This window comes from Triticum dicoccoides, chromosome 7A, assembly GCF_002162155.2.
Source record: "Triticum dicoccoides isolate Atlit2015 ecotype Zavitan chromosome 7A, WEW_v2.0, whole genome shotgun sequence".
NCBI lineage: Eukaryota > Viridiplantae > Streptophyta > Magnoliopsida > Poales > Poaceae > Triticum > Triticum dicoccoides.
The window spans coordinates 107958852-108030940 of NC_041392.1; positions in this window are offsets into that span (position 1 = coordinate 107958852).

Sequence of the window (72089 nt, forward strand, 5' to 3'; positions counted from 1 at the left end):
GAAGCCATCTAGCTACTAGCTATGGACTCGTAGGTCTGTGGTAAACTACTCACGCTTCATCGAAAGGGCAATAGGGTTGATGTAGATGCCCTCCATAATCGAATCCCCCTCCGGTAGGGTGCCGAAAAAGGTCGCAAGATGGGATCTTGATATGTCTTCAACGTATCTATAATTTTTGATTGTTCCACGTTGTTATATTATCAATCTTGGATGTTTTGTAATCATTTTATATCATTTTTTGGTACTAACCTATTGACATAGTGCCAAGTGCCAGTTGCTTTTTTTGAATGTTTTTTACATCGCAGAAAATCAATACCAAACGGAGTCCAAATGCCACGAAACTTTATAGAGATTTTTTATGGACCAGAAGACACCTAATGGGCCCTGGCTGCGCCTGGGGGTGCTCCGAGGAGAGCACAACCCACCAGGGCGCGCCGGGAGGCCCAGGCGCGCCCTGGTGGGTTGTGCCCCCCTCGGATGCCCCCGGACCACCTCTTTGCTCTATAAATACCCCAACATTCCCAAAACCCTAGGGGAGTCAACAAAATATTGATCCAGCTGCCGTAGAGTCTAGAACCACCAGATCCAATCTAGACACCATCTCGGATGGGGTTCACCACCTCCATTGGTGCCTCTTCGATGATGCGTGAGTAGTTCTTTGTAGACCTTAGGGTCTGTAGTTAGTAGCCAGATGGATTCCTCTCTCTCGGTTGATTCTCAATACAATGGTCTCTTGGAGATCCATATGATGTAACTCTTTTTGTGGTGTGTTTGTTGGGATCCGATGAACTTTGAGTTTATGATCAGATATATCTTTTTATATCCATGAAAGTATTTGAGTTCATTTGATCTCTTTTATGCATGATCTCTTATAGCCTCATATTTCTTCTCCGATATTTGGGTCTTGTTTGGCCAACTTGATCTATTTATCTTGCAATGGGAAGAGGTGCTTTGTAGTGGGTTCGATCTTACGGTGCTTGATCCCAGTGACAGAAGGGGAACTGACACGTATGTATCGTTGCTACTAAGAATAAAATGATGGGGGTCTATCTCTACATAGATAGATCTTGTCTACATCATGTCATCGTTCTTATTGCATTACTCTGTTTCTCCATGAACTTAATACACTAGATGCATGCTGGATAGCGGTCGATGTGTGGAGTAATAGTAGTAGATGCATGCAGGAGTCGGTCTACTAATCTTGGATGTGATGCCTATATAATGATCATTGCCTGGATATCGTCATGATTATTTGAAGTTCTATCAATTGTCCAACAGTAATTTGTTCACCCACCGTTTGCTACTTTTCTCGAGAGAAGCCACTACTGAAACCTACGGCCCCCGGGTCTCTTTCTCATATATTTGCCTTTGTGATCTACTTTTCCTTTGCATTTATTTTCAGATCTATTAAACCAAACAATAACAACAACAACAACAACAACAACAACAACAAAGCCTTTAGTCCCAAACAAGTTGGGGTAGGCTAGAGGTGAAACCCATAAGATCTCGCAACCAACTCATGGCTCTGGCACATGGATAGCAAGCTTCCACGCACCCCTGTCCATAGCTAGCTCTTTGGTGATACTCCAATCCTTCAGGTCTCTCTTAACGGACTCCTCCCATGTCAAATTCGGCCTACCCCGCCCTCTCTTGACATTCTCCGCACGCTTTAGCCGTCCGCTATGCACTGGAGCTTCTGGAGGCCTGCGCTGAATATGCCCAAACCATCTCAGACGATGTTGGACAAGCTTCTCCTCAATTGGTGCTACCCCAACTCTATCTCGTATATCATCATTCCGGACTCGATCCTTCCTCGTGTGGCCACACATCCATCTCAACATACGCATCTCCGCCACACCTAACTGTTGAACATGTCGCCTTTTAGTCGGCCAACACTCCGCGCCATACAACATTGCGGGTCGAACCGCCGTCCTGTAGAACTTGCCTTTTAGCTTTTGTGGCACTCTCTTGTCATAGAGAATGCCAGAAGCTTGGCGCCACTTCATCCATCCAGCTTTGATTCGATGGTTCACATCTTCATCAATACCCCCATCCTCCTGCAACATTGACCCCAAATACCGAAAGGTGTCCTTCCGAGGTACCACCTGGCCATCAAGGCTAACCTCCTCCTCCTCACACCTAGTAGTACTGAAACCGCACATCATGTACTCGGTTTTAGTTCTACTAAGCCTAAACCATTTCGATTCCAAGGTTTGTCTCCATAACTCTAACTTCCTATTTACCCCCGTCCGACTATCGTCAACTAGCACCACATCATCCGCAAAGAGCATACACCATGGGATATATCCTTGTATATCCCTTGTGACCTCATCCATCACCAATGCAAAAAGATAAGGGCTCAAAGCTGACCCCTGATGCAGTCCTATCTTAATCGGGAAGTCATCGGTGTCGACATCACTTGTTCGAACACTTGTCACAACATTATCGTACATGTCCTTGATGAGGGTAATGTACTTTGCTGGGGCTTTGTGTTTCTCCAAGGCCCACCACATGACATTCCGCGGTATCTTATCATAGGCCTTCTCCAAGTCAATGAACACCATATGCAAGTCCTTCTTTTGCTCCCTATATCTCTCCATAAGTTGTCATACCAAGAAAATGGCTTCCATGGTCGACTTCCCAGGCATGAAACCAAACTGATTTTTGGTCACGCTTGTCATTCTTCTTAAGCGGTGCTCAATGACTCTCGCCCATAGCTTCATTGTATGGCTCATCAGCTTAATTCCACGGTAATTAGTACAACTCTGAACATCCCCCTTGTTCTTGAAGATTGGTACTAATATACTCTGTCTCCATTCTTCTGGCATCTTGTTTGCCCGAAAAATGAGGTTGAAAAGCTTGGTTAGCCATACTATTGCTATGTCCCCGAGACCTTTCCACACCTCAATGGGGATACAATCAGGGCCCATCGCCTTGCCTCCTTTCATCCTTTTTAAAGCCTCCTTCACCTCAGACTCCTGGATTCGCCGCACAAAACGCATGCTGGTGTCATCAAAGGAGTCGTCTAGTTCAATGGTAGAACTCTCATTCTCCCCATTGAACAGCTTGTTGAAGTACTCCCGCCATCTATGCTTAATCTCCTCGTCCTTCACCAAGAGTTAGCCTGCTCCGTCCTTGATGCATTTGAATTGGCCAATGTCCCTCGTCTTCCTCTCTCGGATCTTGGCCATCTTATAGATGTCCCTTTCACCTTCCTTCGTGCCTAACCGTTGGTAGAGGTCCTCATATGCCCGACCCCTTGCTTCACCAACAGCTCTCTTTGCGGCCTTCTTCGCCATCTTGTACTTCTCTATGTTGTTTGCACTCCTATCCAGGTATAGGCGTCTGAAGCAATCTTTCTTCTCTTTAATCGCCTTCTGGATGTCATCATTCCACCACCAGGTATCCTTATCTTCGCTTCTCCTTCCCCTGGGCACTCCAAACTCCTCCGGGGCCACCTTACGAATGCAAGTTGCCATCTTCATCCACACATTGTCCGCATCCCCTCCTTCCTCCCAAGGGCCCTCCTTAATGACCCTCTCCTTGAACACCTGAGCTACCTCTCCCTTGAGCTTCCACCACTTCGTTCTAGCGACTTTGGCACGCTTATCCCGCTGGACACGAATCCGAAAGCGGAAGTCAGCAACCACCAGCTTATGCTGGGGTACAACACTCTCTCCAGGTATCACCTTATAGTCTAGGCATGCACGCCTATCTTCTCTTCTCGAGAGGATGAAATCAATCTGGCTAGAGTGTTGGCCACTACTAAAAGTCACCAGATGTGATTCTCTCTTTCTAAAGAGGGTGTTAGCTACAATCATGTTGTAGGCTAGAGCAAAGCTTAAGACATCTTCTCCTTCTTGATTCCTGATGCCATGGCCAAAGCCCCCATGCGCCCCTTCAAAACCTGTGTTAGATGTACCCACGTGGCCATTGAGGTCTCCTCCTATGAAGAGCTTCTCACCAATCGGTACACTCCTAACCATGTCTTCCAGGCCTTCCCAGAACTCCCTCTTGGTATTCTCATTGTGGCCTACTTGCGGGGCATACACGCTGATAACATTGAGAACCAAGTCCTCAACTACCAGCTTGACCAAGATAATCCGGTCCCCACGTCTCTTGACGTCTACCACTCCATACTTGAGGCTCTTGTTGATCAAGATGCCTACGCCATTTCTGTTTGCAGCCGTCCCCGTGTACCACAACTTGAAGCCGGTATCCTCCACCTCCTTCGCCTTCTTTCCTCTCCATTTGGTTTCTTGGATGCAGAGGATATCAACACCTCTCCTCACCGCTGCATCAACTAGCTCCCGAAGCTTTCCTGCCAGAGACCCTACGTTCCAGCTACCTAAGCGAATCCTCCTAGGCTCGGCTAGCTTCCTTACCCTTCGCACCTGTCGAGTCAAATGCGAAGACCCTTGCTCATTTTCCACTACACCCGGGCGCCGATGTAGCGCGCCACTAAGGATGCGACAACCCGATCCTCGCTCACTTGCCACCGTATCCAGATCAAGATATGGCGCGCCACTTGGGGGGTGACGGCCCGGCCCTTGCCCACTTTCCACCACACCCGAGTTCCGATGTGGCGCATCGCTGAGAGGGTTACGCCCCAACGAAAATCTTTTGGGTTTCATCTCCATAAGAGTGGCTGAGTTTTTACGTTGGCTCGCCAAGCCTATCACAACCCTCCTCCTTTACCCAGGCTTGGGACCGGCTATGTTGAGACAACATAGGCGGAGTTAGATCTATTAAACCAAAAATACAAAAAAATACCTTGCTGCAATTTATTTTATTTGGCGTTCGATCTATCAATATTTACAACTCTCTCACGTCTTTGCCAATTTCTGGCGCCGCTACCCGAAAGGGATTGACAACCCCTTTTACACGTCGGGTTGCGAGTGGTTGTTATATGTGTGTAGGGGTTTCTTACATTGTGTTGCTTGGTTCTCCTAATGGTTCGATAATCTTGGTTTCATCACTGAGGGAAATATGTACTGTCGCTGTGCTGCATCATCCCTTCCTCTTTGGGGAAATACTGGCGTAGTCCTAGTCGACATCAGATCTCACGGGTACAGAAGGTTGCGGCGGCGGAAAAGTATTTTTGTGGACGCTTCTGGAGGTTCTGGAATATATGTGAATATATAGGAGGAAGAAGTAGGTCAGGAGATCCTCGAGGGGGCCACAAGGTAGGGGGGTGCGCCACCCTAGGGCGCACCCTCCACCCTCGCCGCCGCCTCGTGGCTCTTCCAACTTGGACTCCAAGTCCTCTGGGTGTCTTTGGGTCCAAGAAAAATCATCGTGAAGTTCTATTCTGTTTGGACTCCGTTTGATATTCCTTTTCTGCGAAGCTCAAAAACAAGGAAAAAACAGAAACTGGCACCGGGCTCTAGGTTAATAGGTTAGTCCCAAATATAATATAAAATACTCCCCCCGTCCGCTAGAAAGTGTGCGTCTGGCTCGAGTAGTTTTCCCAAAATAAGCGTACGCCTGGCTCCGCAGCAATCCATTGAGGTAATTTTGCATTCACCCCCTCGGTCTATGCCTCGAGGCAACCGTAGAGGTCGACCACCCAATCCACTCATTTTCTCCCCCAACGACCCGATCCACTCATCCTCTCCCCAAAAGTTTCCCCAATCTTCCTCCTCTCCCAGAATGCCTCTCCTCCCCCGATCCAATCCTAGTTTGCTAGGAGTCAATCCTCCAATCCAAGGCAGTCGCTGGTCATGGGGAGAGTAATGGCGGCCAGTCTATATAAACTCCCAGTACGATGTGCCTCACTGGAGCCATGGCGGGCGGCGAAGCGAAAGCCGATGATGGCTAGCGAGTCGTGGCCGTCACGACGTCCGGCGGTGCTACACGCGATCGTGGAGGATCTGGTTCTGGAGGCCCTCACCGTGCTCGTGCAGTCAAGTTTCGAGCGTGTACGCCCTCGTACATCCTTCGGCGGTGGCGATTTGGTTACGGCGCCAAGATCCTTGACCTAGACGAGGACATAGGGGCTGATGGTGAAGCAGGTGTAGGCCATGGAGGCGTTGTACCCGGCGCTGCAGCGGGTCATGCGCCTAACCAGGTCGGTGCGGCAGTAGGTGCTAACCAGGTCGACGGCACGACAACATCAGTGCGTCCTGGGGCTGACCATGATCGAGCGGCCGCAGGTGCTGGGAATGTAGCGGAGAAGATGATACTAGCTCCGTAAGTTGGCTGGATGCAAAATCTTTAATATGTTTGACTTGTAGTTTGGCTGGATGTAGCAAGTATGGCTACATATTTTTATGTTCTCCAAGTATGATAATCGATTTGTATGATTGGAGTATGGCAGATATTACTACTATGTATGATCAATTGTTATGGTGATTAGTGTCCTAGTCTCTAAAGATAATTTTTGGTTATGGATGATCTATTGTTATGATGCATAATTTCCGATTTTTTATTATGTTCCAATTTTAAGTTGGATAAATAATTGGATAGACAAAAGATGAAAATTACTCTTGCCATGGATTGGATAGACAAAAGATGAAAATTACTCTTGCCATGGATTGGATAGACAAAAGATCAATTCCTTGTCCCTATAGCTACTTCGATTGATGATGAAAATTACATTCTTTATTTGACATGAAAATTACTCTAGCCATGGATACTAGATGGCGGATAATTTACATTCTTCATTTTATGATTTATATGATGCATGACCAGAGTAATGCTGGAAGTGGCATGAAAATTACTCGATGCTAGATGATGCATATTTTTAGATTTTCAATGTTGTTCCAATTTTAAGCTGGATAAATAATTGGATAAACAAATGATGAACTCAATAGTAGTTGGATAAACAATTTCATCCCAATGTCCAGCATTACAAAAGTTGCCCCATCTAATATTACAACTTCTAGTTGGCTAAGGTCTGCATGGCGCTCTCATATAGTTCGCGATCACAGTCTAAAACATTAGGAAGATTTCCTGCCCGTTCTAGGCCATCCTTGTAAATGTGAGGGATCTTGTAGTCGTTGCCTCCACCTCTCTTCATGACCTCAATTAAGCAGCCTTGTAGTGTTAGGAATTTTTTTATCTTATTAGCATCATAGGCATCATATTCATGCTGCACATTGTTGATTAGCTCATCTAAATTGTTATACACTAGCATATCCGACATGGACTGTAGTGAAGAAAATAGGCCAAGGTCTAGGAAATTAATATCGGGTGAGTTAGAGGGCTGTTGCATGAGGCAAATATCAAGCCCAGTTTGGGCAACAACATTAAGGACACCTAGGTCATTACTTGGGACATGTGAGGGCGCATTGTCTTGTTGGATCCATATGGTCTCACCTGCGAGCTCTGGAGGCCAAACTGCTTGAATAGCTGCTAGTACCTTTTCAATCAAAAATTGACTCGACGTTTCTCTCTTTACTGAGATTGTTTTTTGTGATTAGTGTCCCTCTTGGACGGTAATCACTTTTCCTTGGCGTTGTCTCCTACAAACAATAACCCAAATCAAGTTAGATTAAGTACTATGTGCATAATGAATAAAAGAATTAAAGGTTGAAATTCACCTTTTTGATAAAGGACCAAATGCCTATCTTCCCATCAAAAATACAAATACCTTATGCATTGTATCTAGGCCTAGCGATAGCAACCAAAAACATGATTTTGCCAATGGAGTTTTGATGTGGCTTGAAGCTACATCGGTATTTCCCCAAAGAGGAAGGGATGATGCAGCACAACGGTGGTAGGTATTTCCCTCAGATATGAAACCAAGATTATCGAACTAGTAGGTGAACCAAGCAACACAACATAAACAACCCCTGCACACAAATAACAAATCCTTGCAACCCGACGTGTTAAAGGGGTTGTCAATCCCTTCCGGGTACGGCGCCTCAAGATAGGCAAACGGACATGAGATAAAATTGTAGTAGATTGATAGATCGAACGCCAAATAAAATAAATAAGGATAAATTGCAGCAAGGTGTTTTTGTATTTTTTGTTTAATAGAACTGAAAATAAATGCAAAGGAAAAGTAGATTGCAAAGGCAAATATATGAGAAAGAGACCCGGGGGCCGTAGGTTTCACTAGTGGCTTCTCTCGATAAAAATAGCAAAGGTGGGGTGAACAAATTACTGTTGGGCAATTGATCGAACTTCAAATACTCATGACGATATCCATGTAATGATCATTATATAGGCATCACGTCCAAGATTAGTAGACCGATTCCTGCCTGCGTCTACTACTATTACTCATACATCAACCGCTATCCATCATGCATCTAGTGTATTAAGTTCATGAAGAAACGAAGTAATGCAATAAGAACGATGACATGATGTAGACAAGATCTATCTATGTAGAGATAGACCCCATCGTTTTATCCTTAGTAGCAACGATACATACATGTCGGTTCCCCTTCTCTCACTGGGATCAAGCACCGTAAGATCAAACCCACTACAAAGCACCTCTTCCCATTGCAAAATAAATAGATCAAGTTGGCCAAACAAAACCCAAATATCAAAGAAGAAATATGAGGCTATAAGCAATCATGCATAAAAGAGATCAAAGAAACTCAAATACTTTAATGGATATAAAAAAGATATATCTGATCATAAACTCAAAGTTCATCCATCCCAACAAACACACCGCAAGAGTTACATCATATGGATGTCCAAGAGACCATTGTATTAAGAATCAAGAGAGAGAGAGAGCCATCTAGCTACTAACTACGGACCCGAAGGTCTACAAAGAACTACTCACGCATCATCGGAGAGGCATCAATGGAGGTGGTGAACCCCATCCGAGATGGTGTCTAGATTGGATCTGGTGGTTCTGGACACTGCGGTGGCTGGATCAATATTTCGTTGACTCCCCTAGGGTTTTGGGAATATTGAAGTATTTATAGAGGAAAGAGGCGGTTCGGGGGGCACCCGAGGTTGGCACAACCCACCAGGGCGCGCTTGGGCCTCCTGGCGTGCCCTGGTGGGTTGTGCTCTCCTCGGAGCACCCCCAAGCACAGCCAGGGCCCATTATGTTCCTTCTGGTTCAAAAAAATCTCCATAAAGTTTCGTTGCGTTTGGACTCCATTTGATATTGATTTCCTGCGATGTAAAAAACATGTAGAAAACAACAACTGGCACTTGGCACTATGTCAATAGGTTAGTACCAAAAAATGATATAAAAAGATTATAAAACATCCAAGATTGATAATATAACAGCATGGAACATTCAAAAATTATAGATACGCTGGAGACGTATCAGCATCCCCAAGCTTAACTCCTACTCGTCCTCGAGTAGGGAAGTGATAAAAACAGAATTTTTATGTGGAATGCTGCCTAACATGTCATATGATATTTTTCCTTTTAGCATGGACATTTGGACTTTTATATTGTTCAAAGCAATAGTCTAGTTTTGACATGATAATTTAAATAATCAAGCATATCAACAAGCAACCACGTCTTTCAAAATATCAACGCTAAAATAAGTTATCCCTAGCCCATCAAGCTCAACCATTGATCCATTCATGAAACACACTCGCATATTAGCTACACCCAATACTCAAGTACGATCATATTGCCTCCTAGCTGGTGCTTTTATAAGAGAAGGTGGAGACTCAAATTCAATATAAAAATTGCATAAAGTAAAAGAAAGGCCCTTCGCGGAGGGAAGTAGGGATTTGTAGAGGTGCTAGAGCTCAAACCGAAAAACTTAGAGATAAAAACATTTTGGGAGGTGTATCCATCCCACCAACAAAAACGACTTAGAGTTCCCAACATTTTCCATGCTAGAAATATCATAGGAGGTTCCCAAACAGAAAATAAAGTTTATTCCTTTTTCCACCATACTTTCACTTTCCATGGCTAACCGTATACATGGGTGCCCTCCATACCAACACTTCCCAAGGAATTTATTGTTTGACAACATAAAGTAAATTCATTTTTTTTGGGACTGGGCATCCCTAATACCTCTGCCTTACTCTTGTGCAATGACAAGTGAATAAACACTCAGTGTGAGAATAACACATCTAGCATGGAAAATATTAGCCACCACTCACCGCTCCATGAGTGAAATGAACACACAAAAGAGAAGGTTATTTTGAAAATTAGAGATGGCACATGCAAATTTGCTTAGAATGGCAAAATAATACCGCATATAGTTATATATAGTGGACCCATGTGGCAAAACTGGGTTAAAGGTTTTTGGATGCACAAGTAGAGATCATACTCAGTGCGAAATGAAGGCTAGCAAAAGATTGAGAAGCGACCAACCAAGAAACGGATAATCTCATAAGCGAGCATTAAGCATAATTAACACCAAATTATGCACCACAAGTAGGATATAATTTCATTGCATGACTGTTGACTTTCGTGCTTGCATAGGGAATCAGAAACCTTAACACCAATATTCTTGCTAAAGCATAATTACTCATCAAGATAACTCACATATCACATCATCATATCTCAAAACTATTACTAAGAATCAAGTTTACTTTGTCCAATGATCTTCATGAAAGTTTTTATTATATCCTTCTTGGATATCTATCACTTTGGAACTAATTTTTATGTGTTGTTTTTTATAATCTCAAACAAATATAAGTGAAGATCATGAGCATAATATTTCTTCCTTTCTCTCAAATTAATTTAAGTGAAGCAAGAGAGAATTTCTTGAAAATTTTACTAACTATCAAATAAATCTAAGTGAAGCAAGATAGCATTTCTTCAAAAATAGTAAAGCACATCATGCTCAAAAAGATATAAGTGAAGCACTAGAGCAAGTCCATTGCTCATTAAAAATTTTAAGTGAAGCATAGAGAGCAATTCTAACAAGTCATGACATAATTTTGGATCTCTTAAATAGTTGTGTCCAGCAAGGGATCAAGACTTAAAACACAAAATAAAACAAGCAAATGCTCATATCATACAAGACGCTCCAAGCAAAACACATAGTATGTGATGAATAAAAATATAGCTTCGAGTAAAATACTGATGGTCGTTAGAAGAAAGAGGGGATGCCACTCGGGGGGCATCCTCAAGCTTAGTTGGTTGCTCATTTTTTGATAATAGATTTGGATGCCGGGGCATCCCCAAGCTTAGGCTCTTCTACTCCTTATTCCTTCATCCATCGTAAGATAAACCAAAACTTGAAAACTTCAATCACACAAAACTCAACAAAACCTTCGTGAAATCCATTACTATAAGAAAATAAATCACTACTATAAGTGTTGTATCAAACCAATTCATATTTTGTTCTAGCATTATATCTACTTTATTCAAACTTTTCTATGGCAAAAACTCACCAAAGAAAACCATAGAGCCATCAAAACAAGAACACAATGCAAAGAAATCAGAATCTGTCAAAACAGAACAGTCTGTAGCAATCTGACTATTTTGAATACTTCTGTAACTCCAAATATTCCGAAAAATTAGGAATACCTGATAAATTTTTATATTGATCTACTGCAAAAGTAATGGGTATTTTATCCCTCTCTGGTTAAAAACGAGAATTATTTTCGCGAGTGCAAAAGTTTCTGTTTTTCAGCAAGATCAAACAACTATCACCCAAGAAGATCCTAAAGGATTTACTTGGCATAAACACTAATTAAAACATAAAAAACACAATCATAACAATGTCATAATTGTGATAACACTCAAAAACAGGAAGCAAAAAGCAAAAATAAAATTTATTCATTGGGTTGACTCCCAACAAGCGCTATAGTTTTACGCCCTTAGCTAGGCATAAAGCAAGGATCTAAGTTTTGTCATCTTTGGTTTGAGATCCATAAGATGCCCCCATGATTGATTCATATGGTGGCCTAATTCTTGTTCTAGGGAAGTGTTCCATGCCCTTCCTCAAAGGAAATTGGAACTTAATATTGCCTTCTTTCATATCAATCACGGCACCGATAGTGCGTAGAAACGGTCTACTAGGAATAATTGGACATGACGGATTGCAATCAATATCAAGAACAATAAAATCTATGGGAACATAATTCCTATTTGCAATAATAAGAACATCATTAATTCTTCCCATATGCTTTTTAATAGTAGAATCCGCCAAGTGCAAATTCAAAGAACATGATTCAATATCGGTAAGACCAAGCACATCACATAAAGATTTCAGGATTGTAGAAACACTAGCACCCAAGTCACACAAAGAAAAGCATTCATAATTTTTAATCTTTACTTTGATAGTAGGTTCCCACTCATCAGGCATTTTTCTAGGAATTGAAACTTCTAATTCCAATTTTTCTTCTAAAGCTTTCATCATAGCATCAACAATATGTTTAGTAAAAGCTTCATTTTGTTCATAAGCATGGGGTGAATTTATCATGGATTGCAACAAAGAAATACAATCAATCAAAGAGCAACTATCATAATTAAAGTCTTTGTAATCCAAAAAGTGGGCACATTACTAGCTAAAGTTTTGACCTCTTCAAACCCACCTTTATCAATTTTCTCAACAAGATTTTCACCCTCCGAAATATCGGGACACCTTCTAGCTAAATTTGACTCTTCTAAAGTCCCTTTTTCATCAATCTTCACTTTACTAAACAAGGAATCAATAGAAAAAACACCAATCATTTTAAGATATTCATCACTTTTGAGAAAGAAATCACTAGAAAACGTTTTTTTCTAAAAAATCTCTTTTAGCTCTAAGCATAGCAGTTCTTTTCTTACTTTCATCCATAGAAACATAAATAGCTTTAATTGATTCATCTACTTTAGGCACAAAAAAATTCATCTTGAGATTTTCCACATCATGAGCAATTCTATCAACACTTCTAGACAAATCATCAATCTTACTCAACTTTTCTTCAATGGAAGTGTTGAAAACTTTTTGTGTATTGATAAATTCTTTAATATTGTTCTCAAGATCAGAGGTGTTCCTATTATTATTATAAGATTTATTTCCATAGGAATTACCATAATTATTAGAGGAATTACTAGGAAAAGGCCTAGAATTAAATTACCTCTATAAGCATTGTTATTGAAATTATTTCGGGAAATAAAATTCACATCTGTGGCATCACTATTTTTCTCAATCAAAGTAGACAAAGGCATATCATTAAAATCAATAGGAGCACTTCTACTAGCAACCAATTTCACAAGAGCATTAACTTTTTAACTCAAAGAAGAAATTTCTTCAACCGAATTAACTTTTTTACTAGTAGGAGCCCTTTCGGTATGCCATTGTGAATAATTTGCCATAATATTATCAAGCAATTTGGTGGCTTCACCCAAAGTAATTTCCATAAAAGTACCACCCGTGGCGGAATCGAAAAGATTACGAGAAACAAAATTCAAACCCGCTTAAAATTTTTGTATGATCATCCAAAGATTTAACCCATGAGTTGGCCAATTCCTTTGCATCATTTTCATCCTTTTGCAAGATTGTGCAACAAGCTCATGTTGCTTGAAATTCATGATCTGGGTTCTAAGTGAAATAATTTTTGCGGGCAGAAAATACTTAGTGGTAAAAGCATCTTTGCACTTATTCCAAGAATTGATACTATTGCGAGGCAAAGAAGAGAACCAAATGTCAACAGAATCACGCAAGGAAAACAAAAATAATTTCATCCTCACCACATCATTGTCCACATCTTTTTTCTTTTGCATATAGCATAATTCCACGAAGGTATTAAGATGGGACGCGACATCCTCATTGTTGTTGGTATTTGAGAAATCACATAACTTGGTGTTCTCTTGAGTCATGATGACCACACAACAAGATTGCACTCAAAAACAGAACCGGCAAGAAAACGGCGAACAAAAAAGAGGGGCGAATAAAACGGCAAATTTTTGTGAAGTGGGGGAGAGGAAAATGAGAGGCAAATGGCAAATAATGTAAATTGCGAGGAGATGAGATATGTGATTAGGAACCTGGTATATGTTGAAGATCCTCCCCGGCAACGGCGCCAGAAATTCCTTTTGATGTCGCTTGAAGCTACGTCAGTATTTCCCCAAAGAGAAAGGGATAGTGCATCACAGCAGCGGTAGGTATTTCCCTCAAATTTGAAACCAAGGTCATCGAACCAGTAGGAGAACCAAGCAACACAATGTAAACAACCCCTGCACACAGATAACAAATCCTTGCAACCCGACGTGTTAAAGGGGTTGTCAATCCCTTCTGGGTACGGTGCCTCAAGATAGGCAAACAGACATGAGATAAAATTGTAGTAGATTGATAGATTGAACGCCAAATAAAATAAAAAAAGGATAAATTGCAGCAAGGTATTTTTGCATTTTAGTTTAATACATCTGAAAATAAATGCAAAAGAAAAGTAGGTCGCAAACGCAAATATATGAGAAAGAGACCCGGGGTCGTAGGTTTCACTAGTGGCTTCTCTCGAGAAAAATAGCAAACGGTGGGTGAACAAATTACTGTTGGGCAATTGATAGAACTTCAAATACTCATGATGATATCCAGGCAATGATCATTATATAGGCATCACGTCCAAGATTAGTAGACCGACTCTTGCCTGCATCTACTACTATTACTCCACACGTCGACCGCTATCTAGCATGCATCTAGTGTATTAAGTTCATGGAGAAATGGAGTAATGCAATAAGAACGATGACATGATGTAGACAAGATCTATCTATGTAGAGATAGACCCCATCGTTTTATCCTTAGTAGCAACAATACATACGTGTCAGTTCCCCTTCTGTCACTGGGATCAAGCACCGTAAGATCGAACCCACTACAAAGCACCTCTTCCCATTGCAAGATAAATAGATCAAGTTGGCCAAACAAAACCCAAATATTGGAGAAGAAATACAAGGCTATAAGCAATCATGAATAAAAGATATCAAAGAAAATCAAATACTTTCATGGATATAATAAAGATAGATCTGATCATAAACTCAAAGTTCATTGATCCCAACAAACACACTGCAAAAGAGTTACATCATATGGATCTCCAAGAGACCATTGTATTGAGAATCAAGAGAGAGATAGAGATAGATAGAGAGAGAGAAAGTCATCTAGCTACTAACTATGGACCCGAAGGTCTACAAAGAACTACTCACGCATCATCGTAGAGGCACCAATGGAGGTGTTGAACCCCATCCAAGATGGTGTCTAGATTAGATCTTGTGGTTCTGGACTCTGCGGCGGCTGAATCAATATTTCGTCGACTCCCCTAGGGTTTTGGGAATATTGGGGTATTTATAGAGCAAAGGGGCAGTCCCGGGGGCACCCGAGGTGGGCCTCCTGGCGCGCCCTGGTGGATTGTGCTCTCCTCAGAGCACCCCCCAGGCGCAACCAGGGCCCATTATGTTCCTTCTGGTCCAAAAAAATCTCTGTAAAGTTTCATTGCGTTTGGACTCCATTTGATATTGATTTCCTGTGATGTAAAAAACGTGCATAAAACAACAACTCGCACTTGGCACTATGTCAATAGGTTATTACCAAAAAATTATATAAAATGACTATAAAATGATTATAAAACATCCAAGATTGATAATATAACAACATGGAACAATAAAAAATTATAGATACGTTGGAGACGTATCAAGTTCTTATTTTTCACAGTCCTATGTGGGTCTTCTTCTGATGGCAGCTTGTAGAATTTCATGGTCTTCTGAGTTGTGTTAAACCACTTTTCATCTATATGGATTATGTTTTGCATATCCCTGCACGTGGGTCTATATTTCAAACTTTGCTGGTCAAACATAGAGAGACAAAACTCCAGCCTGGCCTTTTTCTTTGATGATGTCGCTTGAAGCTACATCGGTATTTCCCCAAAGAGGAAGGGATGATGCAGCACATCGGCGGTAGGTATTTCCCTCAGGTATGAAACCAAGGTTATTGAACCATTAGGAGAACCAAGCAACACAACGTAAACAGCCCCTGCACACAAATAACAAATCCTCGCAACCCGACGTGTTAAAGGGGTTGTCAATCCCTTTCGGGTAACAGTGCCAGAAATTGGTGCGTAGGGAAAAAGTTGTAATGGATTGAATAAATAGATCACAAATAAAATAAAGAGCAGCAAAGTATTTTTGGTTTTTTGGATTAATAGATCTGAAAATAAAAGCAAAAAGTAGATCGCAAAGGCAAATAATACAAGAAAGAGACCCGGGGGCCGTAGGTTTCACTAGTGGCTTCTCTCGAGAAAAATAGCAAAGCGATGGGTGAACAAATTACTATTGGGAAATTGATAGAACTTCAAATACTCGTGACGATATCCAGGCAATGATCATTATATAGGCATCACGTCCAAGATTAGCAGACCGACTCCTGCCTCCATCTACTACTATTACTCCATACATCGACCGCAATCCAACATGCATCTAGTGTATTAAGTTCATGGAGAAATGGAGTAACGCAATAAGAACGATGACATGATGCAGACAAGATCTATATATGTAGAGATAGACCCCATCATTTTATCCTTAGTAGCAACGATACATATGTGTTGTTTCCCTTTTTGTCACTGGGATCAAGCACCGTAAGATCGAACCCACTACAGAGAACCTCTTCCCATTGCAAGATAAATAGATCAAGTTGCCCAAACTAAACCCAAATATCAGAGAATAAATATGAGGCTATAAGAGATCATGCATAAAAGAGATCAAAGAAACTCAAATACTTTCTTGGATATAAAAAGATAGATCTGATCATAAACTCAAAGTTCATCGATCCCAACAAACACACCGCAAAAGAGTTACATCATATGGATCTCCAAGAGACCATTGTATTGAGAATCAAGAGAGAGAGATGAAGCCATCTAGCTACTAACTACGGACCCGAAGGTCTACAAAGAACTACTCACGCATCATCGGAGAGGCACCAATGGAGGTGGTGAAGCCCATCCGAGATGGTGTCTAGATTCGATCTGGTGGTTCTGGACTCTGCAGCGGCTGGATCAATATTTCGTCGACTCCCCTAGGGTTTCTTGGAATGTTGTGGGTATTTATAGAGCAAATAGGCTATCCGGGGGGCACCCAAGGTGGGCACAACCCACCAGGGCGCGCCTGGGCCTCCTGGCGTGCCCTAGTGGGTTGTGCCTCCCTTGGGGCACACCCAGGCGCAGCCAGGGCCCATTGTGTTCCTTTTGTCTCATAAAAATTCTCTGTAAAGTTTCGTGGCATTTGGACTCCGTTTGATATATATTTTCTGCAATGTAAAAAACATGGAAAAAATAACAACTGGCACTTGCCACTATGTCAATAGGTTAGTACTTAAAAATGATATAAAATGACTATAAAATGATTATAAAATATCCAAGATTGATAATATAACAGCATGGAACAATAAAAAATTATAGATACGTTGGAGACGTATCAACATCCCCAAGCTTAAGTCCTACTCGTCCTCGAGTAGGGAAGTGATAAAAACAAATTTTTTTTATGTGGAATGCTGCCTAACATGTCATATCATATTTCTTTCTTTATAGCATGAACATTTGGAATTTTATATTTTTCAAAGCAATAGTCTAGTTTTGACATGATAATTTAAATACTCAAGCATATCAACAAGCAACCATGTCTTTCAAAATATCAACGCTAAAATAAGCTATCCCTAGCCCATCATGCTCAACCATTGATCTATTCATGAAACACACTTGCATATTAGCTATGTCCAATACTCAAGTATGATCATATTGCCTCCTAGTTGGTGCTTTTTATAAGAGAAAATGGAGACTCAAATTCAAAATAAATATTGCATAAAGGAAAAGATAGGCCCTTCGTAGAGGGAAGTAGGGATTTGTAGAGGTGCTAGAGCTGTAAGAGAAAAACTTAGAGATAAAAAACATTTTGGGAGGTGTATCCCTCCCACCAACGAAAATGACTTAGAGTTCCCAATACTTTCCATGCATAGATATATCATAGGCGGTTTCCAAATAGAAAATAAAGTTTATTCCTTTTTCCACCATACTTCCACTTTACATGGCTAACCGTACCCATGGGTGCCCTCCGTACCAACACTTTCCAAGGAATTTATTGTTTGACAACATAAAGTAAATTCATTTTTTTATTTCGGGACTGGGCATACCTAATACCTTTGCCTTACTCTTGTGCAATGACAAGTGAATAAACATTCATCGTGAGAATAACACATCTTGTATGGAAAATATTAGCCACCCCTCAGCGCTCCACGAGCGAAATCAACACACAAAAGAGAAGGTTATTTTGAAAATTAGAGATGGCACATGCAAATTTGCTTAGAATGGTAAAAGAATACCGCATATAGTTAGATATAGTGGACTCATGTGGCAAAACTGGGTTAAAGGTTTTTGGATGCACAAGTAGAGATCATATTCAGTGCGAAATGAAGGCTAATAAAAGATTGAGAAGTGACCAACCAAGAAACGAATAATCTCATAAGCGAGCATTAAGCATAATTAACACCGAATTATGCACCACAAGTAGGATATAATTTCATTGCATGAATATTGACTTTCGTGCCTGCATAGGGAATCAGAAACCTTAACACCAATATTCTTACTAAAGGATAATTACTCATCAACATAACTCACATATCACATCATCATATCTCAAAACTATTACTAAGAATCAAGTTTATTTTGTCCAATGATCTTCATGAAAGTTTTTATTATATCCTTCTTGGATATCTATCACTTTGGAACTAATTTTTATGTGTTGCTTTTGATAAGCTCAAACAAATATAAGTGAAGATCATGAGCATAACATTTCTTCCTTTCTCTCAAATTAATTTAAGTGAAGCAAGAGAGAATTTCTTGAAAATTTTACTAACTCTCAAATAAATCTAAGTGAAGCAAGATAACATTTCTTCAAAAATACTAAAGCACACCGTGCTAAAAAAGATATAAGTGAAGCACTAGAGCAAGTCCATTGCTCATTAAAAAATTTAAATGAAGCATAGAGAGCAATTCTAACAAGTCATGACATAATTTTGGCTCTCTCAAATAGGTGTGTCCAGCAAGGGATCAAGACTTAAAACACAAAATAAAATAAGCAAAGACTCATATCATACAAGACGTTCCAAGCAAAACACATAGTATGTGACAAATAAAAATATAGCTTCGAGTAAAATACCGATGGTCGTTAGAAGAAAGAGGGGATGCCACTCGGGGGCATCCCCAAGCTTAGTTGGTTGCTCATTTTTGGATAATAGCTTGGGATGCCGGGGCATCCCCAAGATTAGGCTCTTGTACTCCTTATTCCTTCATCCATCGCAAGATAACCCAAATCTTGAAAACTTCAATCACACAAAACTCAACAAAACCTTTGTGAGATCCGTTAGTATAAGAATAATAAATCACTACTATAAGTGATGTATCAAACCAATTCATATTTTGTTCTTGCATTATATCTAATGTATTCCAACTTTTCTATGGCAAAAACTCATCAAAGAAAACCATAGAGCCATCAAAATAAGCACACAACACAAAGAAAACAGAATCTGTCAAAACAAAACAGTGTGTAGAAATCTTACTATTTTGAGTACTTCTGTAACGCCCAAAATTCTAAAAAATTAGGACGGTCTGAGAAATTTGTATATTGATCTATATCAACTGGAATGGTTATTTTATCGCTCTCTGGTAAAAAATGAAAATTATTTTTGTCAGCGTAAAAGTTTCCGTTTTTTCAGCAAGATCAAACAACTATCACCCAAGAAGATCCTAAAGGCTTTACTTGGCACAAAAACTAATTAAAACATAAAAAACAATCATAACAGTAGCATAATTGTGCTAACACTCAAAAACAGGAAGGAAAAAGCAAAAATAAATTTTATTCATTGGGTTGCCTCCCAACAAGCGATATAGTTTTACGCCCTTAGCTAGGTGAAACGTCTCCGACGTATCTATAATTTTTTATTGTTCCATGCTATTATATTATATGTTTTGGATGTTTAATGGGCTTTAATATGATCTTTATATTATTTTGGGAATAACTTATTAACCGGAGGCCCAGTGCCAGTTTCTGTTTTCTTGCCTATTTTAGAGTTCCACAGAAAGGGAATACCAAACGGAATCCAAACGGAATGAAACCTTCACGATGATCTTTCTTGGACGGAAAGCAAACCAGGAGAGTTGGAGTGGAAGTCTAGAACTCCATGAGGCAGCCACGAGGCAGGAGGGCGCGCCTAGGGGGGTAGGCGCGCCCTCACCCACGTGGGCCCCATGTAGCTCCACTGACGTACTTTTTTCACCTATTTATACTCTTATACCCTAGATCGATCGTAGAGATCCACAGAACTAGTTTTCCACCGCCGCAACCTTCTGTACCCATGAGATCCCATCTTGGGGCCTTTTTCGGCGATCTGCAGGAGGGGGAATCGATCACCGAGGGCTTCTACATCAGCACCGTAGCCTCTCCGATGAAGCGTGAGTAGTTTACCACAGGCCTTCAGGTCCATAGTTATTAGCTAGATGGCTTCTTCTCTCTCTTTGATTCTCAATACAACGTTCTCCTCGATGTTCTTGGAGATCTATTCGATGTAATACTCTTTTGCGGTGTGTTTGCCGAGATCCGATGAATTGTGGGTTTATGAACAAGATTATCTATGAATATTATTTGGTTCTTTTCTAAATCTTATATGCATGATTTGATATCTTTGCAAGTCTCTTCGAATTATCGGTTTAGTTTGGCCTACTAGATTGATCTTTCTTGCAATGGGTGAAGTGCTTAGCTTTGGGTTCAATCTTGCAGTGTCCTTTCCCGGTGACAGTAGGGGCAACAAGGCACGTATTGTATTGTTGACATCCAGGATAAAAAGATGGGGTTTATATCATATTGTTTGAGTTTATCCCTCTACATCATGTCATCTTGCTTAATGCGTTACTCTATTCTTATGAACTTAATACTCTAGATGCATGCTGGATAGCGGTCGATGTGTGGAGTAATAGTAGTAGATGCAGAATCGTTTCGATCTACTTGACACGGACATGATGCATATATTCATGATCATTGCCTAGATATTCTCATAACTATGCGCTTTTCTATCAATTGCTCGGCAGTAATTTGTTCACCCATCGTAATACATGCTATCTTGAGAGAAGCCACTAGTGAAACCTATGGCCATCGGGTCTCTTTCTTTATTATATTGCATCTCTTTTATTTACACCACATGTCATTTACTATTTTGCTATCTTTACTTTCCAATCTATACAACAAAAATACCAAAAATATTTACTTTACTATCTTTATTAGATCTCACTTTTGCGAGTGATCGTGAAGGGATTGACAACCCCTTTATCACGTTGGTTGCAAGGTTCTTGATTGTTTGTGCAGGTACTAGGTGACTTGTGCGTTGTCTCCTACTGGATTGATACCTTGGTTCTCTAAAATTGAGGGAAATACTTATGCTACTTTGCTGCATCACCCTTTCCTCTTCAAGGCAAAACCAACGCATGCTCAAGAGGTAGCAAGAAGGATTTCTGGCGCCGTTGCTGGGAGATCTATGCCAAGTCAATACATACCAAGTACCCATCATAAACTCTTGTCCCTCGCATTACATTATTTGACATTCGCCTCTCGTTTTCCTCTCCCCCACTTCTAAAACGATTTTCAAAACCTTTGCCTTTTCTTCGCCCCTTTTCCGTTCGTCTCTTTTTGCTTGCTTCTTGTGTGCTTGTATGTTGGATTGACTGGTTGTCATGATGGCTCAAGATAATACCAAATTGTGTGACTTTTACAATACCAACAACAATGATTTAATTACCACTCCGATTGCTCCTACTACCGATGCTGAATCTTGTGAAATTAATACCCCTTTGTTGGATCTTGTTTTGAAAGATCATTTTTCTCGCCTTCCTAGTGAAGATGCCGCTACCCATCTACTTTTGTTGATTTGTGTGATATGCAAAAGAAGAAATATGTGGATAATGATATTGTTAAATTGAAGCTATTTCCATTTTCGCTTAGAGATCGTGCTAAAACTTGGTTCTCTTCTTTGCCTAAAAATAGTATTGATTCATGGAATAAGTGCAAAGATTCTTTTATCTCTAAGTATTTTCCTCCAGCTAAGATCATCTCTCTTAGGAACGATATTATGAATTTTAAGCAACTTGATCATGAGCATGTTGCACAAGCTTGGGAGAGGATGAAATTAATGATACATAATTGCCCTACACATGGTTTGAATTTATGGATGATTATACAATTTTTTTATGCCGGATTGAATTTTGCTTCTAGAAATCTTTTAGATTCGGCCGCGGGAGGCACTTTTATGGAAATCACTTTAGGAGAAGCTACTAAACTCCTAGACAATATTATGGTTAATTATTCTCAATGGCACACGGAAAGATCCACTAGTAAAAAAGTTCATGCGATTGAAGAGATTAATGTTTTGAGTGGAAAGATGGATGATATGCCTTTGTCCACTTTGATTGAGAATAATAATGAATCTATGGATGTGAATTTTGTTGGTAGGAACAATTTGGTAACAACGCGTATAGAGGAAATTTTAATTCTAGGTCATTTCCTAGTAATTCCTCTAATAATTATGGTAATTCCTACAACAACTCTTATGGAAATTTTAATAAGATGCCCTCTGATTTTGAGATTAGTGTTCAAGAATTTATGAGTTCACAAAAGAATTTCAATGCTTTGGTTGAAGAAAAATTGTTTAAGATTGATGAGTTGGCTAGGAACGTGGATATAATTTCTCTTGATGTTGATTCTTTGAAACTTAGATCTATTCCACCTAAACATGATATCAACGAGTCTCTCAAAGCCATGAGAATTTCCATTGATGAGTGCAAAGAAAGAACCGCTAGGATGCATGCTAAAAAGATTGCTTTATGAAAGCATATTCTTCTAGTTTTTGTGATAATAATGATGTAGATCTAAAAGTGATTGATGTGCTTCCTATTAAATATTTGTTTTCCAATATGAATCTTGATAAAGATGGGACTAGAGATGAGTCAACTTTAGTTAAAAGGTGTCCCAATGATTCATAGTTTTTAGATCTTGATGCAAAAATTAGTAAAAGTGGGATTGAAGAGGTCAAAACTTTACATAGCAATGAACCCACTATTTTGGATTTCACAGAATTTAATTGTGATAATTGCTATTTGATAGATTGTATTTCCTTATTACAATCCATTTTAAATTCTCCTCACGCTTATAATCAAAATAAAGCTTTTACTAAACATATCATTGATGCTTTAATGCAATCCTATGAAGAAAATCTTGAACTAGAAGTTTCTATCCCTAGAAAACTTTATGATGAGTGGGAACCTACTATTAAAATTAAGATTAAAGATTATGAATGCTATGCTTTGTGTGATTTGGGTGCTAGTGTTTCAACGATTCCAAAAACTTTGTGTGATGTGCTAGGTTTCCGTGAATTTGATGATTGTTCTTTAAATTTGCATCTTGCGGATTTCACCAATAAGAAACATATGGGAAGGATTAATGATTTTCTTATTGCCGCAAATAGGAACTATGTGCCCGTAGATTTCATTGTTCTTGATATAGATTGCAATCCTACATGTCCTATTATTCTTGGTGGACCTTTCCTAAGAACGGTTGGTGCAATTATTGACATGAAAGGAGGAAATATTAGATTCCAATTACTGTTAAGGTAAGGCATGGAACACTTTCTGTAGTGACCAGACCTCAAACAGTCCGGTCTCTGTGCATCAGTGTCATCCCTGGATCGATAATGCTGACATGCACAATACTTGAGGATTTATAACAGAGTAGCAATCACACACTTATTACATGGAACGTCTCAAAAGAGAACATAAAACAATAAATATGGCTTAAGGCCATCTAACTCGATAACAGCAGAAGGCTTGGAAGATAAAGTGAGTCCATCACCTCCAACGGCATCACTGAGTGAAAGACAATGACCTATGGCTCCTTACTCGTCGTCTGAAAAGTCTGCAACATGATATGTTGCAGACCGAAACGGGTCAGCACATGGAATATGCTAGCAATGTAACACAAGAGAGAAATGAACAGAATAATTGCTATCACTACATGCATATATGGCTGGTGGAGGCTGTATGGTTAATATGTTTTGCGAAAAGCAAATTTTTTCCTACAACAAAGGAATAAATTTATTTAACTAACATGGTAGTTGTTAAACATTGAGAAGGTTCCTCCAACTCAATCCCAATTAAACATCATCATTAACCCAATCAATTTAAATTAAGAGTGATGAGATCCACATGATAATCCAAGAACTAGATACTCAAGATGTCCATAACCGGGGGCACGACTAACCATGATTAGTTTATACACTCTGTGGATGTTTGCGCACTTTTCCCCACAAGACTCGAATACATCCATGGTCGGAGATTCGAGACACAGTCTTTCTGAAGCATTAACTCTCTACTCTGGGTAGACTATACCACATACAACCCACTACATCTGCTAGTCTACCTCTTCAAGAGCTTCACGCAACTTACTCAACTATGCTAGAGCCCATAATAGCTTGTGCCTGCACACGGAAGTTTCTAGCATGAATAATCTTATGATCCCTTTGAGCATGGATGGCGGGCCGTAGGATGATCACACGGGTCCTCCGGGATATCCTAGGACAACACTGGATTCTCTAGGTGCCCACAAACAATCCACCCAGATGTGTATTTAAGTTGTCACCTTAAGTCGAACCATTAATTAACAAACTCACATCTGTCATGAAAACACTCAAACCCAATCCACGTCTACGAGCATAGCATAGCAATATAAGCAACGTAGAAGTAACTCCCATAGGTTTGATAATAAACAGGTGAATATGTACTACCTCATCTACTTCCCAAAAACCACAATTTAATTAGGTCCTAACCATGCAATTGTTTGAGGACTGATCTAATGCAATAAAACTGGGTAGTAAAGAGGTATGATCAAAGTGTTACTTGCCTTGCTGATGATCCGCAAAACCTAGAGGCTCATAGTAGCACGCTACGCACTCCGGGTACTCTATCACAACAAACAAGCATACAATAAGCACTCGACAAGAAGCACAGGTAAAACTCAAATAAGAATATCTAACCAGAAAGTTTAACTTAAGAACTCCGGTTTGCAAAAAGAATCAAATCAAACGAAGCAACAAAGCACAAACTGCGAAAGAAACAAGATCCATTTACTGATCTGGACTTAGATCAAATTTTACAGTACCAAAATATTGTTCAAGTTGGTTAAACACAAAGAGGGCTTCGAGACGAAGATCTAGGTGCTTGAATCGCCTGATTCCGATAAACGAGCGAAAAGATATATTAGACCGAAGATTAGGGCAGAAATCGCGATCGAAAATAATCATGAAAAAACCCCGGAAAAAGAAAACTGACGAACAGGCTAATGAACGAACGTTTGTCGTCTGCGGTTAGCTGGTGAAAACCGTTTGTTAAAACGAACGTACGAACAGGCGTTCGCTAAATAACTAAACCGAAAAAACCAATCTAATAAAAAAACTTTTCGAAAAAAACCGATCGGTTTCCTCGCGAAAACCGGTGGCGGTAGCGGCTACCTCCGGCGGTCGGCGAGGCGGCGGTGTCCGCTCCGGCGGCGGGGTGTGGCGGCGGCGAGCGGGACCGGCGGCGGCGGGCGGCGGGGCTAGGGTTCGGCGGGGCTGGCGACTTGGGCCTCGGGGTCGCGGGCCTTCGGCTTATAAAGCCGCCCGGGCGCAGTGTCCAGGTCGGACACGGCCCGGTAAGTCAGTTGACTTTTTTTTAAATAATTCCGCTCATAAAAATGAATAAAAGAAATACTAAACAAACTCCAAAAATCCTGAAATAAATTTTTCCCGTCCTCTAAAAATCTACCGGACAAGGTGAACATTTATTTGGGCTTCTAATGCAAATTTGAAAAACATATATTTTTCCTAATTCAAATAAAATAGCGATAAAAACTCCGAATAAAATCTTATTTGACTTTAACATTAAACCCCCAATATTTCTTTATTTTGGGGAAGTCATTTTATCCCCTCTCTTTTTTATTTTCATAAAAGAAATATTCGGAGAGAAAATAATTAAAATCAAGCTATCCTCTTTTCAAAATTTGAGAAAACTCAAATATGAAAATGACGAAATCCCCAACTCTCTCCGTGGGTCCTTGAGTTGCGTAGAATTTCTAGGATCAAACCAAAATGCAATAAAATATGATATGCAATGATGATCTAATGCATAACATTCCAAATTGGAAATTTGGGATGTTACACTTTCCTAGGAAGAAATTTAAATTGCCTTATGAATCTATTATGAGAGCCACTTATGGATTGCATACCAAAGATGACAATACCTAGATCTATTCTTGTTTTTGTGCCTAGCTAGGGGTGTTAAACGATAGCGCTTGTTGGGAGGCAACCCAATTTTATTTTTGTTCTTTGCTTTTTGTTCCTGTTTAGTAATAAATATTTCATCTAGCCTCTGTTATGATTGTGTTTTTGTGTTTTAATTAGTGTTTGTGCCAAGTAAAGCCTTTAGGATCTTCTTGGGTGATTGTTGTTTGATTTTGCTGATAAAAACTGAAAGTATTCGCTCATGAAAATAATTTTCATTTTTTACCAGAGAGAGATAAAATACCAATTCCAACTGCAGTAGATCAATATACCAATTTTCCTGGTCGTCCTAATTTTTCAGAATTTTTGGAGTTACACAAGTATTCGAAACCTACAGATTTCTACAGACTATTCTGTTTTTGACAGATTCTGTTTTTCGCGTGTTGTTTGCTTATTTTGATGCATCTATGGCTAGTATCGGGGGGTATGAACCATAGAGAAGTTGGAATACAGTAGGTTTAACACCAATATAAATAAATAATGAGTTCATTACAGTACCTTAAAGTGGTGGTTTATTTTCTTATACTAACGGAGCTCATGAGATTTTCTGTTGAGTTTTGTGTTGTGAAGTTTTCAAGTTTTTGGGTAAAAATTTGATGGATTTTGGAATAAGGAGTGGCAAGAGCCTAAGATCGGGTATGCCCAAGGCACCCAAGGTAAAATTCAAGGACAACCAAAAGCCTAAGCTTGGGGATGCCCCGGAAGGCATCCCCTCTTCCGTCTTCGTCTATCGGTAACTTCACTTGAGGCTATATTTTTATTCACCACATGATATGTGTTTTGCTTGGAGTGTCTTGTATGATTTGAGTCTTTGCTTTTTAGTTTACCACAATCATCCTTGCTGTACACACCTTTTGGGAGAGACACGCATGAATCGGAGTTTATTAGAATACTCTATGTGCTTCACTTATATCTTTTGAGCTAGATAATTTTGCTCTAGTGCTTCACTTATACTCCCTCCGTCCGGAAATACTTGTTATCAAAATGAATAAAAGGGGATGTATCTAGACATATTTTAGTTATAGAAATTATTGATCTCTCATACTTCACTTGTATTATTTTGAGAGTCCTTTAGAACAACATGGTATTTTGCTTTGGCTATAAAATTAGTCCCAATATGATGGGCATCCAAGATGGGTATAATAAAAACTTTCATATAAAGTGCATTGAATACTATGAGAAGTTTGATTCCTTATGATTGTTTTGAGATATGAAGATGGTGATATTAGAGTTAGGCTAGTTGAGTAGTTGTGAATTTGAGAGATACTTGTGTTAAAGTTTGTGATTCCCGTAGCATGCACGTATGGTGAACCATTATGTGATGAAGTCGGAGCATGATTTATTTTTTTGATTGTCTTCCTTATGAGTGGCAGTCGGGGACGAGCGATGGTCTTTTCCTACCAATCTATCCCCCTAGGAGCATGCACGTAGTACTTCGTTTCGATAACTAATAGATTTTTGCAATAAGTATGTGAGTTCTTTATGACTAATGTTGAGTCCATGGGTTATACGCACTCTCACCCTTCCACCATTTCAAGCCTCTCTAGTAACGCGCAACTTTCGCCGGTACCATAAACCCACCAGTTACCTTCCTCAAAACAGCCACCATACCTACCTATTATGGCATTTCCATAGCCATTCTGAGATATATTGCCATGAAACTTTCCACTGTTCTGTTTATTATGACACGCCTCATCATTGTCATATTGTTTTCTATGATCATGTAGTTGACATCGTATTTGTGGCAAAGCCACCGTTCATAATTTTTCATACATGTCAATCTTGAATCATTGCACATCCCGGTACACTGCTGGAGGCATTCACATAGAGTCATATTTTGTTCTAAGTATTGAGTTGTAATTCTTGATTGTAAGTAAATAAAAGTGTGATGACCATCATTATTAGAGCATTGTCCTAGTGAAGAAAGGATGATGGAGACTATGATTCCCCCACAAGTCGGGATGATACTCCGGATAAAAAAGAAAAAACAAAAAAAGATGCCATATAAAAAAGAGAAAATGCCCAAATAAAAAAATTAAAAAATGAGAGAAAAAGAGAGAAGGGGCAATGCTACTATCCTTTTTTCACACTTGTGCTTCAAAGTATCACCATCATCTTCATGATAGAGAGTCTCCTATTTTGTCACTTTCATATACTAGTGGGAATTTTTCATTATAGAACTTGGCTTGTATATTCCAATGATATGGGCTTCCTCAAAATGCCCTAGGTCTTCGTGAGCAAGCAAGTTGCATGCACACCCACTTAGTTTCTTTTTGAGCTTTCATACACTTATAGCTCTAGTGCATCCGTTGCATGGCAATCCCTACTCACCGACATTGATATCTATTGATGGGCATCTCCATAGCCCGTTGATACGCCTAGTTGATGTGAGACTATCTTCTCCTTTTTGTCTTCTCCACAACCACCATTCTATTTCACCTATAGTGCTATTTCCATGGCTCACGCTCATGTATTGCGTGAAGATTGAAAAAGTTTGATAACATCAAAAGTATGAAACAATTGCTTGGCTTGTCATCGGGGTTGTGCACGATTTAAATATTTTGTGTGATGAAGATAGAGCATAGCCAGACTATATGATTTTGTAGGGATAGCTTTCTTTGGCCATGTTATTTTGAGAAGACATGATTACTTTGTTAGTATGCTTGAAGTATTATTATTATTTTTATGTCAATATTAAAATTTTGTCTTGAATCTTTCGGATCAGAACATTCATTCCACAATAAAGAAAATTACATTGATAATTATGTTAGGTAGCATTCCACATCAAAAATTCTGTTTTTATCATTTACCTACTCGAGGACGAGCGGGAATTAAGCTTGGGGAAGCTTGATACGTCTCCAATGTATCTATAATTTTTTATTGTTCCATGCTATCATATTATCTGTTTTGGATGTTTAATGGGCTTTAATATACTGTTTTATATTATTTTTGGGACTAACCTATTAACCGGAGGCCCAATGCCAGTTTTTGTTTTTTTGCCTATTTTAGAGTATCGCAGAAAAGGAATACCAAACGGAATGAAACCTTCACGATGATCTTTCTTGAACCGAAAGCAAACCAGGAGACTTGGAGTGGTAGTCTGGAACTCCATGAGGCAGCCACGAGGCAGGAGGGCGTGCCCAGGGGGGTAGGCGCGCCCCACCCTCGTGGGCCCCACGTAGCTCCACTGACGTACTTCTTTCGCCTATATATACTCTTTTACCCTAGATTGATCGCAGAGAGCCACGAAACTAGTTTTCCACCGCCGAAACCTTCTGTACCCGTGAGATCCCATCTTGGGGCCTTTTCCGGCGATCTGCCGGAGGGGGAATCGATCACAGAGGGCTTCTACATCAACACCATAGCCTCTCTCATGAAGCGTAAGTAGTTTACCACAGACCTTTGGGTCCATAGTTATTAGTTACATGGCTTCTTATCTCTCTTTGATTCTCAATGCAAGGTTCTCCAAGATGTTCTTGGAGATCTATTTGATGTAATACTCTTTTGCAGTGTGTTTGCCGAGATCCGATGAATTGTGGGTTTATGAACAAGATTATCTATGAATATTATTTGGTTCTTTTCTGAATTCTTATATGCATGATTTGATATCTTTGCAAGTCTCTTCGAATTATCGGTTTAGTTTGGCCTACCAGATTGATATTTCTTGCAATGGGAGAAGTGCTTAGCTTTGGGTTCAATCTTGCAGTGTCCTTTCCCAGTGATAGTAGGGGCAGCAAGGCATGTATTGTATTGTTTCCATCGAGGATAAAAATATGGGGTTTATATCATATTGTTTGAGTTTATCCCTCTACATTATGTCATCTTGCTTAATGCATTACTCTGTTCTTATGAACTTAATACTCTAGATGCATGCTGGATAGCGGTCTAGCGCGGCAGAGGAAGCAAAAGCACAAGACAACCAGAACAGCGCCAAGACCAGAGACACAAAGAGCAAGAGGGCGAGGTGGACTCCCCCGGCAAGACCCTTGCCGGGGCGGCCTCCGCGGCCCTGGCGAGAGCCTTGCCGGGGCAACTTGCCCAACGCCAGTAGAGCCCGCCACCCTTGAGCCCAAGGGTTCCAACACCATCAACCACATTGGAACCAAGGCTCGGGGGGCACCTCCATGGTGACATACAAATCTTTGTGGAGACAAAGAGCACACAAGGCTAGACGATGACCAGAAGACAAGACAATCACAAGCCCCCTTGCCGAGGATGCCCCTGAGGCCCCGACAAGGCTCCTTGCCGAAAACACCTGCATGGCCCCGGCAAGACCCTTGCCGAGGGAGACCACAAGACCCCAGCAAGACCCTTGACGGGAATATACGCGGGACCGCGACAAGACCTTGCCGCCCCATCACTGCCCCAGCTCAGCGGCCAACCCACCAACTGAAGCTAGCACCCACGTAGCAGTACGTGGATACTAATCCAGCTAGTCAAGCACCTGCGTGGTGGCATGCAGATCTTCGTGAAGACCCTACCACCACGCCATCTCAGCAGCTTGCTAGCTTACGTGGCGCTGCATGCCTCGTTGGCCTGGACGCGTGTCGGAGCGAGGCAGAATGACGATGGGACGAGATGGGCCTCATTGCCACCCCCAATAAAGCAATGGGACACCTAAGGAGCACATTTAATGCGCCTTTTCCCATAATGACAGGCGATAAGCTTGTACACTATTTACCTTTCGACCTCCTGTGTGCCACTGTGGCGACCCCTTTTTGACTATAAAAGGAGGCCCGAGGCGTACTGGGGAAGGATTCAGATCTTTTGGACTACGCACGCACCACAGCTAGTTCGAAAGGTCAAGAACACTCAAATATACACCAAAATAGGATTACGGTATTACGCATTCTTGCGGCCCGAACCTGGGTAAACGATCTTCGTGCTGGCTACTAGACCCACTCTTTGCACAACCCCGCGCCCGCCAACCGTAGAAGGGTTCCCAGTGATCCCATAGGTGTCATTTCCACCGACACAGTCGATGTGTGGAGTAATAGTAGTAGATGCAGAATCATTTCGATCTACTTGACACGCACGTGATGCCTATATTCATGATCATTGCCTAGATATTCTCATAACTATGCGCTTTTCTATCAATTGCTCGGCAGTAATTTGTTCACCCACTGTAATACATGCTATCTTGAGAAAAGCCACTAGTGAAACCTATGCCCCCCGGGTCTCTTTCTTTATTATATTGCATCTCTTTTATTTACATCGCATCTCGTTTACTATTTTGCAATCTTTACTTTCCAATCTATACAACAAAAATACAAAAAATATTTACTTTACTATATTTATCAGATCTCACTTTTGCGAGTGACCGTGAAGGGATTGACAACCCCTTTATCACGTTGGTTGCAAGGTTCTTGATTGTTTGTGCCGGTACTAGGTGACTTGTGTGTTATCTCCTACTGGATTGATACCTTGGTTCTCAAAAACTGAGGGAAATACTTACGCTACTTTGCTGCATCACCCTTTCCTCTTCAAGGGAAAACCAATGCATGCTCAAGAGGTAGCACTAGGCATAAAGCAAGGATCTAAGTTTTCTCATCCGAAGTTTTGGCAACTTTTGTAAGGGTTTTCTCAAAACCGGGAGGCTCTTTATCTTCCTGAAATTCTCCGAAAAAGAAATCATCTTTAGACCCAAAATATCCAATCGCTTGTTGCAAAGAGTAATCAAGGTATTCATGTGATTGATACTACCATTGAGATGTTTGAGGGGTTCGTTATATTTTTGTAATTCAACCATGTGTTTATGCAAATCACCAAGTTTGTCCAGCATTTGAACTCCCTCTGGGGTAAAAGTAAACCCCTTCTTTTGAGGAGGAATCCCCAAAATTCCTTCTAAAATTTCATAGGCAGCATTGGCATCAAGCTCAATAAAATTCCCTTTAGCGGCAAAATCTAGGAGTTGTCTATGATGCAAATCCAATCCTATGTAAAAATTACGAAGCAAGACCTTAGCATCCCCCTTTAAATTGGAAATACGATAAGATTCCATAAGCCTATACCAAACATCTTTCAAATTTTCTCCTTGTCTTTGCTTGAAGTAAAGCACTTCAAAATCAGGTGACAAAGGAGGAGTAGGCACGCTAGCCATTAAGACTAGAAGGTAAGAAAACGGCGAACGGAAAAAGAGGGGCGAATAAAATGGCAAATTTTTGTGAAGTGGGGGAGAGGAAAACGAGAGGCAAATGGCAAATAATGTAAATTGTGAGGAGATGAGATTTGTGATTAGGAACCTGGTATATGTTGAAGATCCTCCCCAGCAACGACACCAGAAATTCCTTTTGATGTCACCTGAAGCTACGTCGGTATTTCCCCAAAGAGGAAGGGATGATGCAGCACATCGGCAGTAGGTATTTCCCTCAGATATGAAACCAAGGATATTGAACCAGTAGGAGAACCAAGCAACACAACGTAAACAGCCCCTATACACAAATAACAAATCCTCGCGAGCCAACGTGTTAAAGGGGTTGTCAATCCCTTTCGGGTAACAGCGCCAGAAATTGGTGCGTGATGGGAAAAAGTTGTCATATATTGAATAAATAGATTGCAAATAAAATAATGTGCAGCAAAGTATTTTTGGGTTTTTGGATTAGTAGATCTGAAAATAAAAGCAAAAGGTAGATCGCAAGGGCAAATAATATGAGAAAGAGACCCGGGGGCCGTAGGTTTCACTAGTGGCTTCTCTCGAGAAAAATAGCAAAGCGGTGGGTGAACAAATTACTGTTGGGCAATTGATAGAACTCCAAATAATCATGACGATATCCAGGAAATGACCATTATATAGGCATCACGTCCAAGATTAGTAGACCGACTCATGCCTGCATCTACTACTATTACTCCACACATCGACCGCTATCTAGCATGCATCTAGTGTATTAATTTAATGGAGAAACGGGGTAATGCAATAAGAATGATGACATGATGTAGACAAGATCTATCTATGTAGAGATAGACCCATCATTTTATCCTTAGTAGCAATGATACATACGTGTTGTTTCCCTTTCTGTCACTGGGATCAAGCACCGTAAGATCGAACCCACTACAAAGCACATCTTCCCATTCCAAGATAAATAGATCAAGTTGGCCAAGCAAAACCCAAATATCGAAGAAGAAATATGAGGTATAAGAGATCATGCATAAAAGAGATCAAAGGAACTCAAATACTTCCATGGATATAAAAAGATCGATCTAATCATAAACTCAATGTTCATCGATCCCAGCAAACACACCGCAAAAGAGTTACATCATATGGATCTCCAAGAGACCATTGTATTGGTAATCAAGAGAGAGAGAGAGAGAGAGAGAGAGAGAGAGATGAAGCCATCTAGCTACTAACTACGGACCCGAAGATCTACAAAGAACTACTCACACATCATTGGAGAGGCACCAATGGAGGTGGTGAACCCCATCCGAGATGGTATCTAGATTGGGTCTGGTGGTTCTGGACTCTGCGGCGGCTAGATAATCATTTCGTCGACTCCCCTAGGGTTTCTGGAATATTGGGGTATTTATAGAGCAAAGAGGCGGTCCGGGGGTCACCCGAGGTGGGCACAACCCACCAGGGCACGCCCGGGCCTCTTGGTGCGCCCTGGTGGGTTGTGCCTCACTCGGGGCACCCCCAGGCGTAGCCAGGGCCCATTGTGTTCCTTTTGGACCCAAAAAATTCTCCGTAAAGTTTCGTGGCATTTGGACTCCGTTTGATATTGATTTTCGATGTAAACAACATGGAAAAAATAACAACTGGCACTTGGCACTATGTCAATAGGTAAGTACCAAAAATTGATATAAAATGACTATAAAATGATTATAAAACATCCAAGATTGATAATATAACAGCATGGAACAATGAAAAATTATCGATACGTTGGAGACGTATCATTTGCTTCCTTCAAATATGGTTTGAGTGAGCTTGAATGCCTATCAAGCAAGCCGTTTGTAAACATCCTATGAGTGTGCTTTACTTCACACCCAAAGCTCTTGCGAGGTTGCGTATAGTTCTCCTTTGACTCCGAGGAATCTCAGCAACCATATTGAGGTCAACTACAAACCTTCTACGCCCACTGTTTTGGGCTTCCTCGATCTTACAGCAACGGGTACGCCTTGTCGAAGACACTCCTCCGCTCTCCTCCAAACACGCCTGACCTTGTGCACTGAAACATGGAACATGGTTGCAACTTCTCTAGTTGTGATCTTCTTTAATTTCCGATTGACACTTCTTGCAAGAAATTCTTCATTAATGTCAGTCCTTTGCAAATCTATTAAATTCTTGTATTTGTCTTCATCATGAACTTGCTCATTATCTTGTTCCTCTTGCTCGACATGCATGTCTTTTTCTAGTGCTAAATCATACATGGCTTCATCTGGTTCTGAATCATCAAGCTTTTCTTCCCCAAACTGAATTTCTATGTCGCTTGCATACACACCATAGTCCTCCTGGTCAACTTCAAGTTTATGTAGAGCTTCATTCATTGCTTGCACTTCCTCTTCTATGCTCTAAAAACACCACCTTGTTCTTCAAGTTCATCATCTACAAGATCAGGATTAGCTACTGTATGCAAAAAAATTAAACAAGAAGAGTTGAATAGATCAACAAAGAGTACCTGGGTCCATGTTTAGATCAAAGTGATGTTCGGGCTGGAGTTCTTGATGCAAGGCAGCTTCAAGTTCATCATCTACAAGGTGAGATTTTGTGAGTAGTTGGGTATGATTGTAATTAAACATTCAAATGTGCTATTACTAAATTTTGTACTAACCTGGTTCATCCAATTCATGCAGATCATCCTCTCCATGGGCAACATGGGGTTGATGTTCATCTTCTACCTCAAGGCACCATCATGATTAGCTACTGTATGCAAAATAATTGAACAAGAAGAATTGAATAGATCAGTAAAGAGTACCTGGGTCCATGTTTAGATCAAAGTGGTGTTCAAGATGGAGTTCAGCATGCAAGGCAACCTCATCTTCTTCCTGTAGAGGTTGCTCATGCAAGGCAGCGTCATGTTCTTCCTCGTCGGGTGCTGCTATGTTAAAGTCCATGGCCATAGATAGTGTGTGTGGTGTACTATTTGCTTCATGTGAGCTGCCTTTTGTAGCTGGCTTAGATGCTTGGGTTCTAATTTCTCTGGCCCCACTTCTAATTTCTCTGGCGCCAAGTACTACTATTGTTACTTTAGTAGTTTAAATGGCGGGAACAGTGAAAGTGGAGCTCAGCTCTCTGGCGCCAAGTACTTTATGGTATTTGGATTGATTTTTTGCTTTGTGTTGGCATTAACTGTACACTTGAATCGAAGCAACACCACAGCTGCCAGTATCTTAAATGAGGGGTGTAAGGGGGTTTCTGCAAAATTCCTTAATTTGTCTTGAAACACACAGATGCACACTTTCTAGTGGACGGAGGGAGTAGCATATTAATGCATATAAAACATCCAAAACATATAATATAATAGCATGGAACAATCAAAAAATATAGATACATTGGAGACATATCAAGCATCCCCAAGCTTAATTCCCGCTCGTCCTCGAGTAGGTAAATGATAAAAATAGAATATTTGATGTGGAATGCTACCTAACATATTTATCGATGTAATTTTCTTTATTGTGGCATGAATGATCAGATCCATAAGATTCAAAACAAAAGTTTATTATTGACATAAAAACAATAATACTTCAAGTATACTAATAAAGCAATCATGTCTTCTCAAAATACCATGGCTAAAGAAAGTTATCCCTACAAAATCATATAGTCTGGCTATGCTCCATCTTCATCACACAAAGTATTACATCATGCACAACCCCGATGACAAGCCAAGCAATTGTTTCATACTTTTGATGTTCTCAAACCTTTTCAACTTTCACGCAATACATGAGCGTGAGCCATGGATATAACACTATAGGTGGAATAGAATATGGTGGTTGCGGAGAAGACAAAAAAGAAGGAGACAGTCTCACATCAACTAGGCGTATCAACGGGCTATGGAGATGCCCATCAATAGATATCAGTGTGAGTGAGTAGGGATTCCCATGCAACGGATGCACTAGAGCTATAAGTGTATGAAAGCTCAAAAAATAAACTAAGTGGGTGTGCATCCAACTTGCTTGCTCATGAAGACCCAGGGCATTTAAGGAAGACCATCATTTGAATATACAAGCCAAGTTATATAATGAAAAATTCCCACTAGTATATGAAAGTGACAATATAGGAGACTCTCTATCATGAAGAACATGGTGCTACTTTGAAGCACAAGTGTGGAAAAAAGGATAGTAACATTGCCCCTTCTCTCTTTTCTCTCATTTTTTTCTTTTCTTTTTTTCTCTTTTTTTTTCTTTTTTATGTGGGCTTCTTTAGCCTCTTTTATTTTGCAAAGTTCGGAGACTCATCCCAACTTATGAGGGAATCATAGCTTCTATCATCCTTTCCTCACATGGGACAATGCTCTAATATGATGATCATAACACTTTTATTTACTTACAACTCAAGAATTACAACTCGATACTTAGAACAAAGATATGACAGAGCGGTGGAAGTTGCATGGCAATATATCTCAAAATGGCTATGGAAATTCCATAATAGATAGGTATGGTGGATGTTTTGAGTAAAGTATGAGGTGGGTGTAAGGAACCGGCAAAATTTGCGCGGTACTAGAGAGGCTAGAAATGGTGGAGGGTGAGAGTGTGTATAATCCATGGACTCAACATTAGTCATAAAGAACTCACATACTTATTGCAAAAGTATATTAGCTATCAAAACAAAGTACTACGTGCATGCTCCTAGGGGGATAGATTGGTAGGAAAAGACCATCGCTCGTCCCCGACCGCCACTCATAAGGAAGACAATTAATAAATACGTCATGCTCCAACTCCGTTACATAACGGTTCACCATATGTGCATGCTACAGGAATCACAAACTTTAACACAAGTATTCTTCCTAATCAACAGTTACCTACTACCATGACTCTTAATATCACCATCTCTATATCTCAAAACAATCATAAGGAATCAAACTTCACATAGTATTCAATGCGCTTTATATGAAAGTTTTTATTATATCCCACTTGGATGCCCATCATATTAGGACTAAATTCATAACCTAAGCAAATTACCATGATGTTTAGAGAGACTCTCAAAATAATATAAGTGAAGCAAGATAGTTCAATAATTTCTATAAAATAAAACCATCGTCGTGCTCTAAAAAGATATAAGTGAAGCACTAAAGCAAAAATGCCTAGCTCAAAAGATATAAGTTAAGCACATAGAGTATTCTAATAAATTCACAATTCACGCATGTCCCTCTCAAAAGGTGTGTACAACAAGGATGATTGTGGAAAACTAAAAAGCAAAGACTCATATCATACAAGACGCTCCAAGCAAAACACATATCATGTGGTGAATAAAAATATAGCCTCAAGTAAATTTACCGATAGACGAAGACGAAAGAGGGGATGCCATCCGGGGCATCCCCAAACTTAGGCTCTTGGTTGTACTTGAATATTACCTTGGGGTGCCTTGGGAATCCCCAAGCTTAGGCTCTTGCCACTCCTTATTCCATAGTCCATCAAATCTTTACCCAAAACTTGAAAACTTCACAACACAAAACTCAATAGAAAACACATGAGATCCGTTAGTATAAGAAAATAAATCACCACTTTTGGTATTGTTGTGAACTCATTCTTTATTTATATTGGTGTAATATCTACTGTATTCCAACTTTTTCATGGTTCATACCCCGATACTAGCCATAGATTCATCAAAATAAGCAAAGAACACATAGAAAACAGAATCAGTCAAAAACAGAACAGTCTGTAGCAAGCTGTAAACTTCCAATACTTATGCAACTCTAAAACTTCTGAAAAATTAGGACAATAGAGGAAATTTGTATATCAATCTCGTGTAAACAATTCAGATCTTTATCATGCTCCGGTGAATTTTAGAAATTCTGCTACTGGAGTCAAAAGTTTCTGTTTCTCAGCAAAATCAAATCAACTATCACCAAAGACATCCCAATGGTCTTACTTCGCTCAAACACTAATTAAAACTCTTAAACATAATCAAAAGAAAGCATAATTGTGTGTTTATTGAAAACAGTAGCAAAAAACAAAACATAAAAATAAAATTGGGTTGCCTCCCAACAAGCGCTATTGTTTAACGCCCCTAGCTAGGCACAAAGCAATAAATCTAGGTATTGTCATCTTTGGTATGCAATCCACAAGTAGCTCTCATAATAGATTCATATGGCAACTAAATTTTCTTTCTTGGAAAGTGTTCCATGCCCTTCCTTAACGGAAATTCAAATCTAAATCGGTGTTTCCTTCTTTCATATTGTCGGTGTAGAAAAGTAGGGGCTCTCCTTTTTTTTACCCCTCTACTTGTGCACGGGCAGTCAGAGCCACACCTGCGGCCACACTTAGCGGGGCAAAGGGAGGAAGCAGAAGCACAAGAATACCAGAATAGTGCTCCAGCCAGGGGCACAGAAGACGAAGCAGCAAAACGGGTTTTTTCCCCGGCAAGATCCTTGCCGAGGCGGCCTACGCAGCCCCGACAAGAGCCTTGCCAGGGCAGCTCACCCAATGCCAACATCGCGGCCACCCTTGAGCCTAAGAGTACCGACACCATCGACAACATTGGAACCAAGGCTCGGGAAGCACCTGCATAGTTGGCATGTAGATCTTTGTGAAGACAAAGAGTCCACAAGACTAGACGATGACTAGAAAACAAGACAATCGCAAGCCCCCTTGCCGAGGATGCCCCTGAGGCCCCGACAAGGCTCCTTGCCGAAAACGCTCGCAAGGCCCCAGCAAGACTCTTGCCGAGGGCGCTCAAAAGACCCCGGCAAGACCCTTGCCAAGAATATACGCGGGACCATGACAAGACCTTGCCGCCCCATCACCGCCCCAACTCGGCGGCCAACCCACCAACTGAGGTTAGTACCCACGTGGCAGTACGTGGATGCTAATCCAACAAGCCAAACACCAGCGTGGCGGCATGCAGATCTTCGTGAAGACCTTACCACCACATCGACTCAGCAGCCTACCAGCCTACGTGGAGCTACATGCCTTGTTGGCCTGGATGCGTGTCAGGGTAAGGTGGAGCAGCGACGGACAGGACGGGCCTCGTTACCGCCCCGATAAAGCAAGTGGACACCTAAGTAGTGCATTTAATGCACTTTGTCCTGTGATGATAGGCGATAAGCTTGCGCACTGTGTACCTTTCCACCTCCCGTGTGCCATTGTGGCAACCCCTTTTGGCTATAAAAGGAGGCCCGTGGCATACTGAGAGAGGATTCGGATCTTTTGGACTACGCAAGCACCGCAGCTAGGTCGAAAGCTCAAGAACACTCAAATATACACCAAAGTAGGATTAGGGTATTACGCATCCTTGTGGCCCGAACCTGGGTAAATGATCTTTGTGCTGGCTACCAGACCCGCTCTTTGCACAACTCTGCGCCCGCCAACCATAGAAGGGATCCCAGTGATTCCATAGGTGTCGTTTCCACCGAGATATTGGGCATGCCAGGTAGGGGGCGCAGTTGTGAAAATCTGGTCTAGCAGTTTGTTTAGCAGTTCTTCATTGCCATGGCTCCCAAGAAGAAGACGATCACGACGATCGGTTCATCGAGAGCCGAATGGCCCGTACAAGTGCGGGCGAGTGCTGGGGCGGTCGCGGACGGAAGGTGAGACGCGGCCCGCGAACACCCACATCGCTCTAGCAGTCAAAGCCTGGCGAGCGGCGTTGTTCATGTGCGAGACGACGGGCCGCACGCCGCCAAATCCAAAGACGGTGTCGGGCCCCCCACAGGCGGTGTGGGGCCCTCCAAGGGCGACATCGTGCCACCCATAGGCGGCGCGACGACTTCCAAGATGCCTACGCCAGCGCCCACGACGCGCTCTTCCCAGGTTGTGCCCGACGAGCAACATCACCGCGCTGGTGACCCCGGGCACCACCGTGGGAAGAGTCATGTGCCTCATTCGCAGGACGTAGAAGGCCAGCATGCACGCCGAGGCGTTGGCGAAAATGGCGCACAACCGCAAGCCCGTGATAGAGCTCCTTCTAACGTGGTTAGAAGTCGGAGCGCGTCACGGTCCACGCAGCTTTCACCGCCACCCACGCCAGCAGAAGCTTTGGCGCGTATGCAGTTGCTCCTCGACTTTCCTCCTGCTACGGAAAAGCTCAACGAGTGGAGAGCCACCATCCGGAGCCTCGTCGGCGTTGCCATCAAAGATGAGACGCGACCAGCGGGGCCCTCAGGCCGGCGCTCCGTCGAGCCACCGCATGCCAGTGGTGGAAGGACCGGAGGTGCTGCAGCCACGGTGCACTCTCCTCCCCCACGCCAGCCACCGCGGGTGTCGGTCCGTCGTGATGACGCTTGTGATAACATTTTCATAGCATTGTCCGACCCACGAACCCACCGCGATCAGCGCCAAGTTCTTCGGGAGCGAGCCCATGAAGATGCTCGAACCACCATCGAGCGCCGACGTGAAGCACGCCACCAGTCAGATAGGCGGGCGGGGCCCACTATGGACCACCCAGCACCGGGAGGCTCTGGCGGCCTACCCTACGAGGTGGGTTGCCCAGCCTTTACCCATGAGCTGCAGCAGTTCCAGTGGCCCTCCCACCGCATGTTCAAGCCCGACGTTGGCGAGAAGTACAGCGGCAAGACCCACCCGTCGGAGTTCCTCGGCATCTACACCATCGCGATGCAAGCTGCTAGAGCTCGCGACGACAAGGTGCTTTCCAATTACTTCTTGTTGGCACTTAAACCCAATGTCATGTCATGGTTGATGCACTTGCCGACAGATTCCATTTCTTCTTGGCCGGATTTGTGTCATGAGTTCGTTGGCGCCTTCACTGGAGGCCACCAAGCTCATGGCCAGGCAAGCGATTTGCGTATCATCCCCTAGAAGGAAGGTGAAAACCTGCGCAAGTACAAACATAGGTTTAGCCGAGTGCAGTACAACATCCCAGATATTCATCCCGCCGCCATGATCAGCGCATTCCATCAGAATGTGCGCAACCGCAAGATGCGTGAAGAGTTGGCGATGAACAAGGTCAAAGATGTGGCCAAACTTTATGTTCTGGCCGATAGGTGCGCTCGAGCTGAAGAGGGGAGGAAGTACCCCGGCGAGGACGTCGGTGCGGAAACCGACTCCACAGACGAAGACACAGCCGCCCTGATGAAGAAGGGCCAGCGCCGCAACAGGAAGCGCAAGGGCAAGACCGTGCTTGCCGTCGAGGGATCCGAGGACACCGACGCTGCCAAGAAGGCCAATGCAGATGACCCCGGCAAGGAAATTGCCGGGTGCGTCGCTTGCCGAGCCTTGGCGGCTGCCGACAAGCGAGGAGGCTCCAACAAGCAGTACTGCAAGATCCACCGCACCAAGGGCCACGACCTCCAGCATTGCCAACAAGTTGAGCTGCTTGCTGAGAAGAAAAAAGCTGAGTATGAGAGGCATGACAAGGAGAAGGGTCAGGATGGTGCCGAAGGATCCGACAAGAAGCGTGGCGGCCAAGGAGGTCGCCATGGCAAGGATAACCAACAAGAGAGGCCCGCCCGGGGCTGTGACAAGAAGCAGGAAGACAACGGTCATGACGAGGACGACGAGTCCGGCGAGTATGAGTTCCAAAAAGCTATGGAGGCCATGTGCATCGATGGTGGTGCCTCGCTGCACACCTCTCACCACCAGCTCAAGCAGTGGGCGCGTGAGACCACAGCAGCAGAACCATCATTCGATGCTCGAAAGCCACTGAAGTGGTCCAGCACGCCTATCATTTTTGACACCGAGGACCACCCTGATCGCATAACCGCGGTTGGGTGTTTTCCATTGTTTGTTTCGCTGACAGTACGCAACCTCAAGGTGACAAAAATGCTAGTTGACGGCGGGGCCAATCTGAACTTGATCTCGCCTGTTGTGATCAAAAGGCTGCAGATTCCTGATGGAGACCTCGAAGAGACGGGCACATTTCAAGGGGTCAACCTGGGAATGAGTCAGCCAAATGGTAATGTCACGATGCCCATGACGTTTGGAGGCGAGTTAAACTACAGGACAGAGAGGATTGTTTTCGATGTAGCTGAGATCCCCTTTCCCTACAACGGGATCCTCGGCCGCCCAGCACTAGCCAAGTTCATGGCGGCCTCACATTACGCCTACAACATGCCGAAGATGCATGGGCCGATGAATATAATCACCTTCCCCTCCGACAAGAAGGATGCGCTAATCTGCGCTGACCAACTCTACCGGGAGGCAGTTGCAGCGACTGCCGCCAAGGCACTTGCTCCTTCCACCGAAGCCCTGGGAGGGAAGAAGACCGGCAAGACCTCTCGCACCCACTCCGGCAAGCACACCTCTTCGGAGTGTTGTGCTCCCGTCGAGGACGTGGTAGAGAGCTCCACCGGCAAGAGCAAGAATCCAGAGCTACACCACCAGAGACCAAGAAGGTGTCCGTAAAGGAGGATGGCACGGGAGGGGCTTTCACCATAAGCTCCTCCCTTGACAGCAAATAGGAAGGCGCGCTGGTCACCTTCCCGCGGGCGAATGTTGACGTGTTTGCATGGCAAGCATCCAACATCCCCGGCGTTCCCAGGGATATGATTGAGCACCATCTTGCTGTTTGTCCTCATGCGCGACCCGTCAAGCAGAAGGTCAAGAAGCAAGCTTTGGAACGGCAGGAGTTCATCATGGAGGAGATCAGGAAGTTAGAAGCGGCAGGCTCGGTGAGGGGAGTACTTCATCCGACATGGTTGGCCAATCCGGTGGTGGTGCACAAGGCAAATGGGAAGTGGAGGTTGTGTATTGATTACACAGATATCAATAAGGCTTGTCCGAAGGACCCTTTCCCGTTGCCGCGCATTGACCAGATTGTTGACTCCATGGCTAGGTGCCACTTGTTATTGTTCCTTGACGCCTACTCAGGATACCAGCAGATCTTCATGACGAGAGAAGATGAAGAGAAGACAACATTCATCACCCCATGTGGTACGTATTGTTTTTTACGAATGCCTTTCGGGTTGAAGTGTGCTGGCTCAACGTTTGCAAGAGCAGTCCAAATTGGTTTTGAGCCCCAACTACATAGAAATATGGAAGCTTATATGGATGACATAGTGGTCAAAACCAAGGACAGGGCAACACTCGTACAAGATTTAGAAGAGATGCTTGCAAATTTGCGCAAGATCAACCTCAAGCTGAATCCTAAGAAGTGTGTCTTCGGCGTTCCGTTCGACAAACTTCTTGGGTTCTTTGTGTCACAACATGGGATCGAGGCGAATCCAGACAAGATCAAGGCCATTGAGCAGATCGAGGCACCTAGGCAGATCAAGGATGTACGTCGGCTTGATGTCTGCGTTGCCGCCATGAGCAGATTCATCTCCAAGTCTGCTGAACGTACCTTTCCCCTTTTCAAAATCTTGAAAAAGGCGGGCCCAATGGAATGGACCCCAGAGGCTGAGGCGGCCTTTCATAATTTGAAGAAGTACCTCTCCTCTACGCCAATACTGGTTGCGCCTAAACCACAAGAACCGTTGCTGCTATATCTAGCGGCAACGAACCAAGTGTCAGTGCCACGCTAGTGGCATAGAGGGAGGTCGACGAAGAGGCAATGGCAACGGCAGGGCTGTCGAATGACAAACCAGAGCTCCCCCCGGCAGGGCCTGGTGCCGTAATGCAAGGCCCCGGCAGAGTCTGGCGCTGGCGAAGCAGAAGCGACGCAACCAAATGAAATAGTGCAGAAGAAGAAGATGATGCAGCACCCGGTTTACTTTGTTAGCTCCCTCTTGCAGGGGGCTAGGTCAGGGTACTCTGTTGTACATAAATTGCTCTTTGGCCTCCTTATGGCCTCGAGGAAGCTACATCATTACTTCCAAGCACACGAAATCACCGTCTTCACCCGCTTCCCGTTGCAAAGGATATTGCATAACCCAGACGCAAACGGGAGGATTGTGGAATGGGCTTTGGAACTGTCGAGCTTTGGTTTGAAGTTTGAAAGCACTTCGACAATTCAGAGTAGAGTCTTGGCAGAGTTCATTGCGGAATGGACCTCAACGCCCGACGAAGAGATTCAGGAGACCACTCTCCCTGGCAAGGAAACAAGCCGCAACTGTATTATGTACTTTGACGGGGCTTTCTCGCTGCAAGGCGCCGGTGCTGGTGTGCTGCTCATCGCACCCACCGGAGAGCACCTCAAGTATGTAGTCGAGATGCACTTTCCTAGGGAGATGTCAACAAACAACACTGCTGAATACGAGGGGTTACTTGCCGGTCTCAGGATCGCGGCAGACCTCGGAATCAAGAAGATCATCATCAGGGGTGATTCACAGCTTGTCGTCAAGCAAGTTAACAAAGATTATCAAAGCCCATTTATGGAGGCCTACGTAGATGAAGTGAGGAAGCTGGAAGAGCGTGTTGACGGTATAGAAGTGAAGCATGTTCCCCGAGTGGAGAATGGCATCGCCGACTACTTGTCGAAACGCGCTGCCTTCAAATTGCCTGTGGAACCAGGTACTTTTGTGCTTCTATTAACTCAACCATCCGTTGAACCATCGACAGGGCAGAACAAGCGGAGGAAATCAGGCCCCGGCAAGTACTTTCCTGCCGAGCTCCCAGGAGCCGCCGGCAAAGATGTTGCCATGGACACTGGGCCTGCCATGGGGCAACAGACTCTGGCAGGGCGTCAAGCCCTAGCCGTAGAGACAGTCGCTCCCATGGCAGAGGAAACTCCTTTAGCCCTTGTCGTCGAGCCTCAGGCCCTGACATGGGCACAACATACTATCCGATTCCTCCAAACAGGGAACTTCCTGAGGAGCAGAAAGAGGCGGAGAAAGTAGCCCATCGATCTGCCATGTATCAGTTTGCCGATGATGTTCTATACAGAAAAAGGCCGAACAGTGTGAAATTGAAGTGCATTCCCTGGGAGGAAGGACTGGAGCTGTTGGCAGAGATTCACGGAGGCATATGTGGCTCCCACATAGGGTCAAGGGCCCTTGCCGGCAAGGCATTCCGGCAAGGTTTCTTCTGGCCCACTGCCCTCTAGGATGCAACGGCCTTAGTAACCAAGTGTGAAGCGTGCCAGTTCCATTCAAAGAAGCATCGTCAACCAGCTCAAGCTCTCCAGACAATCCCTCTTTCCTGGCCATTCTCGGTCTGGGGGCTCGACATACTGGGCCCCTTTCCCCGTGCCATCGGGGGCTTTGATCGAGTACTTGTACATCGCAATCGACAAGTTCACAAAGTGGCCGGAGGTGGAGGCAGTGAGAAAGGAGACATCACAGTCGGCCATCAAATTCTTCAAGGGACTAGTCTGCCGTTTTGGTGTGCCAAATAGAGTCATCACCGACAATGGCATGCAGTTCACAAGCCGCACCTTCATGTAGTACATCCAGGACCTCGGCAGCAAGGTCTGTTTTGCTTCTGTTGCACACCCATGAAGCAACGGCCAGGCTGAGAGGGTGAATGCTAAAGTATTGCAAGGCCTCTGGACAAGAACTTTTGACATGCTACACAAGTGCGGATGGCGCTAGATTGATGAATTGCCAGCGGTTCTTTGGTCAATCAGAACGACACCAAATCGAGCCACCGGCCAGACCCCTATCCCCCTCGTTTACGGGGCAGAAGCAGTTCTCCCCATGGAACTCATGCACGGGTCACCTCGAGTGCTCGCTTATGATGAGCCTGAGCAAGAGCAGTTGCGGCAAGATGATGCAACGCTCCTTAAGGAAGATCGTCTTCGGGCGGGTGTGCGAGATGCACGCTACCAGCAACCCTGCACCGCTACCATAGCCGCAAGGTTCGTGCTCGAAGCTGTGAGGAAGGCGACCTTGTTCTTCGGCACGTTCAGTCGGCCAAGAATTCCAACAAGTTGATGCCAAAGTGGGAAGGCCCTTATCGGGTAATACGAGTCACCAGGCCAGGCGCAGTCCGCCTAGAGACCGAAGATGGTATTCTAGTGAGCAACTCCTGGAACATCGAACATCTTCACAAGTTTTACCCATAAGGCGTGATTGCCGGGCTCCGCGACAAACCACCTTTTGTGCAAGCCTTGCCGGCAAGGCATGTAACCCTTTGTACAAAGCCAGACGCAGACCCTGCACATAAATAAATGAAGCGCTGGCGCCGTAAGTTTTAGCATGCATGCTAGGTTGAGTCTCTGTGTGTGTTAGGGTTGATAGTGCTTGGCGGCGACTAACCCTTAGCATAGAGGTCAAGTATGCATCTCTCTGTTCCTTCCCGTCCTTTTTGGTTCGTAGGGTGCATGGACATTTCTGCTGAGCTATTTTGGAAGAAAGAGAACAGGCCGACGCCTCGACCCCGACAAGCCAAGGTTGTCGGGGGCTGCAGGTCTAAGGATCCGATCACGACAAGCCAAGGTTGCCGGGGGTTGCGACATCAGATAAGTTTTTTCCCCCACTCTGTGCCTCCGTATGAAACTTGAACGTACGAGACTTCGCTCGCTCTCATACCACCTTGCTCCCTCTGTCCCATGTCCGAAAACCTTAATTTGGGCCGGAACTTGGCTGTAGTGTGATGGGAAGGGGACGAGCGAACGGCCTAATCCTACTCGGCCCCTACCTCCGCCAAGGGCGTGAGTGTAGCCGAGCTATAGAGCAGAAAGACGGCAAGGCCTGTTGCCGGGGTACATTTTTTATCTTAAGATAACGAGGACTCGTTCCTTGGTGTGGCCCTGGCCCACGCGCAAAAAAACCCCCGGCAAACACCCGTCTCCTCATTAATACGTTGCTAACAAGTACAATTCGTACAGAATGCATACATGAGCAAGGGGGCTATGAGATTTAAATCTTACAAAGGCCCGTAGGCTTAAAAACTAACAAGAGATAAGATGCCCGTAATCCCTTCTTGTCCCTCTCCTCAGGAAACGGAACAAGATGGCGGAAGGGCAAAAGGAGTGCCTAGGCAAGGTACGAGTAGCAGAAGACGCCAAGAGAACATATCGGCGATCGTTCGGAAGGAGGCCGGTGATGACGGTGCCGGAGGATGAGCCGAAAGACGAGGCAGCGGCTCGGCAATACACGACGAAGGTGTCGAGGCCATCATACTCGGACTTGACGGCCCACCACCCGCCTTCTTCGTTTTCCCCGTCCCTCCAACACCAGCCGCCCAAGGCGAGGACCCTAAGAAGTTCAAGGAGCTGGTGATGCAGATGATGGTGCTGCCGGCGTCGCCCAGGAATGGTGTGCCTGACGCCTAGTCGGACCTGTCATCCTCCCGCCCACTACCCTCGTCATCTCTGTCACTGTCCTCCTCGTCACTCTCACCCGAAGAGGAGCTTTCACCATCAGTCGAGCTCTCAGCACAGCACCCTAGCCTGTGTCCCGAGCGCCCGAAGACCTTGACGGAGACTAGATCACTCCCCGCTAGCTTGAAGCAGAGGACGTGCCCATCCATCAAGCAATGGGCGCGTGCAAAGGTTTTCCAGCCCCGGCGAAGGAGCATCACTTGAGGGGCGGGGAACCCTGTGTTCACCCACATGTCGCCATGGCAACACCCCTTCATGTGAAGCCTCAGCCATGGTGGATGGTCGATCTCCAGCCCCCTCGCAAACACCCGGGGAAGACGAAGGCGGCGGTGCAGCAGCTTATGCAGCTGCAGGATAAACTCGAGCGCCGAGTCCCCGACATGGCCACTCGGCGAAGCAGGAGGAGTTGGCGGGGGAGATGGCAACAAAGACGGAGATGACACAGGCATCCACCTTCCACACCCACCTTTGCCTCGGTCGCCTCTGCCTCGACCGCCCCGCTAACCGCGGCCCCATCTAGCAGCCCCGCCTCGAGCATGGCCGTCACCATGGGCATCTAGCTCTTCCTTGACCGCCGTAGCTCTCTGGCGGGAGGAGGACCTGGTCGCCTCCGCAGAAGAATGGTCGTGGCCACGCCCCCTTGCCATGACTATGGGTGGGGATGGAGACAAAGGGGAGACACAGGAAGATGCTCTTCCTCCTACCCCCGAGTTCCCTTTTTATAGTTGGGGAGGTGAGGCCGAAAGACTAGCTCTACGCCCCTAAAGAGCCCGCTCGAATCCGGCTCATTAAAGTGGCAGCAAGCAAGGCCATCGACCGCCCTCCCCGCCCAATCGAAGGCACGTGAGTATCGGCCCCCGCACGCCTTCCCATATTCCATGCGTCTATCACCTACCTCGCGCCGTGCATGCGGAGTACGTGGCGTAAGGAGCAGGCGTAGTGGGAAACATGGAATGGTGGTTCCAAGGCGGAGAGAGTAAATGAGCGGCGGCTCTGCCGTTTCGGGAGAACACGCAAGCCGCCTCTTTACTTTTCACCACGGATGACGCGAGCATGCTCTGGTCATTCCGCGCATGACCCTCACATCACGTATTCAACACGGGTCATGGGGAAGCGCGGTGGGCGAGGGAATTACCGCAGTAAAACTCCGCCCCGCATGCCCGCGCACCGTTCTGGGCCCGACCCAACAATGCGTTGCGCTTATGTGTGGCCCAGGCTCGGGGGCTCCTATCGGTGTACAAAAGTAGGGGATCTCCTTTTTTTACCCCTCTACTTGTGCACGGGCAGTCAGAGCCGCACCTGCGGCTACACTTAGCGGGGCAAAGGGAGGAAGCAGAAGCACAAGAATACCAGAGTAGTGCTCCAGCCAGGGGCGCAGAAGACGGAGCAGCAAAACGGGGTTTCCCCCCAGCAAGATCCTTGCTGGGGCGGCCTACGCAGCCCCGACAAGAGCCTTGCCGGGGCAGCTCACCCAACGCCAATATCGCGGCCACCCTTGAGCCTAAGAGTACCAACACCATCGACAACATTGGAACCAAGGCTCGGGAAGCACCTGCATAGTTGGCATGTAGATCTTTGTGAAGACTAGACGATGACCAAAAAACAAGACAATCGCAAGCCCACTTACCGAGGATGCCCCCGAGGCCCCGACAAGGCTCCTTACCGAAAACGCTCGCAAGGCCCCGACAAGACTCTTGCCGAAGGTGCTCACAAGACCCCGGCAAGACCCTTGTCGGGAATATACGCGGGACCGCGACAAGACCTTGCCGCCCCATCACTGCCCCAACTCAGCGACCAACCCACCAACTAAGGCTAGTACCCACATGGAAGTACGTGGATGCTAATCCAACTAGCCAAACACCAGCATGGAGGCATGCAGATCTTCGTGAAGACCTTACCACCGCGCCGACTCAGCAGCCTACCAGCCTACATGGCGCTGCATGCCTCGTTGGCTTGGATGCGTGTCGGGGTAAGGTGGAGCGGCGACGGACGGGATGGGCCTCATTACCGCCCTGATAAAGCAAGTGGACACCTAAGTAGTGCATTTAATGCACTTTGTCCTATGATGACAAGCGATAAGCTTGCACACTGTGTACCTTCCCGCCTCATGTGTGCCACTATGGCAACCCCTTTTGGCTATAAAAGGAGGCATGCGGCGTACTGAGAGAGGATTCAGATCTTTTGGACTATGCACACACCACAGCTAGTTCGAGAGCTCAAGAACACTCAAATATACACCGAAGCAGGATTAGGGTATTACACATCCTTGCGGCCCAAACCTAGGTAAATGATCTTTGTGCTGGCTACCAGACCCGCTCTTTGCACAACTCCGCGCCCACCAACCGTAGAAGGAATCCCAGTGATTCCATAGGTGTCGTTTCCACCGACACATATCAATAATTGCACCAATAGTTCCAAGGAAAGGTCTACCAAGAATAATAGGACATGTAGGATTGCAATCTATATCAAGCAAAATAAAATCTACAGGCACATAATTCCTATTTGCAACAATAAGAACATCATTAATCCTTCTCATAGGATTCTTAATGGTGGAATCCGCTAGATGCAAATTCAAAGAACATTCATCAAATTTTCGAAAACCTAGCACATCACATAAAGTTTTTGGAATCATGGAAATGCTAGCGCCCAAATCACACAAAGCATGGCACTCATAATCTTTAATCTTAATCTTAATAGTAGGTTCCCACTCATCATAAAGCTTTCTAGGGATAGAAACTTCCAACTCAAGTTTTTCTTCAAAAGATTTCATCATATCATCAATGATGTGTTTAGTAAAAGCTTTATTTTGATTATAAGCATGAGGAGAATTCAACATGGATTGCAACAAGGAAATACAATCCATCAAAGAAAAATTCTCATAATTAAAATCCTTGTGATCCAAAAGAGTGGGTTCATTGCTACTTAAAGTTTTGACCTCTCCAATGCCACTTTTATCGATTTTTGCATCAAGATCTATAAACTCTGAATCATTGGGATGCCTTCTAGATAAATTTGACTCATCTCCAGCTTCATATTTATCAATATTTATATTAGAAAACAAAGATTCAATAGGAGTCACATCAATCACTTAAGATCTGCATCATTATTTTCATGAAAACTAGAAGAACACGTTCTTACAAACCAATCTCGCTTATCACGCATCTTAGCGGTTCTTTCTTTGCACTAATAAATAGAGATTCTCATAGCTTTCAGAGATTCATTAATATCATGCTTTGGTGGAATAGATCTATTTTTCAAAGAATTAACCTCAAGAGAAATTCTATCCACATTCCTAGCCAAATCATCAATCTTAAGCAATTTTTCTTCAACCAAAGCATTGAAATTCTTTTGAGAACTAATAAATTCTTTAATATTGTTCTCAAGATCAGTAGGTATTTTATTATAATTTCCATAAGAATTGTTGTAGGAATTACCATAACTATTAGAGGAATTACTAGGAAACGACCTAGGGTTGAAATTACCTCTATACGCGTTATTACCAAAATTGTTCCTACCAACAAAATTCACATCCATAGATTCATTATTATTCTCAATAAAAGTAGACAAAGGCATATCATTGGGATCAATAGGAGGACCCTTATTATCAGATAATTTCATAAGTTCATCCATCTTTCCACTCAAAACATTAATCTCTTCAATCGCATGCACTTTTTTTACTAGTAGAAGATCTTTCGGTATGCCATTGAGAATAATTAACCATAATATTATCTAGGAGTTTAGTAGCTTGTCCTAAAGTGATTTCCATAAAAGTACCTCCCGCGGCCGAATCTAAAAGATTTCTAGAAGCAAAGTTCAATCCGGTATACATTTTTTGTATAATCATCCAAAGATTAAACCATGAGTAGGGAAATTTCATATCATTAACTTCATCCTATCCCAAGATTGTGCAACATGTTCATGATCAAGCTTCTTAAAATTCATAATATCGTTCCTAAGGGAGATGATCTTAGCGGGAGGAAAATACATGGAAATAAAAGCATCTTTGCACTTATTCCATGAATCAATACTATTTTTAGGCAAAGATGAAAACCAAGTTTTAGCACGATCTCATAGTGAGAACGGAAATAGCTTCTATTTAACAATATCATTATCCACATCTTTCTTATTTTGCATATCACACAATTCAACGAAATTGTTTAGATGGATGTGACATCTTCCTAGGAAGGCCGGGAAATTGATCTTTCATAACAAGATTCAGCAAAGCGGCATTAATTTCATAAGATTCCGCACTAGTGGCGGGAGCAAGCGGAGTACTAATAAAATAATTATTATTAGTATTGTAAAAGTCACACAACTTGGTATTCTCTTCACTCATTGTGACAAAGCAAGCAATCTAGCACACGAGCAAACAAAAGGCAAACGAAAAGACGAACAAAAGAAGGGCGAATAAAAAGGAAAATATTTTTGTGTTTTTCTGAAAACGTTTTAGAAGTGGGGGAGAGGAAAACGAGAGGCAAATGGCAAATAATATAATGCAATAAATGAGAGTTTTTGATGGGTACTTGGTAGGCTTGATGTAGATCTCCCCGGCAACGACGCTAGAAATTCTTCTTGCTACTTCTTGAGCTTGTGTTGGTTTTTCCCTTGAAGAGAAAAGGGTGATGCAGCAAAGTAGAGATAACTATTTCCCTCAGTTAGAGAACCAAGGTATCAATCCAGTAGGAGAAAAATGCAAGTCCCCAATATATGCACCTACATAAACAATCAAACACTTGCACCCAACGCGGAGAAGGGGTTGTCAATCCCTTCATGGTCAATTGCAAAGGTAAGATCCAATAGAGATTGATATAAAAGATTTCTAAAATGTAAAATAAAGTAAATATAAATAAGGTGCAGCAAGGTATTTTTGGTATTTTTGATATATAGATCTGGAAATATAATGAGGAAAATAGACCTGGGGGCCATAGGTTTCACTAGAGGCTTCTCTCTTGATGGCAAATAATACGGTGGGTAAACAAATTATTGTCGAGCAATTGATAGAAAAGCGCAAAGTTATGACGATATCCAAGGCAATGATTATGAATATATGCATCACGTCTGTATCAAGTAGACTGCCTCCTACCTCCATCTACTACTATTACTCCACACATCGACAGACTCCTGCCTGCATATAGAGTATTAAGTTCATAAGAACAGAGTAACACATTAAGTAAGATGACATGATGTAGCGGGATAAACTCAAGCCATATGATGAAAACCCCATCTTGTTAACCCTGATGGCAACAATGCAATACGTGTCTTGCTACCCCTACTATGTCACTGGGTGAAATAACGCAAGATTGAACCCAAAGCTAAGCACCTCTCCCATTGCAAGAAAAACCAATCTTGTTGGCCAAACCAAACTGATAATTCGAAGAGAAATACAAAGATATTAATTCATGCATATAAGAATTCATAGAAGATTCAAATAATATTCATACATAAGTTGATCATAAATCCACAATTCATCGGATCTCAACAAACACACCACAAAAGAAGATTACATCGGATAGATCTCCAAGAACATCATGGAGAACATGGTATTGAGAATCAAAGAGAGAGTAGAAGTCATCTAGCTACTAGCTATGGACCCGTAGGTCTGTGGTAAACTACTCACGCTTCATCGGAAGGGCAATAGGGTTGATGTAGATGCCCTACGTGATCGAATCCCCCTCCGGCAGGGTGCCGAAAAAGATCCCAGGATGGGATCTCACGGGTACAGAAGGTTGCGGCGGCGGAAAAGTATTTTTGTGGATGCTTCTAGAGGTTCTGGAATATATGTGAATATATAGGAGGAAGATGTAGGTTAGGAGATCCCCGAGCGGGCCACAAGGTAGGGGGCGCACCCTAGGGCGCGCCCTCCGCCCTTGCCACTACCTCGTGGTTCTTCTGACTTGGACTCCAAGTCCTCTGGGTACCTTTGGGTCCAAGAAAAATCATTGTGAAGTTTTATTCAAATAAGATTGATATTCCTTTTTCATGAAGCTCAAAAACAAGGAAAAAATAGAAACTGGCACTGGACTCTAGGTTAATACGTTAGTCTGAAAAATAATATAAAATAGCATATTAATGCATATAAAACATCTGAAATAGATAATATAATAGCATGGAACAATAAAATATTATAGATACGTTGGAGACATATCAATTACTTGCTATCAAACTATCTGTTACCGATAATTTCAGTGATTGTAGAAAATACCTTGCTGAAAACCGCTTGTCATTTCCTTCTGCTCCTCGTTGGGTTCGACACTCTTACTTATCTAAAGGACTAAAATTCATCCCCTATACCTGTGGGTCATCAAAACTCTTTTCTGGCGCCGATGTCGGGGAAATGAAGCTCCTTTGGTAAGTGTATTTTGGTAAGGAAACACTTATATTACATGCTGAAATTTACTGTCACTTGTCACTATGGAAAACAATCCTTTAAGGGGTTTGTTTGGGGTATCTTTGAAGGAAATATGCCCTAGAGGCAATAATAAAGTAGTTATTTATATTTCCTTATATCATGATAAATGTTCATTATTCATGCTAGAATTGTATTAACCAGAAACTTAGTACATGTGTGAATACATAGACAAACAAAGTGTCACTAGTATGCCTCTACTTGACTAGCTCGTTAATCAAAGATGGTTAAGTTTCCTAGCCATGGACAAGAGTTGTCATTTGATGAACGGGATCACATCATTAGATAATGATGTGATTGACTTTATCCATCCGTTAGCTTAGCACTATGATCGTTTAGTTTATTGCTATTGCTTTCTTCATAACTTATACATGTTCCTATGACTATGAGAATATGCAACTCCCGAATACCAGAGGAACACTTAGTGTGCTATCAAATGTCACAATGTAGCTGGATGATTATAAAGATGCTCTATAGGTGTATCCCATGGTGTTTGTTGAGTTGGCATAGATCGAGATTAGGATTTGTCACTCCGATTGTCGTAAAGGTATCTCTGGGCCCTCTCGGTAATGCACATCACTATAAGCCTTGCAAGCAATATGACTAATGAGTTAGTTATGGGATGATGCATTATTGAATGAGTAAAGAGACTTCCGGTAACGAGATTGAACTAGGTACCGAGATACCGATGATCGAATCTCGGGCAAGTAACATACCGATGACAAAGGGAACAACGTATGTCGTTATGCGGTTTGATTGATAAAGATCTTCGTAGAATATGTAGGAACCAATATGAGCATCCAGGTTCTGCTATTGGTTATTGACCGAAGATGAGTCTCGGTCATGTCTATATAGTTCTCGAACCCGTAGGGTCCGCATGCTTAACATTCGATGATGATCAGTATTATGAGTTTATGTGTTTTGATGTATCGAAGGCAGTTCAGAGTCCCAGATGTGATCACGGACATGACGAGGAGTCTCGAAATGGTAGAGACATAAAGATCAATATATTGGAAGGCTATGTTTGGACATTGGAATGGTTCCGGATGAGTTCAGGCATTTTTCGGAGTACCGGGAGGTTACCGGAACCCCCCGGGGAGTCAATGGGCCTTATTGGGCCTTAGTAAAAGAGAGGAGGAGGCGGCCAGGTGGAGGGAGTGCCCCAAAGCCCAATCCGAATTGGGGTGGGGGCCCGGCCCCCCTTTCCTTCTCTCCCTCTCCCTCTTCCTTCTTCTCCTACTCCAACTAGGAAGGGGGGAAACCTACTCCTACTAGGAGTAGGACTCCCCCCTTGGGCGCGCCCTATGAGGGCCGACCCTCTCCTCCTCCCCCTTTATATACGGGGGAGGGGGCACCCCATAGACACACAAGTTGATTGTTTACCCATGTGAGGTGCTCCCCCTTCATAGAATTCCACCTCGGTCATATGTTGTAGTGCTTAGGCGAAGCCGTGCGCCGGTAACTTCATCATCACCGTCACCACGCCATCGTGTTGACGATACTCTCCCTCGGCCTCATCTGGATCAAGAGTACGAGGGACGTCACCGAGCTGAACGTGTGCAGATCGCGGAGGTGTTATGCGGTCGATACTTGATCGGTTGGATCGCGAAGACATTCAACTACATCAACCGCATTTCACAACGCTTCCAATTTCAGTCTACGAGCGTACATAGACATACTCTCCCCCTCTCGTTGCTATGCATCTCCTAGATAGATCTTGCATGATCGTAGGAATGTTTTTGAAATGCTGCGTTCCCAAACAATCTTCACCTCGATGGAAAGCACTAAGAGTTTACCCTCAACCTACTGCACCTACTAAAAATATTTATTATGAGATTCCTTCGGGTATGTTAGAGAAACTGCTAGCTAATCTTTATGCAGGAGATGGAACGGTACATCCTGATATGCACCGAATTTATGTGGATTAAGTTTGTGGGTTGTTTAAGCTTGCAGGTTTATCCTAAGATGGAGTTAATAAGAAGTAATCCCATTTATCTTTGGAGGGAAAAGCATTGACATGGTATAGGCTATGTGATGATATTGGAACATGGCATTGGAACCGATTGAAATTAGAATTTCATCAGAAGTTTTATCATATGCATCTCGTTCATCGTGATCGGAACTATATATATAAATTTTGGCCTCGTGAAGGAGAAAGTATCGCTTAATCTTGGGGGAGGCTTAAGTACATGATGCACACATGCCCCAATCATGAGCTTTCAAGAGAAATTATTATTCAGAATTTTTATGCTCGGCTCTCTCATAATGATCGATCCATGGTCGATTCTTCTTCTACTAGTTATTTTATGAAGAACACTATTGATTCAAGTGGAATCTCTAGGAAAGAATTAAATGCAACTTTGAATATTAGTAGTTTGACAAAGGTAAAGAGTCGGGTATAAATCTTGAGTTCGGTTGTGTTAGGTCTTTTATGGAAACCGATGCTTTTCATAAGTTTAGTGCCAAATATGGACTTGACTCTGAGATAGTAGCTACATTTTGTGAATATTTTTGCTTCTCATGTTTATCTCCCGAAGGAGAAGTGGTTTAAATATCATCCCCTTATTAAAGAAAAGATAGAGGAACCTGTTATAGTTAAAGATGAAACTATCATTTACAATGTTGACTAGTTGTGCCTACTGCTTATATTGAGAAACCTCCTTTTCCGATTAGGATTAAGGAACATGCTAAATATAGAACCATAGTTAATAAAAGTAATATTAGAACACCTAGACCCTCTGAAAAAATTAAGGTTGGACCTAATATTGCAATGGTAAAAGCTCTCTTAGTTTATAATATTGATGGGCATGTTATCTATTTTTGAGATGCTGCTGCTAGAATTGCTAAACCCGTTAGAAATGAACGCGATAAGCTAGATAGGAATAAACCCATAGTGGGCATGCCTGTTGTCTCTATTAAAATTGGAGATCATTGCTATCATGGTTTATGTGACATGGATGCTAGTGTTAGTGCTATTCTGTTTACTCTATATGAATAAATTATGAATGATATTGCACCTGCTGAGATTGAAGATATTGATGTTAATATTAAGCTAGCAAATAGGGATACTATTACACCACTTTGGATTGTTCAATATGTTGATGTCTTGTGTGGTAAGATCAAATACCGTACTGATTTCTTTGTACTTGGTTCACAACAAGATGATTTTTGTCCCATTATATTTGGTAGACCTTTCTTGAACACCATTAATGCTGAAATTGACTGTGTTAAAGAGAAGGTTAGAGTTAAATTTGGTGATGTATCTCATGAGTTCAATTTCTCTAAGTTTAATAGACAACCTCATGAAAAATAATTGTCTAGTAAGGATGAAGTTATTGGTCTTGCTTCTATTGTTGTTCCTCTGACCGATCCTTTAGAACAATATTTGCTGTACCATGAAAATGATATGCATATGAATGAAAGGAATGAAATAGATGATATATTCTTCAAACAAATACCTATCCTTAAACATAACATGCTTATTGAAACTCTTGGGGACCCTCCTCCACCTAAGAGTAATCATGTGTTTGAATTGAAACAATTACCTGATACATTGAAATATTGTGACACCCCCAATTCAATCATACACTAATCATGCACGCAAATGTGTACGATCAAGATCAGGGACTCTGTCGGTGTAAAAACCGGCGGATCTCGGGTAGGGGTCCCGAACTGTGCGTCTAAGGTCGATGGTAACAGGAGACAGGGGACACGATGTTTACCCAGGTTCGGGCCCTCTCGATGGAGGTAATACCCTACTTCCTGCTTGATTGATCTTGATGATATGAGTACTACAAGAGTTGATCTACCATGAGATCGTAGAGGCCAAAACCTAGAAGCTAGCCTATGGTATGATTGTTTGTATCTCTATCGACTAGCCTGGCCCTGGTTTATATAATGCACCAGAGGCCTAGGATAACAAGAGTCCTAGCCGAATACGCTGGTGGGGGAGGAGTCCTTGTCTTGACCACCAAGTCTTGTGGAATCTTCCTTGTATGTGGCAGCTGTCCCAACTGGCCCATGAGTATATGGCCATGAGGGTCCTCGGCCAAATCTAACTGACCGAGAGATGATGTGGTGAGTACCCCTAGTCCAGGACACCGTCAGTAGCCCCCCGAACCGGTCTTCAAGTTGGGGACGCTCCTCGATTCTTCCGAACTGTTCTTTGCCTTCGGTTGTCGGTCTTGAAAACTGGTTCAACAAAACTTCCCATCTTCTATCTTGAGGATAGCCGAGCTAAATCTGAAGATCTCACACGTCGGGTATCCGAGGAGCCCTTTAAGTGTTCGGCCTTTATCAATGCCTTGTTATTTTTATGCCACACCTCGGGTTTGAAGTTGTTCCCGGGCGGCAGCGTCCTCTTGCGTCCGAGCTCCAACGCTGGACTGCATTCGAGGTATCTTTTACAGCCGAGCACCAACGCCAGACTGCTTTCCAAGCTCCAACGCCGGAATGTATCCGAGCTCCAACGCTGGACTATGTCCAAACTCCAACGTCGGACTGTATCCGGACTACGACGCTGGACTATATCCGAGGTGTCATATCACCTTGGTTCAAAAAAGTTGAAGGAGTTTATCCAAGCTTAATGCTGGAAATGCCCTCTGTGGAGCCAGCCACTAGCGCCCGAGCTTTAAGCCGGACTGCTTCCGAGGTGGTGCACCACCCCGACTGTGGGCCGATTTTTTGTCAATATTTTTGATTGGTGCAATTTATTCTCTGCCGAGATATATAGCCAGTAGCCCTCAAGATGTGTGTCGGTTTAAAACCCGAGATGCACTTGAAGGATGACGTAAGACCGCTGATCCCAGTAGCCGCTGAGATTCAGGTTGATTTGAAAAATTGGCCAGAGGATCAAGTCCTAGCTCGGCAGAATACTTCGGGAGACAAAAAGCGGCGCGCTCAGTCCTCGAGACTCGGGTTGGGTGCGGCCGACCAACCTGAGGATCATAATCTCCTCGGAAACTGTATTGCACTTAAAATTTTCTGCATTGGATAGGCAATGCAGTAGCCCCCGAGACACTGGTCGGGTGGCAACACCAGATCAGGGGATCGATGTACCCCTTTAATATTTGTAAATAATAAGCTCGAAGCCCAATAGCCCCCGAGCCTTAATGCGGGCACGGGTGGACGAATTAAGGATTGATATCCATAGTAAAATCACAAATTACGTAAATACTTCGGCGACAGTCGAGGTCAAGCCGTAAACACTTCAGCCAATGTTATGAATGGCCCATTGATACGTCTCCAACGTATCTATAATTTTTGATTGCTCCATGCTATATTATCTACTATTTTAGACAATATTAGGCTTTATTAGCCACTTTTATATTATTTTTGGGACTAACCTATTAACCAGAGGCCCAGCCCAGATTTGCTGTTTTTTGCCTATTTCAGTGTTTCGAAGAAAAGGAATATCAAATGGAGTCAAAACGGAACGAAATCAACTGGAGAAGTTATTTTTGGAAGGAAAGCTACCGGATGGACATGGACCCCACATCAGGAGAGAAGGTAGGTGCCCACGAGGGTGGGGGGCGCGCCCCCTGCCTCGTGGGGCCCCCGAAGCTCCACCGACGTACTTCCTGCACCCATATATACCTTCGTATTCTAAAACTTCCAGAACACACAATAGATCGAGAGTTCCGCCGCCAGAAGCCTCCGTAGCCACCTGAAACCAATCTAGACCCGTTCCGGCACCATGCCAGAGGGGGCAACCCTTCTCCGGTGGCCATCTTCATCACCCCGGTGCTCTCCATGACGAGGAGGGAGTAGTTCTCCCTCAGGGCTGAGGGTATGTACCAGTAGCTATGTGTTTGATCTCTCTCTCTCTCTCTCTCTCTCTCTCGTGTTCTTGAGGTGATACAATCTTGATGTATCGTGAGCTTTGCTATTATAGTTGGATCTTATGTTTCTCCTCCCCCTCTACTCTCTTGTAATGAATTGAGTTTCCCCTTTGAAGTAATCTTATCGGATTGAGTCTTTAAAGATTTGAGAACACTTGATGTATGTCTTGCCGTGCATATCTATGGTGACAATGGGATACCACGTGATTCACTTGATGTATGTTTTGGCAATCAACTTGCGGGTTCCGCCCATGAACCTATGCATAGGGGTTGGCACACGTTTTTGTCGTGATTCTCCGGTAGAACTTTGGGGCACTCTTTGAGTTCCTATGTGTTGGTTGAATAGAGGAATCTGAGATTGTGTAACACATATCTTATAATCATACCCATGGATACTTGAGGTGACATTGGAGTATCTAGGTGACATTAGGGTTTTGGTTGATTTGTGTCTTAAGGTGTTATTCTAGTACGAACTCTAGGGCTGTTTGTGACACCTATAGGAATAGCCCAACAGATTGATTGGAAAGAATAACTTTGAGGTGGTTTCATACCCTACCATTATCTCTTCGTTCGTTCTCCACTATTAGTGACTTTGGAGTGACTCTTTGTTGCATGTTGAGGGATAGTTATGTGATCCAATTATGTTAGTATTGTTGAGGGAACTTGCACTAGTGAAAGTATGAACCCTAGGCCTTATTTCCTATCATTGCAATACTGTTTATGCTCACTTTTATCATTAGTTACCTTGCTGTTTTTATAATTTCAGATTACAAATACCTTTATCTACTATCCATATACCACTTGTTTCACCATCTCTTCGCCGAACTAGTGCACCTATACAATTTACCGTTGTATTGGGTGTGTTGGGGACACAAGAGACTCTTTGTTATTTGGTTGCAGGGTTGCTTGAGAGAGACCATCTTCATCCTATGCCTCCTACGGATTGATAAACCTTAGGTCATCCACTTGAGGGAAATTTGCTACTGTCCTACAAACCTATGCACTTGGAGGCCCAACAACGTCTACAAGAACAAGGTTGTGTAGTAGACATCAAGCTCTTTTCTGGCACCGTTGCTGGGCAGGTGAGTGCTTGAAGGTACATCTTTAGATCTTGCAATCGAGTCTTTTAGTTTCTTGTTTTATCACTAGTTTAGTTCATAAAAGAAAATTACAAAAAATGGAATTGAGAGTACCTCATATGCTTCATCTTTTTAATATCTACCATGAAAATAAGGATTCCGATAATTGTGCTCAAGTGCTAGAAGAAGAATGCATTAGAATGTTTGGCACTAAATCTTTGAATGATGAGCATGATTGCAATGTTGTTAGTATGAATTCTTTGAATATCCATGATGCTAATGATATGCAAAGCCACAAGCTTGCGGATGCTACGTTTGATGAGGATGATGTTTTTTGTCCCCCAAGTTTTGATGAGCAAATTTATTATGATGAAAGCATGCCTCCTATCTATGATGATTATTGTGATGACACGTATGCTTTAAAGAATAATGATAACCATGAAACTTGTCATCATGATTTTAACTTTCAATTGGATTATGCTTCACATGATAGTTATTTTGTTGAGTTTGCTCCCACTACCATTGATGAGAATTTTTTTGCTTATGTGGAGAGTAATAAATTTTCTATGCTTGTAGATCTTGAAAAGAATGTTTTAGGTGCTGGTTATATTGTTGAATCCATTCATGATGCTACTGAAAATTATTATGAGGGAGGAATATATGCTTGTAGGAATTGCAATAATACCAAGTTTCCCCTCTATGTGCTTAAAATCTTGAAGTTATGCTTGTTTTGCCCTCCTATGCTAGTGGATTATTGTTCTCATAAGTTGTTTTCTCAAAAAATCCCTATGCATAGGAAGTGGGTTAGACTCAAATGTGCTAGTCATGTTCTTCATGATGCTCTCTTTATGTTTCAATTCTTATCTTCTATGTGAGCATCACTGAAATCATCATGCCTAGCTAGGGGCATTAAACGATAGCGCTTGTTGGGAGGCAACCCAACTTTATTCTTGTTCTTTAATTTTTGTTCCTTTTTAGTAATAAATAATTCATCTAGCCTCTGTTTATATGTGGTTTTATGCTTTTAATTAGTGTTTGTGCCAAGTAGAACCTTTGGGAAGACTTGGGAGAAGTCTTGTTGATCATGCTGTAAAAAACAGAAACTTTAGCGCTCACGAGAATTGCTGCCATTTTTATTTGGAGAGTGCTATTTAGTTAATTCTTTTTGAAGATGATTAATAGATAAATTCCTCATGTCCAGCAATTTATTTGAGAATTTTATGAGTTCCAGAAGTATACGTTTGATCCAGATTACTACAGACTGTTCTGTTTTTGACAGATTCTGTTTTTCATGTGTTGTTTACTTATTTTGATGAATCTGTGGCTAGTAAAATAGTTTATAAACCATAGAGAAGTTGGAATAAAGTAGGTTTAACACCAACATAAATAAATAATGAGTTCATTACAGTACCTTTAAGTGGTGATTTATTTTCTTATACTAACGGAGCTTACGAGTTTTCTGTTAAGTTTTGTGTTGTGAAGTTTTCAAGTTTTGGGTAAGGATTCGATAGACTATGGAATAAGGAGTGGAAAGAGCCTAATATTAGGGATGCCCAAGGCACCCCAAGGTAATATTCAAGGATAGCCAAGAGCCTAAGCTTGGGGATGCCCCGGAAGGCATCCCCTCTTTCGTCTTCGTTCATCGGTAACTCTACTTGGAGTTGTATGTTTATTCACCACATGATGTGTGTTTTGCTTGGAGCGTCAATTTATTTTGTTAGTATTTGCTTTCTGTTATTTAGAACAATGATTTGCATCTTTTATTTCAATAAAAGTGGCATTGATAGCCTTTACTATGCCTATTTTAGAACTCCACATGTTGCTGTTTGAAAACAGAAAGTTTACCGCTGTTCCAATAATTCCCTAGAAAATTCAGAATGTGATAAAATGTTGAAACCTTTTTCATATTAAGATCCGATAAATTTACTACAGTGGGAATTTTATTTCATTATTTTTGGAGCTAGGGAAGTATGGATGTTGCTGCATTCTTTACAGACTATCCTGTTTAGGCAGATTGCTGTTATGTTTGCATATGTTTGCTTCTTTAATGATTCTATTTGAGGATAGGACTATTAAATATGCAGAGGAATTTAGTATACGATGTTGAATAATATTTTTTGTGATTTGCTACAGTAGAGTATGATAAGGTTTTGGCAATGGTTTATACTAACTTATCTCACGAGTCCTTGTTGAGTTTTGTGTGGATGAAGCTTTTGAGATTTAGGGAGACCGTGATATGAGAGGAATTAAGGAGACACAAAAGCTCAAGCTTGGGGATTCCCAAGGCACCCCAAGATAATATTTCAAGAAGTCTCGAGCGTCTAAGCTTGGGGATGCCCCAGTTGGCATCCCACCTTTCTTCTTCAACAACTATCAGTTAGTATCGGTTGATCCTAAGTTTTTGCTTCTTCACATGATGTTTGCTATTCTTAGATGCCATTTTATTTTGATTTGCTTGCTGTTTAAATAGAATACCAAGATCGGAAATTATTAAATGTTAGAGAGTCTTCACATAGTTGCATAATTATTCAACTACTCATTGATCTTCACTTACATCTTTCGGAGTAGTTTGTCAATGCTCTAGTGCTTCACTTATATCTTTTAGAGCATGGTAGTTGTTTTATTTTGAAGAAATAGATGAACTCTCATGCTTCACTTAGATTATTTTTAGAGTCTTAAATAGCATGGTAATTTGTTTAAAATCCTAATATGCTAGGTATCCAAGAATAGTAAAAACTTTCATATAGAGTATTGAATACTAAGAGAAGTTTGATGCTTGATGATGGTTTTGAGATATGAAAATGGTGATATTAGAGTCATGCTAGTTGAGTAGTTGTGAATTTGAGAAATACTTGTGTTGATGTTTGTGATTCCCGTAGCATGCACGTATGGTGAACCGTTATGTGATGAAGTCGGAGCATGATTTATTTATTGATTGCCTTCCTTATGAGTGGCGGTCGGGGACGAGCGATGGTCTTTTCCTACCAATCTATCCCCCCTAGGAGCATGAGCGTAGCACTTTGTTTCGATAACTAATAGATTTTTGCAATAAGTATGTGAGTTTTTTATGACTAATGTTGAGTCCATGGATTATACTCACTCTCACCCTTCCACCATTGCTAGCCTCTCTAGTACCGCGCAACTTTCACTGGTACCATAAACCCACCATATACCTTCCTCAAAACAGCCACCATACCTACCTATCATGGCATTTCCGTAGCCATTCCGAGATATATTGCCATGCAACTTTCCACCGTTCCGTTATTATGACACACTTCATCATTGTCATATTGCTTTGCATGATCATGTAGTTGACATCGTATTTGTGGCAGAGCCACCGTTCATAATTCTTTCATACTTGTCACTCATGAGTCATTGCATATCCCGGTACACCGCCGGAGGTATTCATATAGAGTCATATTTTTTTCTAAGAATCGAGTTGTAATTCTTGAGTTGTAAGTAAATAAAAGTGTGATGATCATCATTATTAGAGCATTGTCCCAGTGAGGAAAGGATGATGGAGACTATGATTCCCCCACAAGTCGGGATGAGACTCCAGACGAAAATAAATAAATAAAAGTGGCCAAAGAAGCCCAAATAAAAATGGAGGAAAAATAGAGGCCATAAAAAAGAGAAGGCCCAAATAAAAAAATAAAAAAATGAGAGAAAAAGAGATAAGGGGCAATGCTACTATCCTTTTACCACACTTGTGCTTCAAAGTAGCACCATGATCTTCATGATAGAGAGTCTCCTATGATATCACTTTCATATACTAGTGGGAATCTTTCATTATGGAACTTGGCTTGTATATTCCGATGATGGGATTCCTAAAAATTCCCTAGGTCTTGGTGAGCAAGCGAGTTGGATGCACACCCACTAGTTTCTTTTGTTGAGCTTTCATACATTTTATAGCTCCAGTGCATCCGTTGCATGGCAATCCCTACTCACTCACATTGATATCTATTAATGGGCATCTCCATAGCCCGTTGATACGCCTAGTTGATGTGAGACTATCTTCTCCTTTTTGTCTTCTCCACAACCACCATTCTATTCCACCTATGGTGCTATGGCCATGGCTCACGCTCATATATTGCATGAAGATTGAAAAAGTTTGAGAACATCAAAAGTATGAAACAATTGCTTGGCTAGTCATCGGGGTTGTGCATGATTTAAATATTTTGTGTGGTGAAGATGGAGCATAGCCAGACTATATGATTTTGTAGGGATAGCTTTCTTTGGCCATGTTATTTGGAGAAGACATGATTGCTTAGTTAGTATGCTTGAAGTATTATTATTTTCTATGTCAATATGAACTTTTATCTTGAATATTTCAGATCTGAATATTCATGCCACAATTAAGAAGAATTACATTGAAATTATGCCAAGTAGCACTCCGCATCAAAAATTCTGTTTTTATCATTTACCTACTCAAGGACGAGCAGGAATTAAGCTTGGGGATGCTTGATACGTCTCCAACGTATCTATAATTTTTGATTGCTCCATGCTATATTATCTACTATTTTAGACAATATTGGGCTTTATTATCCACTTTTATATTATTTTTGGGACTAACCTATTTACCGGAGGCCCAGCCCAGATTTACTTTTTTTTGCCTATTTCAGTGTTTCGAAGAAAAGGAATATCAAACAAAGTCGAAACGGAACGAAATCAACTGGAGAAGTTATTTTTGGAAGGAAACCTATCGGATGGACTTGGACCCCACGTCAGGAGAGAAGGGAGGTGCCCACAAGGGTGGGGGGCGTGCCCCCTGCCTCATGGGGCCCCCGAAGCTCCACCGACGTACTTCCTGCACCCATATATACCTACGTATCCTAAAACTTCCAGAACGCACAATAGATCGGGAGTTCCGCCACCAGAAGCCTTTGTAGCCACCAAAAACCAATCTAGACCTGTTCCGGCACCCTGCCGGAGGGGGCAATCCTTCTCCGGTGGCCATCTTCATCATCCCGGTGCTCTCCATGACGAGGAGGGAGTAGTTCTCCCTCGGGGCTGAGGGTATGTACCAGTAGCTATGTGTTTGATCTCTCTCTCTCTCTCTCTCTCGTGTTCTTGAGGTGATACGACTTGATGTATTGCGAGCTTTGCTATTATAGTTGGATCTTATGTTTCTCCTCCCCCTCTACTCTCTTGTAATGAATTGAGTTTTCCCTTTGAAGTAATCTTATCGGATTGAGTCTTTAAAGATTTGAGAACACTTGATATATGTCTTGCCGTGCATATCTGTGGTGACAATAGGATACCACGTGATTCACTTGATGTATGTTTTGGTGATCAACTTGCGGGTTCTGCCCATGAACCTATGCATAAGGGTTGGCACACGTTCTCGTCGTGATTCTCCGGTAGAACTTTGGGGCACTCTTTGAGGTCCTATGTGTTGGTTGAATAGATGAATCTGAGATTGTGTGACGCATATCTTATAATCATACCCATGGATACTTGAGGTGACATTGGAGTATCTAGGTGACATTAGGGTTTTGGTTGATTTGTGTCTTAAGGTGTTATTCTAGTACGAACTCTAGGGCTGTTTGTGACACCTATAGGAATAGCCCAACGGATTGATTGGAAAGAATAACTTTGAGGTGGTTTCGTACCCTACCATAATCTCTTCGTTCGTTCTCCGCTATTAGTGACTTTGGAGTGACTCTTTATTGCATGTTGAGGGATAGTTATGTGATCCAATTATGTTAGTATTGTTGAGGGAACTTGCACTAGTGAAAGTATGAACCCCAGGCCTTATTTCCTATCATTGCAATACCGCTTACGCTCACTTTTATCATTAGTTACCTTGCTGTTTTTATAATTTCAGATTACAAATACCTTTATCTACTATCCATATACCACTTGTTTCACCATCTCTTCGCCGAACTAGTGCACCTATACAATTTACTGTTGTATTGGGTGTGTTGGGGACACAAGAGACTCTTTGTTATTTGGTTGCAGGGTTGCTTGAGAGAGACCATCTTCATCCTACGCCTCCTATGGATTGATAAACCTTAGGTCATCCACTTGAGGGAAATTTGCTACTGTCCTACAAACCTCTGCACTTGGAGGCCCAACAACGTCTACACGAAGAAGGTTGTGTTGTAGACATCACCCATCATTTAACACAGTCATCGGATCGCTGACTAGTTTACGCTTATTGTGACAGCCAGTTTTTGGCTTTCTCCACTAAGGTGCTTAACCATGTGAGCTGGAAGCACAATCATAGTGGTTCTCCCTTTGCACACCTAGCCAAACAAAGCGGAACGTAGGAGGCAAGCGCAGGAGCCGGGCAACCCAACTATTGACCGAAGACACATTTCGAAACCGATGCATATATAGCAATATCCGAGAATGTTTTTTCTGAATCTCTAAAGGTGTCCGGCGTTGCACTGCGAGGCTTGTGCTGAAAACACACAAATAGTTAGAAGTGCCAAAAGCTTGGAAAACCAAAAAACGTTAGTAAAAACATGACGTCCGAACAAGATCAAGTGTTCGGTGCCAATCCGAAAATTGGAAGAGAAAAAAATGGTGCTTCTGTCGTGTTTTGACAACGACCAAGAAGAAAACACATTTACAACTCATATATAAATTTTAAGAGCCCCCCAAGTGACTTGGGTAAAAGAATTTTATGTATAATGATTGTATGTACCGAAGTACTTATATCATATATGTGTTCACCCGAACTTTAAACGCGTCTTAACCGACCGTCGGCTTCTCCCTCTTCGGCCAAGGGCCGAAAAGTGTCATGTACTCCGCCTGTCGAGAGTATTGATGGTGTTTCCGATGACCAGACAATCAGGCCATAAGGCTGTAATAGACAAAGCGCGCTCAGGGAACTTATGCTATATTACCAACAAAGTGTAAGAAGCATCTTCGACGAAAATAGTACCCCCACCGGTACCTTTCTTCGGTGCTCATTATTACTATGAGACTTGTGCAATAGATTTTTTGTACTCATGAGTTCTGTTGTGTGCCGACCATGATTGAAAACAATAAGAGCGCTAGCTTTCAGCTTCACCCAGTCTGAGGTCAGAGCTCGGATGACCTGGTCATGACAATCGCAGAGGTGCTCCCTTTACTCCCTAGCCGAACAATCGGGAACGTAGGGGTAAACACATGAGCGAGGCAACCCAGCTTGCAAATAGCTTAGGTCAATATGGTGCATATTGTGGCGTAATACACGAACAAGGAACGAAGCCGTACAAGTATAATCATATGCAAGAGGAAAAGCTCCATCAAGGGAGCCCCCAAATAAATGGGGTATTTGAATATGCGAGTCACAAACAAAGTTTTGACAAGGAACTTTGTCACAATCAACTTTGTGCCGAAAAGTATAATGCTTGGTCGAACCGAACAAAATTTAAAACTGAAAGTTTTTGAGCATGAAAGCGACTTAGCTGGTTAATGTGCTCGATGTTGATAACGCAGGCCGAGATTGTGGCGGGACGAGATCCCAGCCCCAAGCCGGTCCCGAGATGTCCAAGTAAAGAACTCGGCTTGATGAAGTGGTGACGCAGCATAGTCGATGGGCGAGGTGAAAACCCCAGTCCGACCGCGGCGACGAAGCAGGCCGGCAGTGTGACGCCGAAGCCCCCAGCGTGTGTTAATGAGGTGATGACGAAGCCCCCGGTCAGCCGAGGTGACGTGGTACATCGGTATGCCGCGGTGACAGCGCTGCCCGGATTATCTACCTGTGCACAGAAAATAGTGCAAGCCGGAGATAATAGGAATAATAAAAAAATGTTGCATAATCAATAATTTATGCAAAGTGAGTAATAAAAGAAATATGGCCTGTGCACCGAACACTCGATGAGGTAGAGCTCTCTTGGCGATGCCGAAGTCCTCGAGGCAACCGAACACGTCGGTATGGCAACACGGCCAACAAGGTGATCACGCGAGCCGATTTACACCGATTGGGACGACGGTGTTGGCTTGCCGAAGAGACCACGTGACGCAGTCGAAGTCGATCACCTACACACATAAAATAGTGCGATCAAAAAAGGATAATTGCTTTTCACAAAAATAATTTATTGAAAGAGATGTGGCCTGGCACCGAAGTCATGTCGATGCAGGGCGTCGGTGTGACGCAATGAAGGCGTGGCCAAGCCCGAATTCGTAGGCCGGTCTGAGTTGCAGATGCGGCATTCGCCGAACTGTATACGAAAACTGGCCGAACCACCACGCGGCCATTGTTAATGCGGCCACCATTTGATAGACCTATGTATAGATGATGAAACAAATCGGAGTAATAATTCCTTGGGAAAAATAAACCCAAGCAAGAAAAAATACTAGGATTAATAACACCTGGTTTATCTGTTGTAGCAATCTGGAAAAAGGTTACTCCCAAAATTGGGGCTCGATCCGCACACCCATTGCCTGATGGGTGATGAAGCGGTGGCATGGCGATGCTAGCAAAGGTTGGCTCACCGAGGAAAACCCCGTGGTCCAGCTAATGTGATGAAGCTGGTCGACTGGTGACGCCGAAGTCTCCGAAGTAAGTTGATGAAGGAATGATGAAGCCCTCGGTCTAGCTGAGGAGACGGAGCAGGTCGGTAAGGGGACGTTGCAGCTGCCATGTCAGCCGAGGTGTTGAAGCAGTTCGGCGTGATGGACATCGGCTTGAAGAAGAAATTGTGCGGCCATGCCGATGCAAGTCGTAACTTGTGACGCGGTCAATGCCGGTTTGATGAAGTGACTATGCGGTGATGCCTGTGTTCCCACTCCGTGTATTCCGTGGGGCGGTGATGTTGGTGATGATTTATCCTTGGTGTTTCCGAACTCTTGTTCGCTCGCCGAGATGACGATCCGAAGAAGTGAGCTCAGCTCAAAAGGCGATGACATGTCTAGCGCAGGTCGATAGCCGTGGAGCAGTATTGCCGGACTGGTTTGACACCAGCATGATAGTGAAGATTACCTCAGAGGAGGCTCAAAATTTTATGGGCACGTGTTTAAAAACAACGTACAATACCCTAGGAGAAAATTCCTTTAAGAAGGTTGTCCCATATCACGTTCATAAATAAACATGAATTCGGGTCGGATCCGTATTCGCGCAGAAAACAGACCCGAAAAGTGATGCACTAATCGGAAGGTTCCTGGAGTTTGGACGGTCGGATCGAGCTGATATTTTGAGGGGTCTTAGATATAGGAATTCCGCAGCTGATCAACGGTTGGATCTTCCAATGGACGTCCGAGCTAGGCGCTGAGGACCACACCCTAAACTCGTCCAGATTCCCATCCAGATTTGACAGGGCTCCGGTATATCGTACATTGCCGGATATTCCTCCATCAGAACTCGACGAAATTTTGCATGGTTGTTATAGACTCAATTCCACACAATTCCACCAAAGGGATCGTCAAAGCGATGCTTTAAGAGGTGGTGGCAGCGGATAAAAGTTTGGTGTTCGGAAAAACAGCACTGTCGCCCGAGGGCAATGTTGATGTTGAGCCCCCGAGCTCCATGGATGATTCCTCCATGATCTTGATAGAGATCGGAGTTGATGTTGATGAAGGACCTTGTCCGAACATGACGATCAGAGATGGAGCACGGTCCTCGGTCGAGCCAAGGTGACCAGTCGAGCCGGCGACGAAGATGCCGACATCGCAGTTGATCTGCAGACGAGCCATCGATCCTTTTGCCGATCACATAGCGGAACTCTCAATGAAAGCACCAATGTTGGTGTCAAAACCGGCGGATCTCGGGTAGGTGGTCCAGAACTGTGCATCTAAGGTCGATGGTAACAGGACACAGGGGACACGATGTTTACCCAGGTTCGGGCCCTCTCGATGGAGGTAATACCCTACTTCCTGCTTGATTGATCTTGATGATATGAGTATTACAAGAGTTGATCTACCATGAGATAGTAGAGGCCAAGCCCTAGAAGCTAGCCTATGGTATGATCGTTTGTATCTCTATCGACTAGCCTGGCCCTGGTTTATATAATGCACCAGAGGCCTAGGATAACAAGAGTCCTAGCCGAATACGCTAGTGGGGGAGGAGTCCTTGTCTTGACCACCAAGTCTTGTGGAATCTTCCTTATATGTGGCAGCTGTCCGAACTGGCCCATGAGTATACAACCATGGGGGTCCTCGGCCCAATCTAGCTGACCGTGAGACGGCGTGGTGAGTACCCCCTAGTCCAGGACACCGTCAGACTCACGGGAAGATATCACAAAACAACTCTAGACACAAAATGAAATAAAACAAGCTTTATATTACAAGCCAGGGGCCTCGAGGGCTCGAATACATAGCTCAATACACAAGAGTCAGCGGAAGGAGCAATATCTGAGTACAGACATAAGTTAAACAAGCTTTGCCTTAAGAAGGCTAGCACAAACATCAACGATCTAAGAGGTAAGGCCTCCTGCCTAGGACCTCCTAACTACTCCTGGTCCTCGGTGGCCTGCATGTAGTATTATCCATCGGCAATGGCATCTGGCTCCAGGGATCCACCAACTGGTTGCAACAACCGGAAAGAAGAAAGAAGGGGGAAAAGTGGTAGCAAAGCAACCGTGAGTACTCATCCAAAGTACTAGCAAGCATCAGATCTAAACTAAGTATGCATTGGTATCAAATGGAAGGGTTGTATCTGTGGACTGAACTGCAGAATGCCAGAATAGCCGGGAAGGCCTTGCCTATCAAAGATTAGCATCTTCAAGCAGCTCCGAGCATCTTGCAGCATGTAGAAGACTAAAGAATAACAATTTAATTAACAAGCATGTTGGAGCATTAATGCCCAGAGATCCTTCCTCGACCCCCCGCGAGAAAGCAATCCCAGGGCCACATATCGCAAGTATCCATTTCTAGTTGTAAAAGATTAGGATATAAGTCTGATCGTCCATTACCGTGGACACGGTATTCCAATATATAACTTCCCTGCAGGGGTGCACCACATTTCCCAACACTCTTGATTACTCTGGCCGGACACACTTTTCTAGGTCAATGCACGGCCTCGGAAGATCAACACGTCGTAGCCCTACCTAGGCTCAGCAGAGAGGTCCCCGCCGGTCTACATCCTAAGCACTCCGGGGTCTGGGCCCATCGCCCGTTGCACTCTGGTTCGTTGTGTGCAGGGTGGATACCAGCACCACCCGTGTAGTGGATGGCATGATCCGACCGTGCCACAATGCTGAACTGGACATCTGACAAAGCTTCGGCTGATACCATGATGTCGAGGCCCATTGCTACCTCTTTTAGCACCGCGTTGGTTTTCCCCGAAGAGGAAGGGATGATGCAGCAAAGTAGCGTAAGTATTTCCCTCAGTTTTTGAGAACCAAGGTATCAATCCAGTAGGAGGCTACGCGCGAGTCCCTCGTACCTG